The 72089-nt window shown below is 34.0% G+C and overlaps 4 protein-coding genes and 3 pseudogenes across 11 annotated transcripts; 5 read left to right on the top strand and 2 right to left on the bottom strand.

Annotated features, from left to right (window-relative positions):
- Window positions 1-16738: 16738 nt before the first annotated feature.
- LOC131629242 (alkylated DNA repair protein ALKBH8 homolog) lies at window positions 16739-20357 on the top strand. Of its 5 annotated transcripts, none has more exons than XM_058900066.1 (7): window positions 16739-17152; window positions 17285-17361; window positions 17580-17679; window positions 17911-17950; window positions 18047-18154; window positions 18589-18720; window positions 20078-20357. In XM_058900066.1, the coding sequence occupies exons 3-7, from the start codon at window positions 17657-17659 to the stop codon at window positions 20123-20125; spliced, it is 351 nt and encodes a 116-aa protein (XP_058756049.1). In that variant the 5' UTR covers window positions 16739-17152; window positions 17285-17361; window positions 17580-17656; the 3' UTR covers window positions 20126-20357. The 5 variants fall into 5 exon arrangements, with proteins under 5 accessions (XP_058756049.1, XP_058756043.1, XP_058756034.1 ...); XM_058900060.1 differs by having other exon boundaries at window positions 17551-17679; XM_058900051.1 differs by having other exon boundaries at window positions 17456-17679.
- A 1917-nt stretch (window positions 20358-22274) lies between these two features.
- LOC131650857 (beta-galactosidase 2-like) lies at window positions 22275-23722 on the top strand (annotated as a pseudogene).
- A 4553-nt stretch (window positions 23723-28275) lies between these two features.
- LOC131650795 (uncharacterized) lies at window positions 28276-29179 on the bottom strand. The gene is made up of 2 exons (XM_058920526.1): window positions 28794-29179; window positions 28276-28678 (listed from the first exon to the last, which is right to left on the bottom strand). Exons 1-2 carry the CDS (start codon window positions 29177-29179, stop codon window positions 28276-28278), a joined length of 789 nt encoding a protein of 262 aa, XP_058776509.1.
- Window positions 29180-42334: 13155 nt separating this feature from the next.
- On the top strand, window positions 42335-44613 carry LOC131629222 (uncharacterized WD repeat-containing protein C17D11.16-like). 4 transcript variants are annotated; one of them, XM_058900032.1, is made up of 11 exons: window positions 42335-42463; window positions 42538-42625; window positions 42892-42967; window positions 43062-43143; window positions 43226-43300; window positions 43469-43558; window positions 43767-43877; window positions 43948-43977; window positions 44057-44119; window positions 44231-44308; window positions 44411-44613. In XM_058900032.1, the coding sequence occupies exons 1-11, from the start codon at window positions 42371-42373 to the stop codon at window positions 44435-44437; spliced, it is 813 nt and encodes a 270-aa protein (XP_058756015.1). In that variant the 5' UTR covers window positions 42335-42370; the 3' UTR covers window positions 44438-44613. The 4 variants fall into 4 exon arrangements, with proteins under 4 accessions (XP_058756015.1, XP_058756009.1, XP_058756004.1 ...); XM_058900026.1 differs by having other exon boundaries at window positions 43047-43143; XM_058900035.1 differs by adding an exon at window positions 42702-42764 and having other exon boundaries at window positions 42412-42463; window positions 42876-43143.
- A 1203-nt stretch (window positions 44614-45816) lies between these two features.
- Window positions 45817-46706, bottom strand: LOC131650737 (acetyl-coenzyme A carboxylase carboxyl transferase subunit beta, chloroplastic-like; annotated as a pseudogene).
- A 6809-nt stretch (window positions 46707-53515) lies between these two features.
- LOC131629213 (probable serine/threonine-protein kinase PIX13) lies at window positions 53516-57372 on the top strand. Its single transcript, XM_058900010.1, has 6 exons — window positions 53516-53723; window positions 55115-55548; window positions 55663-55798; window positions 55900-56042; window positions 56212-56335; window positions 56435-57372. Exons 1-6 carry the CDS (start codon window positions 53645-53647, stop codon window positions 56818-56820), a joined length of 1302 nt encoding a protein of 433 aa, XP_058755993.1. The 5' UTR covers window positions 53516-53644; the 3' UTR covers window positions 56821-57372.
- Window positions 57373-63689: 6317 nt separating this feature from the next.
- Window positions 63690-72089, top strand: part of LOC131629202 (uncharacterized) — a 13657-nt pseudogene continuing 5257 nt past the window's right edge.

Genomic DNA, 72089 nt, shown 5'->3' with positions numbered 1-72089 from the left:
CGGGGATCACAACCTCGGTGTCGTAGGTGAGTCTGAACGGGGTTTCGCCTGTGCTCGAATGGGGCGTTGTTCTATATGCCCAGAGCACACTGTGCAGTTCCTCGACCCAGGCTTTCTTGGCTTCGCCAAGTCTTCTTTTTAATCCTCGGAGGATGACTCTGTTAGCTGCTTCAGCTTGCCCGTTCGTTTGAGGGTGTTCTACCGAGGTGAAATGTTGTTTGGTGCGGAGCTTGGCTACGAATTCTTGGAATTTTCTATCAGTGAATTGAGTGCCATTGTCGGTTATTATTGCTCGTGGAACCCCGAACCGAGCGAGTATGTTTCGCTTGTAGAAGCGGAGTACGTTTTGGGCCGTGATTTTGGCGAGCGCCTCGGCTTCTATCCATTTCGTAAAGTAGTCTACGGCGACTGAAGGATAGAAAAACACTTAGAAAGGGGGGTTTGAATAAGTGTAGTCTAAAAACTTGAACGATAAAAACAAATTGCACAGTTATTTTTATCCTGGTTCGTTGTTAACTAAACTACTCCAGTCCACCCCCACGGAGTGATTTACCTCACCTGAGGATTTAATCCACTAATCGCAACAGATTACAATGGTTTTCCACTTAGTCCGCGACTAAGTCTTCTAGAGTATCCTGATCACAACCTGATCACTCTAGGAACAAATGCTTAGACACAAGCTAAGACTTTCTTAGAGTATCCTGACCACCACGTGATCACTCTAATTACAACTGCTTAGACTCAAGCTAAGACTTCCTAGAGTATTCTGATCAACACTTGATCACTCTAGTTGCTTACAAATTAATGTAATCAAATAAGAGTTTTACAATGCTTCTGAAAAGCTATAATCACAACAGTGATATTTCTCTTAACATTTAAGCTTAATCTCACTAATATATTACAACAGCAATGTAGTGAGCTTTGATGAAGATGAAGTTTTTGAGCTTTGAGTTGAACAGCATTTTAGCAAGTTTTTCAGAATAAGTTCGTTCAGTATTAGTAACCTTGCTTCTCATCAGAATTTCATATTTATAGGCACTTGAGAAGATGACCGTTGGGAGCATTTAATGCTTTGCGTATTCCGTACAACATTGCATTTAATGTTTCACGCTTCTGTCAACTACCTCGAGCCTTGTTCACGCTGTGTCTACTGACGTTGCCTTTAATAGCTTCCAACGTTCCTTTTGTCAGTCAGCGTAGCCTGCCACTTGTACTTTCTTCTGATCTGATGTTTGTGTATACAATGTTTGAATATCATCAGAGTCAAACAGCTTGGTGCATAGCATCTTCTTGTCTTCTGACCTTGAAGTGCTTCTGAGCGTGATACCATGAGAACTTCAGTGCTTCTGCTTCTGAACTCAAGTTCTTCTGATGCTTCCATAGACCCATGTTCTGATTCTGCCTTGACCATCTTCTGATGTCTTGCCAGACCATGTTCTGATGTTGCATGCTGAACCTTCTGAGACAGAGCTTCTGAGCGCTGATTTGTGCATACTCTTTATATATTTTCTGAAAGGGAAATTGCAATGTATTAGAGTACCACATTATCTCACACAAAATTCATATCCTTGTTATCATCAAAACTAAGAATATTGATCAGAACAAATCTTGTTCTAACAATCTCCCCCTTTTTGATGATGACAAAAACATATATAAATGATATGAATTTGCGATCAGAAAGAGCAGACGGCTAAAGACAATTACACATCTAAATCATAAGCATGTGAATATGTCTCCCCCTGAGATTTACAATCTCCCCCTGAGATGAATAATCTCCCCCTGAAATTAATACTAGAAGAGTTTTATAAATAAAAGACTTTCCTGAGTATTTCAGTAGAGACGTTCACAGTGCTTGATCTTCATAACATTCATGACTTCTGATTCTTGCTTCCATAGGACAGCTTCAGAACTTTGAATTTATTTGATCTTCAGAACATTCACAGCTTCTGATTTCTGCTTCCATCGGACAGCTTCAGAACTTGAATTTCTTTGATCTTCAGAACATTCACAGCTTCTGACTTCTGCTTCCATCTGACAGCTTCAGAACTTGAATTTCTTTGATCTTCAGAACATTCACAGCTTCTGATTCCTGCTTCCATCAGGACAGCTTCGGAGCTTGAATTTCTTCTTACATCACTTCATGCTAGTTTGTATCAGAACATTATTGAATGTACTAGAGCATCATCAGAGCATCTCTACATCCTGAAATGTTACAGAACAAAACTGAACGACAAAAGTCAGCATGAATGAGTCAGAACATAGAATATGTTTCAGAACACATAATATGTATCAGAGTCATATAGAATGTATCAGATCCATATAAAATGTATCAGAACAAATAGACATAATGTTTCAGATCTTATTCTATCATCAGAATATCTGAACATTCTTCCTTCTTGCTTCTTGCTTCTGATTCTGAAGCTGCATAGCACTCAACTTGCTTCAAGAATCCATGAGCATATTCCTTTTACACAATTTGCGATTCCTCATGATTTTGCTTCTAATGTTGAGCTTTCAATCCTGCAAAACAACTTAGAAAGATATGAAGCTTGCAGCTTCTGTTAGTAATGTGGGGGCTTTCTTCCCAGCAACTGCTAATATAAATCAAATCATTTATCACTATTTCTCCCCCTTTTTGTCATAACATCAAAAAGAATGTAAAAGATTCAGATGTAACCATAGGACAAATGGAAAGAGAAACAAATAGTCATTGATAAAATAAGCAGAAGTACAAGAGTTATGCAGAAAAAGCTTTTCATTGATTAAACCAACAGAATTACAAAAGATGTATGCTAATACACACGTGCAATAAGCAAAGAAAACTACAAGGACACAAGGACTACAACCCTAGCCTAGTCATAAGCCTGCCCAGACTAGAACCTCCACTGTAGGAGAGATGCATGAATTCAAGGAGGAAGTGAGAGACAGTTCATAGAAAGAGAGCTAATGTCGCAAACGGGGCTTTCTCTTAACATAGAAGTCAAGAACATGATCCTTAACTTCATCCAGTATCTCAAGAAAGTCTTCTTCCTTTGGATAAATGTTGATAACAGCATCACAGAAGAGATCTGACTTGAGACTTCTTGGAATCTTGAGAGATCTGTCTTGAAATCAAAGTCAGCGATCCCCGATATTTGGGGAAGGAAACGTTTGACAAGATATAAAACGAAAAAGAAAGTAAAGGAAATGATGAATGGCATTTAATGTTACGTGACAAGAGGAGAGAGAAATTATGACAAATGAAGTGATAGAATAGTTACCTAGGAAAGGCGCCTCCTCAACTGCACGCATGCTTGTCCAAATAGGGTAGACACGTGTTACCATCTGGAAAGCTAGATACAACTGTATTTACTTTAAAAGATATTTTGAATCAACTTAGACAATGAAACGTTAGTAATAAACGAGTCACTACTTCTAATTGATTTAAGATCAGAACTTCTTATAAAACATTAATCCAATCTCATTTCAGAAGATAGCCATACATAAGATTTTCTCATCTTCTCATTCTGGGCATAAATCCATACTGATATTCTTCAGAATGAACTTAAACCTATCTTCAGCCAGGGGTTTTGTAAAGATATCAGCCCACTGATGGTCTGTATCCACAAAGTTTAAAGATAAAACACCCTTCTGAACATAGTCCCTTATGAAATGATGTTTAATCTCAATGTGTTTAGCTTTTGAATATAAGATAGGATTCTTAGATAAACATATAGCAGAAGTATTATCACAGAAGATAGGAATGTTATTCTCAAATATTTGATAATCTTCTAACTGACTTTTCATCCAGAGCATTTGTGTGCTACAACCAGCAGCAACAACATATTCTGCTTCTGTTGTTGAAAGAGCAATGGTTGCTTGCTTCTTGCTGTACCAGAAGATTAGGTGACTTCCAAGAAATTGACAACTTCCATAAGTACTCTTCCTTTCAATTCTATCTCCAGCATAGTCAGCATCACAGAATCCTACTAAGTTGTATTCTTCAGATATTCTGTAGACTAAACCAACATTAGTAGTACCTTTCAAATACCTTAGAATTCTCTTAACAGCAGTTAAGTGAGATTCTCTAGGATCTGATTGGAATCTAGCACACAAACAAACACTAAACAGAATGTCAGGTCTAGAAGCAGTTAAATATAGAAGAGATCCAATCATACCTCTGTACAACTTCTGATCTACCTTCTTACTTACCTCATCCTTACCTAGTATGCATGTTGGATGCATAGGAGTTTTGGCTTCTTTGCAGTCAGAAAGATTAAACTTCTTCAGAAGTTCTTTCACATACTTGGTTTGATGAACATACGTTCCTTCTGATGTTTGATTGATTTGAATCCCAAGGAAATACTTGAGTTCACCCATCATGCTCATCTCAAACTCAGCCTGCATAGACTCAGCAAACTCCTTTCCAAGTGTAGAATTAGATGTTCCAAAGATAATATCATCAACATATATTTGACAAATTAAAATATCCTTTTTAAATGTTTTACAGAAGAGAGTAGTGTCCACTTTTCCTCTAGTGAAACCATTTTCCAGAAGGAAAGAACTCAAACGTTCATACCAAGCTCTAGGAGCTTGTTTCAATCCGTATAGTGATTTCTTTAATTTAAAAACATGATTTGGAGACATGGAGTCTTCAAAACCAGGAGGTTGATGGACATAAACTTCTTCATCTATGTAACCATTTAAGAAGGCACTCTTAACATCCATCTGATAAAGAGTGATGTTGTGTTGAGTGGCAAAAGAAATTAACAGACGAATAGATTCTAACCTGGCCACTGGTGCAAAGGTTTCTGTATAGTCAATCCCTTCTTGCTGACTATAACCCTGAGCCACCAGTCTGGCTTTGTTTCTTACCACTTCACCTTTCTCACTCAGCTTGTTTCTGAAAACCCATTTTGTTCCTATAATATTGAATCCTTTAGGTCTTGGAACAAGATCCCAAACATCATTCCTTGTAAACTGATTTAACTCTTCTTGCATGGCAATTATCCAGTCTATATCTTCTAGAGCTTGATCAACAGAAGTTGGCTCGATCAGAGAAACCAGACCTAATTGACATTCAGCATTGTTCTTGAGGAATGCTCTTGTTCTGATAGGATCATCTTTCTTTCCAATAATGACATCTTCTGAGTGAGCAGATGTGAGTCTAGATGATCTTCTGATAGTTGGTTCTTCAGAAATTCTCATATTTTCCAAGGATGCAGCAACTTGATCTTCTGATTCTTTGCTGCTTTGGTTTTCAGCTTCTGAAACTTTTCTTCTTGGTTCTTCAACTTCTGAGATATCAATATCAATATCTGCAAAATTTTCAAACTGCTTTGGCTTTTCAAGACCAAGCTTATCATCAAACCTGATATTAATTGATTCTTCTACAATCAATGTTTCAGTATTGTATACTCTGTAGCCTTTAGAGCGTTCAGAATATCCAAGAAGGAAACATTTTTGTGCCTTAGAATCAAACTTACCAAGATGATCTTTAGTGTTCAGAATAAAACAAACACATCCAAAAGGTTGAAAATATGAAATGTTGGGCTTTCTGTTCTTCCACAATTCATAAGGAGTCTTATTTAGAATAGGTCTTATAGAGATTCTATTCTGAATATAACATGCAGTGTTTATTGCTTCTGCCCAGAAGTGCTTAGCCATATTGGTTTCGTTGATCATGGTTCTGGCCATTTCTTGTAGAGTCCTATTATTTTGTTCTACAACTCCATTTTGTTGTGGAGTTCTAGGACAAGAGAAATCATGGTCAATACCATTTCTTTGAAGAACTCCTCAAAGAATTTTTTCTCAAATTCACCACCATGATCACTTCTGACCTTTATGATTTTACACTCCTTCTCAGTTTGGGTCTGAGTGCAGAATTCAAAGAACACTGAATGAGACTCATCCTTGTGTTTCAAGAACTTTACCCATGTCCAGCGGCTATAATCATCAACGATGACTAATCCATATTTCTTCCCTTTGACAGATGCTGTTTTGACTGGGCCAAACAGATCAATGTGCAAAAGTTCTAACGGCCTTGAGGAAGAGACAACATTCTTAGACTTGAATGCAGGTTTGGAGAACTTGCCCTTCTGACATGCTTCACAAAGAGCATCTGATTTGTATTTCAGATTAGGGAGTCCTCTGACAAGATTTAGTTTGTTAATCTGAGAAATCTTTCTCAAACTAGCATGTCCTAATCTTATGTGCCAGACCCATTGCTCTTCAGAAACAGACATAAGACAAGTCACCTTCTGATTCTTAAGATCCTGAAGATCTGCCTTATAAATGTTGTTCTTTCTCTTGCCTGTAAATAAGATTGAGCCATCCTTCTGACTTACAGCCTTGCAAGACTTTTGATTAAAGATTATGTCATAACCATTGTCACTTAATTGACTTATGGACAATAAGTTATGAGCTAATCCATCTACTAGAAGAACATTAGAAATAGAAGGAGAGTTACCAGACTTTATAGTTCCTGAGCCAATAATTTTGCCCTTCTGATCTCCTCTAAACTTCACTTCTCCAGCAGATTTAAGCACCAGGTCTTGGAACATAGATCTTATTCCTGTCATGTGTCGCGAGCATCCAAAGTCCAGGTACCATGACATGTTGTGCTTTTCCTTCTTTGCAACCAAGGATATCTGCAATAGGAATAATCTTTTCCTTAGGTACCCACATCTTCTTGGGTCCTTTCTTGTTAGTTTTCCTCAAGTTCTGATTGAACTTGGGTTTAGCATTATATGAAATAGGAGGAACAGAATGATTGTTTATGTTCTGAGTTCCATGATATTTCTTAGGTTTTGTCACATGCTTCTTGGTGTGTGTTATGTGAAAGCTTTGAGCATGTGTTGTGTGCCTAATATCATGGGAGTGGCCAAATTTAAATTGGTTATACAGAGACTTGTATGATATTTTCATATCATCCACAGATTCAAGCTTGTATGGGATTTCACCCTCATAACCAATGCCAGCTCTTTTGTTTCCTGACACAGCATATATCATAGAAGCAAGTTGACTTCTGCCAATACTTCTAGATAAGAACTTTCTGAAGCTCGAGTCATATTCTTTCAGAATATGATTCATGCTAGGAATGGATTTTTCTGTTTCAGAAGGAGATCCACTATCTTTGGATAGATTTAAAACTTTTTCCTTCATTTCAGAATTTTCCAATTCCAGCTTCTTAGTTTCAAATTCAAACTGCTTTTTCAGCTTCTTGTATTTGATACTAAGATGAGCCTTGAGTTCCAGAAGTTCTGTTAAACTGGAAACTAACTCTTCTCTAGATAGTTCAGAAAATACCTCTTCAGAATCTGATTCTGATGTAGATTCTGATCCATCATCTTCTGTAGCCATCAGCGCGAAGTTGGCTTTTTCTCCTTCAGAGTCTGATTCTGATTCTGATTCAGAATCATCCCATGTTGCCATAAGACCTTTCTTCTTATGAAACTTCTTCTTGGGATTCTCCTTCTGAAGTTTTGAACACTCGTTCTTGTAATGTCCAGGCTCAATGCACTCATAGCAGACAACCTTCTTCTTGTCAGATCTTCTGTCTCTAGAAGATTCTCCTCGTTCAAATCTCTTTGAACTTCTGAAGCCTCTAAACTTCCTTTGCTTGCTCTTCCAGAGTTGGTTTACCCTTCTGGAGATCATGGACAGTTTATCTTCTTCTTCAGATTCTGATTCTTCAGGATCTTCTTCTCTAGCCTGAAAAGCGTTAGTGCATTTTTTAACATTAGATTTTAATGCAATAGACTTACCTTTCTTTTGAGGCTCGTTTGCGTCCAGCTCTATTTCATGGCTTCTCAAGGCACTGATAAGCTCTTCCAACGAAACTTCATTCAGATTCTTGGCAATCTTGAATGCAGTCACCATTGGACCCCATCTTCTGGGTAAGCTTCTGATAATCTTTTTTACATGATCAGCCTTGGTGTAGCCTTTATCCAAAACTCTTAATCTAGCAGTTAGCGTTTGAAATCTTGAGAACATCTTCTCAATGTTTTCATCATCCTCCATCTTGAAGGCTTCATATTTCTGGATTAGAGCAAGAGCTTTAGTCTCCTTGACTTGAGCATTTCCCTCATGGGTCATTTTCAATGACTCATATATATCATAGGTCGTTTCCCTGTTAGATATCTTCTCATACTCAGCATGAGAGATAGCATTCAGCAAAACAGTTCTAGATTTATGATGATTCTTGAAAAGCTTCTTCTGATCATCATTCATTTCTTGCCTTGTAAGCCTTACTCCACTAGCTTTCACTAGATGTTTGTAACCATCCATCAGAAGATCCCATAGTTCACCATCTAGACCAAGAAAGTAACTTTCCAGTTTATCTTTCCAGTATTCAAAATTTTCACCATCAAATACTGGTGGTCTAGTATAACCATTGTTACCATTGTATTGCTCAGCAAAGCCAGATGTAGATGCAGGTGGATCTGTTGGAATTTCACCAGGCATCTTTTACTGAAGCGTTTTTCTCTTCCTGAATCTTTTCTAAACACGGTTAAGTGCTTGCACCTTAGAACCGGCGCTCTGATGCCAATTGAAGGATAGAAAAACACTTAGAAAGGGGGGTTTGAATAAGTGTAGTCTAAAAACTTGAACGATAAAAACAAATTGCACAGTTATTTTTATCCTGGTTCGTTGTTAACTAAACTACTCCAGTCCACCCCCACGGAGTGATTTACCTCACCTGAGGATTTAATCCACTAATCGCAACAGATTACAATGGTTTTCCACTTAGTCTGCGACTAAGTCTTCTAGAGTATCCTGATCACAACCTGATCACTCAAGGAACAAATGCTTAGACACAAGCTAAGACTTTCTTAGAGTATCCTGACCACCACGTGATCACTCTAATTACAACTGCTTAGACTCAAGCTAAGACTTCCTAGAGTATTCTGATCAACACTTGATCACTCTAGTTGCTTACAAATTAATGTAATCAAATAAGAGTTTTACAATGCTTCTGAAAAGCTATAATCACAACAGTGATATTTCTCTCAACATTTAAGCTTAATCTCACTAATATATTACAACAGCAATGTAGTGAGCTTTGATGAAGATGAAGTTTTTGAGCTTTGAGTTGAACAGCGTTTCAGCAAGTTTTTCAGAATAAGTTCGTTCAGTATTAGTAACCTTGCTTCTCATCAGAACTTCATATTTATAGGCACTTGAGAAGATGACCGTTGGGAGCATTTAATGCTTTGCATATTCCGTACAGCATTGCATTTAATGTTTCACGCTTTTGTCAACTACCTCGAGCCTTGTTCACGCTGTGTCTACTGACGTTGCCTTTAATAGCTTCCAACGTTCCTTTTGTCAGTCAGCGTAGCCTGCCACTTGTACTTTCTTCTGATCTGATGTTTGTGTATACAATGTTTGAATATCATCAGAGTCAAACAGCTTGGTGCATAGCATCTTCTTGTCTTCTGACCTTGAAGTGCTTCTGAGCGTGATACCATGAGAACTTCAGTGCTTCTGCTTCTGAACTCAAGTTCTTCTGATGCTTCCATAGACCCATGTTCTGATTCTGCCTTGACCATCTTCTGATGTCTTGCCAGACCATATTCTGATGTTGCATGCTGAACATTCTGAGACAGAGCTTCTGAGCGCTGATTTGTGCATACTCTTTATATATTTCCTGAAAGGGAAATTGCAATGTATTAGAGTACCACATTATCTCACACAAAATTCATATCCTTGTTATCATCAAAACTAAGAATATTGATCATAACAAATCTTGTTCTAACAGCGACCACCAGATACTGTTTTGGTATGACCCGACTGGGAATGGCCCGAGGAGATCCATCCCCCAGGTGGAGAAGGGCCAGGGTGACGATAACGACTTGAGCTCGTTTAGGGGAGCCAAGTGCATGTCAGTGTGGAGTTGACATTTGTCGCATTTTTGGGCATGCTCCTTGGCGTCCTGCTGCATGGTCGGCAAATAATATCCGGCCCTTAGGGCCTTTCTCGCCAATGATCGTCCGCCGAGGTGTTGGCCGCTGATCCCCTCGTGCAGCTCCTGCAGTATCTCGAGCGCCTGCGAAGCGTCGACACATTTAAGGAGGGGGTGGAGAATCCTCGTCGGTATAACTTGTTTTCGAGGACAGTGTATAGGCAGGCACGTCTTTTGATTGTTGAAGCTTCCTTCTTGTCGGCGGGAAGTTCATCCTTCGTGAGGAAGTTGTAGACAGGGGTCATCCAGCAATGATCGTCGCCTATGGCGAGCACTGGCAAGTGGGACGTGCTCTTATCTACGCTCGGCCTTGGCAGGTTTTCCTGGATCACCGATTTGTTTCCACCTTTCTTTCTCGTGCCCGCGAGTTTGGATAAGACGCCTGCTCGGGTATTGTGTTCCCGAGGGATATGCTCTACTTCAGCTCTTGCGAACTTTTTCATCTTATCTTTGACGAGGGCGAGGTATTCGACGAACACGTCGTTCTTGGCTTGGTACTCACCGTTGACCTGGGATGCGACGAGTTGAGAGTCGGTGTAGATCTTCACCTCCTGAGCGCCCATGTCTTCGGCTTGTCGTAGGCTTGCCAGGAAGGCTTCGTATTCGGCTTGGTTGTTCGACGTAGGGAAAGACAAAACCAAGGACACTTCGATGATGAGCCCTTAATCATTTTCCAGGATGATGCCGGCCCCGCTCCCCGAGCTGCTGGAGGCACCGTCATCGTATATGGTCCATTTCATTTGTGCTCGGCTGGAGGGGGGGAGGTGGTGATCGAGGTCATTTCAGCGACGAAGTCGGCGAGTGCTTGGGCTTTTAGTGCTTTCCTACTCTCGTATTGGATGTCGAACTCAGATAGTTTCAGGGACCATTTTAGCATTCTTCCGGCCATATCTGGTCGACATAGGAGTTGTTTGATAGGCTGGTCGGTCCTTACGAGGATGGTATGGGCGAGGAAGTAGTACCTCAGTCTTCTGGCGGCCGTTATTAGCGCCAGTGCTACTTTTTCGATTTGCTGATATTGCACCTCGGGCCCTTGTAGGGCTTTGCTGGTGAAGTACACGGGTTTCTGCCCGTCTTCAACTTCTCGGATCAAGGCTGCGCTGACTGCTTCGTGGGAGACGGCGAGGTAAAGGTAGAGTACTTCGTCGTTATCCGGTCGGGAAAGGACGGGCGGCTCCAGGAGGACTTGTTTGAGGTGGGATAGCGCTTGCTCGCATTCCTCGGACCATTCGAAGGCTGCCTCCTTGCGTAGTAATTTAAAGAATGGAAGAGCGTGTTGGGCGGATTTCGCGACGAAGCGGGAGAGTGCCGTGAGCATTCCGTTTAGGACTTGGATGGATTTCTTATTGCTAGGAGTTGGGAACTCCGAGAATGCTCGGCATTTGTCTGGGTTGGCTTCTATTCTTCTTTCGGTCAAGTAGAAACCGAGGAATTTGCCCGCCCGGACGTCGAAGGTGCATTTCTCTGGGATGAAGCGCATCTTGCAGGACTGGGCCTGCTCGAACACTCGCTCGAGGTGCGTGGTGTGATCGGTGTCTTCTCGAGATTTGACGATCATATCGTCCATGTAGACCTCGAGGGTGTCGCCGATCTCTCCTCGAAATACCCTGTTCATCATTCGCTGATAGGTGGCTCCGGCGTTCTTGAGTTCGAAGGGCATTACGTTGTAGTAGTAATTGCCCAAATCGGTCATGAATGTCGTGCTCTGTTTGTCGCTCCTCGCCATGGGGATTTGGTTGTAACCTGAATAAGCATCCATGAAAGATAATAATTTATAGCCGGCCGAATTGTCGACCAGCCTGTCAATGTTAGGCAGTGGATATGCATCTTTGGGACATGCCCGGTTAACATCAGTATAATCAATACACATTCTCCATTTTCCATTAGATTTTTTGACTAGTACAACGTTTGAGAGCCAAGTTGAATACTTGGCCTCGGAAATAAAATTTGCCTCTAGGAGATCTTTTACAGCTTTCTCGGCAGACTGCCGACGCCTACGTTGAACTACTGCTCTTGCGGCCGGATCAATGGAGAGGGTGTGGCAGGCGACCTCAGGGTCGAGTCCGGGCATCTCTGTTGCACTCCAGGCGAACAAGTCGGCGTTGGCCTTTAGGCAGGCCACGAGCTGCTTCCTTGGTGTATCTGGGATGTCCTTGCCGATCTTCACAGCTTTGTCGGGGTTGTCACCCAGAGGAACGAGCTCGAAATCCCCGTCCGAGATGGGTCGGATCGGGTGAGTTGTCCTCGGCTGTGGTTCTTCGCCATTCTTCAGCTCTTCTTCTGTGAACCGAGCATCGAGGTCGACCGAGCTGACGTTTGTCGGTGGTCGCTGATCTTCCGGAGGAGATTTGTCTTCGGCCCTTGGCTTCTTGTTGGAGCTGGAGGGAGGGTGATTAGCTGCAACCCCTTCATTGATGCGTCGGATATCCTTCTGGAAGCTTCGATATCGGCGTTGATGGTGGCCACTCGTCCCCTCCTCGTGTAGAACTTCATTTTCAGGTGCACGGTCGAGGGGACGGCAGTGAGTTCGGCCAGAGTAGGGCGCCCAATGATGCAGTTGTAGAGGGTTTTGCAGTCGATCACCAGAAACCTTGTCTTGACCTGTCTGGAAGCTTCGCCTTCTCTGAAGGTGACGAGCAGTTCGACGTAACCCCACGGCTTGGTGGTTGTCCCGTTGAACCCTTGGAGGTCGGAACCCACATATGGAGTGAGGTGCGAGTCGTCCAGCTGGAGGGTCTGAAAGAGGTGAGAGTACATGATGTCGATCGAGCTTCCCTCGTCGACCAGAATCCGGCGGACGTCGAAATTCGCCATCCTTGCCCGTATGAGTAGGGGGATCGTGGCGTTCGGAGCTCCGCCAGGCAGTTCTTCCAAGTAGAAAGTGATCGGGTCCGATTTCCCTTTGAATTTCCGCAGGGTCGGGCCGAGGTCTGAACTGGCGCTGATCAATTCGTCGAACTTTCTTTTCACCGAGCTGATCGTGAGGGAGCCGGGGTCCCCGCCATTAGATATGAGCATTGCCGTCGAGAATCCCTCCCAAACGCTGAGGGCGGACGTCACCTCAACCGAGGGTTTGAAGTCCTCTAGTCGGGTGACGGACAGTGCTACTTGCAGCGGCCTATCGTCCGGTGAGTTACTCTCGTCGGAGTTCCGGCGGTCGTTCCTTCTAGGCGGATCTCCTTTCCTTGTGTATTTCGAAAGGTGACATTCTTTGATCAGCGTCTCGATGGCATCTTTGAGATGTACGCATTCGTCAGTCAGATGCCTGTGGCTCTTTTGATACTTGCAGTATTTGGATTTGTCAGTCCTCGGCCTGGTGGGATTTGATTTTGGGGGCCTGATGTTGGATTTCTTGAACTCGGTGCTCTTGCACTCGGCCAGGATCTTCTCGCGTGAGGCGTTCAGAGGGGTATAGTCGCTGAATCGTCCGGCTGGTCCTCTGCGCTCTTTGGCATCGTGGGACCTGTCGTCCTTCCTTTTCTCATTTGCTCAGCGCACAGTTGAGTGGTCTTGGCTCGAGCTTCGAGCAGCATCATTTCCCCTGGAGGCTTTAACGGCAGCCGCTTCGCCCTCCTCGAAAGCAATGAAAGCTTGGGCCCTTTTAAGGATGGTGTTCATAGAACGCATTTTCTCTATCTTTATGGCCTTCTTGAATTCACTTCCGGGGACGAGTCCTCTCTCGAGGAGGTACCTCTTCATGTAGTCGGTCGTCTGCACTTGGACGGCCTCTTTGTTGAACCTGTCGAGGTAGTCTCGGAGAGGTTCGTTGGTACCTTGGATCACAGCCTCGAGGTTTGCTTCAGACTTTGGCTGTCGACGAGAAGCAGTGAAATGGCTCAGGAAGAGCTCCTTGAGTTCGGCCCAGGACTGGATGGAGTTGGGAGGAAGATTTCTGTACCAGGTCATCGCCCCTTTCCTGAGAGTGGTCGGGAAGATCCGACACTTGATGGACCCGTGGACGACGTGGTACTCCATAACGGCTTCAATGTTCCTGATGTGGTCGTCAGGGTCGGTAGTCCCGTCGTACAGATCAAAGGTTGGTGGTTTTTCCATCCCTCGTGGGAGGCGAGCCTTTCGGATGTTTTCCGACAAGGGGCTGCGGAAATCTTCCTCGTCGCTTGCGCTCGGAGAGGTTGAGCGAGCGTTTCGCCGGGGATTTCCCGAAGTTTTTCCTAGATTCCGGCGATTATCCCAGGTGGGGGAACGTTCGCGGGGTTCTCGGTCCTTCTTGGAGAGTCTTCGGTCTTCTTGATCGGGAGAGGGACTCTCGATCTCTGCGGCCTCAGGTCTCCGATTCTTCTTGCTCTTTCGTGGTGGAGAGCGTGAATAGGATCTCTGACGGCGGGACCTTTTAGGTGGGGAGCGTGAGGAGGACGGTGAACGCCGACGGGTCCTCCTCGGTGGTGAACGCGAGGGAGAGGAGCGTGATCGATGGCGTCCCCGCAGGGGAGAGCGATATCGTTGCTTCTTCTCCAGCTTATCAATCTGGTCGCTCTGAAGTCAAATGAGGCGGTTGGTCCGCTGCAGTTCTTTGAGCAGGAGGAGAGTTGTGGTGTCAGTTTCCTCGCGGGCATTGACTGGTGCGTTGACTGGGCCCCGGTTCTCCTCGTGCCGAGGCCTTCGCCTCTCAAGTGAGCGGGTGGAAGAGGAGGCAGTTCGCCCGTCTCTGGAGTCATCCTCGTTTTGGATGCGAGTCAGCTCCTGCCCATTCTAGGGTTGGGGCTGCTCAGTCCGGTTGTTCTGAGCCTACTCTTCTCCATTGTTTTGAGCTTGCTCGATTTGCTGAGGCTGCTGTCTTCTGGTGGGCTGGGAGGTCTCATGACCGGTCCTCCCTTGCCCGTCAGCAGCGTGTTGTCGTCCCTCCCGACGATGCCGATTCGTCACCCCGGGTGTGGACTCTTCAATGAGTTCCTGCAGGTGGAACGGGTCAGGGGTTGGGACGCTGGCGTTGTTGTTGTTGCCGGCCATGACGATCGTAGGATGGATTAACTTTGATCTTTGTTCTTTAAAGAAGGGGAAGCTTGTTTCCCACAGACGGCGCCACTGATCGTACCTGATCAGAAGAATCGTCGCGGCCTGCTCGGATGCTGGGTCTTCGTGAAGTGAAGGGGGTGTACCTGTAAGGTACTCCGTTGCCAGAGTGAGTAGAGGAGCAAAGGAGAACAAGTACAAGCTAAAGGTTAGAAAGAAGTGAATACATGACCCTCTAGTGAAAGAGGGTATTTATAGCCCCCAGCGCTGGGCCATGATCTCGCTATTGGGTTGGACTTCCATGCCCAACTAGAAGACTGTCAGGTTTCCTGAGCGGAAATATCGGAGGTGCGTGAGTGCCCTCTGTCCTGGTTAACCGCTCCGAAGTTTAAGGGAGACGCGGTCATTTAGGGACCACGTGGACTCCGCAGTATTCGGAGGGTTGAATATGAAGGAGTCCTACGAGGAGCAGGGTCCTCGGCGGAGAGGATGCTCGCGGAGAGCAGGGTCCTCGGCAGAGAGGATTTTAGTGGGAAGCGTCCATGCCGAGCGCCTGACAGCTGCGGGGAGCATTATGCCGGGCATGGAGGGGACGAGCACCATTAAGCCAGTTGGAGAGCACAGCGTGGTTTGGGCCTCTAGGGTTAAGTGGGCCGAAGCCAGATTGGGCCTAATCTTGGCCCACTCCAGAACAATATCTAAAATTATTTGTAAAATACTGAATCATTTTTTATATAGTATTAAATCATTTGGTAAATAGTAAAACAATGAATATTAAATACAAACATCTTTTGTAATTAAAATGGTTGAAGATTTTAAGTGTTTTTTTTATGACAATGAAGATTTTAAGTGTTAAAAAAAGTGTAAATCGAACAAAAATACTATATTTAAAAAAAATGAAAAGACGTGTAGCTTGCTTACTTAAACAATAAACTATATTTCGTTTTTCTATAAAAAGGTAAGTGATTAGTGATTGTATGCAGTCTTTTAAGAAAAATTAAGAAAAAAAAGTGAGTTTGACAACAAAAGATTAACAGTAAGTTAAAAGGACTCTGTAATTAAGCCTAACTCAAAGCTAATCCAAAAAATATAAACAGTAGCGTTTACTAATCAAATAAATCAGCTGAACCAGTAATGATTTATTGGTGAACTGAATTTACTAGGAGTGTTCTAGGAAGCATCCTTGTCATCTGCACTTACATTTCATTATAGACACTCTTTTCCTTATCATTATTGTATTATTCTTCTTAAGAAATGTTACAAAATCGCGATTTAACGCGAAGATTGTTCCTATTTATGAAGGTATGTTCCGGTTATATATTATCAACTCTTAGCACATTCTCTCACACTCAACACTGGATATTTGAAGCGTGAAAATAAATGATAAGTGACTTGATAGCAGAAATCCGATAGGCAGGGTGATAATTAGCCCTAACATATATAAGCTATATATTATCCGAGGCGGAATCACTACGCCAAATTTGGCTTTTAGCAGCACATCTACGAAAGCGCTTTTAGGAAAAAGCGCTGCTATAGGTTTTGCGAAAAACAAAACTAAAAAACAAGGGAAAAAAGCGCTGTTATAAAGATTAAAAGCGCTGCTATAGGGTAAGATATGAAAGCGCTTTTAAAAGCGCTGTGGTAGCTTATTTAAAATTAAATTTTTTAAAACAATAGTAACAACTGTTCGATCCACTGTGTCGACATTTTTATGATTTTAGTGTAACTACAAATCTAAAGGTTATTACTATTATTTTATTATTTTAAAATATAACAAAAAATTACTCCCTATTTTTTTGTTTCATATTGAAACTCAATCCTCACGATATTCACCTCTCATTCAATTCTGACTTCTCTCACCTCTATCAAAACTCAAATCCTCATGTTTATGAGTTTATCCTTCTCTTCAACAAACCACACTTAGATTCTTTTATCCAATTTTAGGGTTAGGATTTCTCAATACCTTCTTTGCGAAACCTGACCTTCTCCGTGCACCAAGAGACCACCGTGTCTCCAAAACTCTACAGCTACCAGGATTATTGAGCTTGAATCCTCTTTGGAGATAGATAAAAGAAAAAGTCTCAAAAGGAGGTTACCACTGTTGCGGCGAAGATGAAGTCCCGTGCTGATGAGGTTTTGGGATCCCTTCTTCATTTTCACTGTAATTCAACCACGCCTCTGATTCACCCTCCTTCCTCCTTGCGATGGATTCCGTATCGAAAGCCAGAGAACTCTGTATGTATCCTCTCTCTTTCTCTTCATTCGTTATCAACCCTCTTTCTATTCGATTTTAGGGTTTCTACTACGAGCAATTTGATTTTTTATTAACTTTTTTCTGTGCCCTAAATTTTGATTTCGCATCTTTAGGTACCCGTATGTAACTGAATCTTGTGTCGTTGCTATCAAATTCAAAGATGGGATTCTTATGGCTGCTGATATGGGAGGTTTGTTTGATGCTAAATCTCTCTTAACTTCACCTGAAAATTTCTTTTTTAGGGTTTTACTTTTAGGGGTTTTCTTCTGATTTGTTTAAAACAGCATCTTTGCGAAGTTTGTTGAAAGGTTTAAGTATTTGTGTTACTCTGTATGTGCTATCAATGGTGTTTGATGGATGGAATGACCTAATGGTGTAGTTTCTTATGGATCTACTTTGCGTTACAAGATTGTTGAGCGTTTGAAGCCTATTTGAAAGCACTTCCTTCTTAGTGCTAGTGGGGAAATAAGTGACTTTAAGAGATTATGCGCTACCTTGATGAACTCATGTGAGTAATTTGGTTCAAGTAAAATATTAAACGATTGTCTCAAATAAGAGAAACAGAGAAGGGTGTGATTAGTTAATTGTTCTGCAATCAGTTTCATTTTATTTGGTTGGCTGATTTAGCTACTTCTTTTTAAACTCCGTAAAAGACTCCATCTGTATATTGTGACCTTGAATTTGATATTTTCAAAGTACTACTACTTTCCTGTATAACTGTTGCTTTTGACTGCTGCAGCCTTAATGACAACATTTGTGTGACTGCTGCTGCTATAGGGGTATGCCTTGATTGTCTTGCCATTTGTGTATGATTTTTGTTTGTTGAGTTACCTGTATGTATGATTTTGTTTGTTGTGTTTGTGTATCTTATTCAGTTTAACAAGATTGGCATTAATTACGAGGACAACCATGTGGCAAAAAAGCATGCTCAAATTCATATGGCACTAGAACTGCTTCTGAACTTGAATTTTTATTTGAAAAATGTATGTTGCACTGCCATTTTCTCTGAGAAGCATGCATGATTGTGGTATATTGTTTTTTATTAACCACTAATGTTTAATAAGGTATAATTTAGACTCTAAATATGCAAATAATTATACATTCATTGTCTTGAATGGACTTGTTACTATATTGACTTGTTGAATAAAAGAAGCATCCAGCAAACAAATGATTTTTTCTATGATGAGATTTATAAGTATTATTTTGATTTCCCCTGCTATTTCTTGGTCCCTGTATGCCTAAATCAATGTAGAATCCACGCTTGTTCCAGCCAACAAAATAATAATTCTTTTAACATAATTTATGATCTTACTCTAAATTGAACTAATTGGAAATTTATATTATAGATGACAAATAAGTTGCAAAAAAAAAAGTGAACATTTTGATTAATCCTGACTCTTCTTTCTACTTTGTGCAGATTCAAAATGTTAATACAAGGCGATGCTTAAGTGAGCTTCCCTCATTTTTGTCTCCAATATTTGAAAGAATATCATCATGCCCAACTTTCAAGAATGTTGACTCTGATAGCATAGTTTTGGAACAACTTAAGGTATGATAACTCACTACTAAACTAAATCTCAATGAATTTTAATCTAGTGATAAAAAGTTTGTCTTATTTGTTCATTTGTGAGTTATTATTATTTTACTCTAACGCATGTGTTGAGTTGTTATCACTGTCTCTTTATGTTTGAGGTGAGTTCTAATTTTAAGCCAACTAACCTCAAAATTTGATATATATATATATATATATATATATATATATATATATATATATACACTAACACACTTTCTAAACACTTAATTGTATTATTGGTTGAAATTTATATGAATTCAACTATGCCAAGACTCGTTATTAAAGAGACGAGACTATTAGCTGAATTTTATGTGAATTCTACTATATTAGTATGGTTGTGAAAATGATGTTTGTATTGGAGGAGAATTGGAGGAGAATGAATTTGAAGAAAGTGGCTAAGGTAAAATGTTAACATACATAAGACTCATAGCACATTGGTCTATGAAGAATCATCTCTTATTTATACTAAAAAAAAGCTTATATGATTGTTGAGAAATGGATTCTGAAAGCATAATAATGTTGCCACGTGTCAATTTTGTGTTGATTAAAAGTAATAAGGATGTGAGGTGTCAAGGATACGATTGGAGGCTTTTAAAAGCACTTTTGGTTTTTGAGGTTTAGCAAATTTTGGTTTATACGCCATTATTTTTCTTTGTATTTATTAGAATGTTCACTTTTGTTATGGTCCCTCTTGTAATACATTCTTGGTTGGTTTTCTCTTCCTATACTTCAATACAATATACATTTTCTATTATTGTCTCCCCCATATATTCCTATATCCGTGAATCTTATGTTTACAGAAAATTCCAAATCACTTCATGAGGTATAATGTATCTAAAAAATCTAAGGTACTTGTTTCTGCCAAGCTTCTATAATTATCACAATCTTCATCGGTAGTTAATGGACCAGGTTTTCTTTGTAGACTTTTAGTGTAAAGTTATTGATTCTTTTTTGTCACTAATTTATAATTTTATTTTATGTTGGTAGTTGGCCAACTTTTAGATGTTTGGTGAAAAGTATATATACAACCATCAGAAATGAACACGAACACGGCATGTTCGGGGCTGGTGTCGTAATGACATTTTTTAGAGATGAGTACTTTGAATGTAGTAGCTAACTTGCTTAGGTTGATTTGAATCTGCTCCTTGAGTGGTATATATTTTACTCTGTATGCCTCCATGAGTGATCCGAACTGTCATGCTTTGTTGGCTTCGGGACTGACTTGTGTATGAACGTATGTGTGCAGAGTTGAGGATGTTTTTGTGAATAGCTCAGTTTGAGGAGTTGTTACAAGTTGGAATGAGTTGGTTAAATCAGTTTTTTTTTTGTGCAGGTGGTTTTTCCTAGGAAAGAGATGGTTTGTCCGCGTGCAGGTTCGTAATTACAAGGCTTCGGCGATACTGATTGCGTGTGGTCATGAATTGTATGCGTGTTGCAGCATTACACAGATGATACTTCAAGCTTGGTTTCTTATCCTTGAAAAGAGAATCATGTAGCTTTTTTGTATCATCATTCATGGCACAGTAATAGATTAATGGCTGTGTTGTGTTACATGGAAATGAATTACACAATTTTGTGTTAATGGCTGTGTTATGATTCATGATGTTATCATATATTCATAATTTGTTTTTTATTTTTTATTTTACTTTTATTATTCTATCCTTTCTCTCAATAGGAGTATCAGTGTATTATTTTAAAATTCTGTGATGACACGAAAACACTTTGGTGTAGCTTAGGTTAGGTTCTGGAAAAAGATAAGGAAAAAACGTAAAAGATAAAAAATAAAAAAGAAAGCATAAAACATAAAAAAAGTGCAACCTACGAAAGCGCTTATGGAAAAAGCGCTGCTATAGGGGGGCTACGAGAGCGCTTTTTTGGATAAAAGAACTGCTATAGGGGTGGCTACGAGAGCGTTTTTCTGGAAAAAGCGCTGCTATAGGGGAGACAACGAGAGCGCTTTTCTGGAAAAAGCGCTGCTATAGGGGACACTACGAGAGCGCTTTTCTGGAAAAAGCGCTGCTATAGGGGGGCTACGAGAACGCTTTTCTGGAAAAAGCGCTGCTATAGGGGGGGCTACGAGAGCGCTTTTGGAGTTTCAAAAGCGCTGTCGTTACCTACGGCAGCGCTAGCTTTGACAGCGCTTTTAAGCGCTCTAAAAGACCAAAATAAGCGCTGTCGTAGGTCTTTTATGGCATAGTGAATTCATAACTATTAATATAATATAAAATCAATTCAGGTAGACCTCACAACATTTCTCTCTCTAGATTTTTGCTAGCATGATGAGCTAGCAATAGCTTTTTTTCAAGGAAAGAGCAAAGCAAACAACTGAATGGGGAACTGTTGAAGTCTTCAATCCTCAGGCGATCCTCCCAGCTCCAATACTGCTCCTAACACAAACAATCAATCAGGTAATTAAATCAACATGTCCACAACACTTTTGACAATTTTTTTCAACTGTTGAAAGATTCATAGAAACAATTCATCATACGTAGGGTCGGAAGTATTTTCCAAGCAATAGTAGGGTCAAAAGTATCACGGGACTTTTTCAATATCACGGGACTTTTTCATGTTAGATAAAATTACCTTCCTTCTCCTTCTAGCAATAGTAGGGTCGGAAGTATTTTCCAAGCTTTCGTATAGTAGAAGTAGGTGTGGAATTTGGTGCATTGGATGAAGGACTTGAAATATGAGGTGTTAAACTATAGAGAAATGCTACTTGTACACTTATTTGTACACTCACATCGTAATTTATACGGTAAATATATGTTCATCATTCTTTTAATCATTTTTCCCCACTTTGATATGCGTGCAGCACAGCACATGAACAAGTGCATGTGTATACGGTGTAAAATGTTGTGGTGTAGGAAACTGGTGTAGACATAGCATACCTCTAAACTATATACATGATTACGGGTGTTACATACAATACAATAGGTATTTGTGCATTCTAAGCGGCACGTGCGTTCCTACGAGCTGTCAAAATAAGTCTCCTCCTACGTCTAGCAAGTGCACATTGGTAGGCGTTGTTTTGAATAATGTTTGGGTCCATCGTTGGAAGATGAAATCGCGAATAGAATTAGTGGATACAAATGCATGAAGTGTCAATAAATGAAAAACCGAATAAAGAAGATAAATGCAAATAATGTTAACAATTGAAGATGGTGTGTTCTAATGCTTTCAACATACCATGAAATAGATGGAAATATCTACGTTAACAAATTATCTCAAGGTGTAGAGGATATGATCCAAAATGGAAGTTACCTAACTTTCTTAAGTGTTTGGACATCCTACACTATAATTGATTGATTTGGTGGAGTGGGTCATGTAAAAGTAACCTACCATTATACAATGCACAACTCCCAGTATGAGATAAGTCATGGTGGGTGATCATGGGACAGTTATTTTCATAAGTTGGGTGTATATAAAATATGTAGTGTTGAAACTATTCTTCCTGACTGCAAAACTGCAATAACACTGCAAAGGTAACATAATACTCCTTGTCGTAGCGAGTTATTGGTAAAACTGAATGAATGTACTGTTATGGAACGTTAGAGTTTTCTAAATTGACATTTAGTAAGAATGTTAAGTTAAATGTTGGAAATAACAAGATATCTTTGTTTAGTTTTATCGTCGGTCTCCCGGTTAGTTTCCTTGAAATTGGGTTACATCTTAACTATTTATGTTGCTTTCAAATTTTTCTGAATATAAAATATTTTCAATTTAGAATGCCGATGTGCACTTTGAAACATGGAATGCCGGGGTGTTAGGCCCGGTCACACTCGGGGGTCTAAACGAGGGGACTAGAGACCTTTCTCGACAGAAATGGTCTTACAAGGTTCGTTGCCTGACTATGCTTCACTTGGTAGAAGAAATAATTGCATAATGAATCATTAAGAGATTTCATTTTCATTTTGTTGTGGGTGCAGATTGGTCTCAAGGGTGAAGCCTTAAAACATCACACAGAAAGTGGAAGTAAATCAGTGAAATGGGTACAAGGATCATCATTAGCTAAAGGACAACCTTTGACATAGTACAATACAAGGTATGTAAATTTTCAACGCATGTTTTATTTCTGTCACTATGATCATCTTAACTTGAATCATTTTGTACTGCAATATCATTAGACAACTTTTAGGACACCAGCAGGAAATGATCCATTAGCTCTAGAATGAGTACTATGGGGAAAGGTCAAGTATGGATAAACGGTTGGAACATCGGACGTCATTGACCCGAGTAGGGGTGTGCAAAATATCCGGTTTTGATGTCCAAATCCATAATCAAACTTAAACCACTTTTAAATATCTGGATATAATTGAATGGTTATTAACCGGTTTAGTTATTAATGGTTTGGTTATCCATTCATATAATCCGAATATAATTAAATGATTATTAGCCGGTTAAATTATTTTAGATTCCTTTATAATCCGGTTATTATCCAAATCCAAATACTTCAATTCTCAAAATATTAATTTTTTTTTGAAAAAAATTATTTTTGAAAAAAATTATTTTCAAAACTGGATTTTTTTAAAAAACCGGTTATATAATCATAACCAAATTTATAACCGGTTTTATAACCAATTTTGATTAAAATGTGGTTATGGTTATAAATCCAAACCATTTAAATGGTTTTAAAATAGTTATGGTTTGGTTTTTGAAAATAACCAACCATACACACCCCTAGACCCAAGTATAAAGCGCGTGAGGAATGTGGCAATTGTTATTATGCCAGAACTTATACAGAAAAGAAATGTCGGATGAATTGTGGACAACCCTCCCAAAAATAGTAAGAGTTTATACTAGATTAGTATTTTACAATAGTGAATGGTAAGAGTTTGATTAGTATTTTACATTATTATTGGAATTGGACAGGTATCATGTTCCTAGATCATGGTTGAACTCAAGTGAGAACTATTTGGTTGTGTTTGAAGAATGGGGAGGTAACCCTAATGGAATATCTTTGTTGAAAAGAACAGCCTAAGCAGCTGGAATCATGTGATGCAATAACTTATAAAATAAAAATTGAACAATAATTATGTATAGAAAGTGTTGTTCCTATGAAAAAATGTAGATAGTTAGTCATCTTTTCTTCATCATCCATGAGGAGTGGCTTAAGGTTTTTTTTACTAAAATTCACGCCTCTAAATTGTATTATATTTTATTTAAGTAAAAGACTTCTACTTCTACACATATTTTAAGTTTTTGTTTTTTAAACTTTAGTTGAGTTCTTACATTATCGATATAATAAAAGTTTTTGAGACAAAACACCGCAGTAACAAGGTTAAAATTATAAAGTAAAACTAATAATATACTCGTGCGGACGCACGGCTAAAATTATTTAATGGTGTAAAATCATATTATAAATTGAGAGTTATGTATGTTTAACTATTTAGAATCTAATTGATTATGTCTCATGATACTTCATAAATTATTTCAATCTCATTTTCAACATTAAAGACAAGTATAAATTAGTGATAACTCAACAACTACTAAATAATAAATTATCTTGAGAATAAAAATGTATCAGTTCTTCCATTATATTACAATGAAATGATTAGAATACATATTAATATTTAAAATATTTCATCATTTAAAGGCTTAATTTATGCATGTCTTTTAGTCTAGATCTAACTGATTGTGTCTAGTATCACTTTATCAAGTGCAAATTAACATTTATACATGTTTTGTTGCTTGAAAATAACTTGTTGTATCTTATCTTATACCATTAAAGACAAGTGCAAAGTTATAATAAACATATAATATGATTTTGAGATAGATATTGTACAGATCATAACAAAGCTAAATAATGATCTTATGTAGCAATGGATATATATAAAATTGTCATTCATTTGTGTATTAATATAGAATTGTTAATTAAAATAAAATAGGTATCGTGTTGATAGTGCCCCGTAATACAAATAGAAATTTTGACAGTTGAAAATAATAACTTTGTGTTTCAAATAAAGATAATTGTTAACTAAAATAAAATAAAAAAATGTATTTTGCTGATAGGGACCCGTCAATAAAGTAGAATTAATTAAAATAAAATAGGTATCGTGTTGATAGCGTCCCGTAATACAAATAGAAATTTTGACAGTTGAAAATAATAATTTTGTGTCTCAAATAAAGATAATTGTTAACTAAAATAAATAAATAATGTATTTTGCTGATAGGGACCCGTCAGTAAAGTAGAAAAATTTTGACATTTGAAAATATTTTTTTTCATAATTGTGAATAATTTTTTAATAATCATAAAATAATTATGTTTTCGATTGAGTAAATTTGTACGTGTTTCTCTTCGTTTCATTAAACAAGATTCAATTTATTAATTTATTTATGTTTAGAAAAATAAAAAGGGAAAAAGAAAATTGAGGGAGAAAAAATTAAAATAAAAGTGAAAATATTGGAGAGAGAGAGAGAGAGAGAGAGAGAGAGAGAGAGAGAGAGAGAGAGAGAGAGAGAGAGAGAGAGAGAGAGAGAGAGAGAGAGAGAGAGAGAGAGAGAGAGAGAGAGAGAGAGAGAGAGAGTCAATGGTCAATTCACGTGGCGCTTGGACATTTGTTTAAAAAGTTGGAATATTGACTTGATTATGAATAGACAAAATAACCCTTTTTACTTTGTAAATTTTAAAAGAGTGTAGGGCATTTTTGGTAGAATGATGGCATCTTCTAATAATAGCTAGATAGTAGAAGGGAAAATATTTTTGCCACAATTTCTAATATTAAATATTTAAGCTGAATATAATGTATTTTATTCTTTATTGGAGATTTTTGCAGTTTAGTATATGCAAAGTGCAAAAAATATTTGGTTTTTAAAAAATATATATATAACCATTAAATTTTAAATTCACAGATCTAAGATAATAAATAGGGTTATCATCATTTTACCCCTTGTCATAGTAGGTCATTTCTTGTTTACCCTGTAAAATTTATTTTGAAAAACAACCTTATCATTTTAAAATACTAACAATTTAGGCTTAAAGTAAAAATTTGTAGGTTTTCTCCCGATTTTCTTTTTAATTTTCTCCGGATTTGAACTAAGGTGTTGTCTTCCATTGGAAGAAGATGAGTGAGTGAGAAAGAGTGGAAGTTGGAATTTAAAAGGAAGTGAAAGAGAAGGTTTTGGATGGTTTGAATAAAACAAAATAAGCGTCGTTTGGTGGGTCACTTAGAATCAAACAATGTGCCACGCGGATCAGATGATGAGAAAAGGTTAACGCGGCGTATCCATAAAAAGCGGGAATTGAAATTCATGCTCTCTTCCTAGAAAGGTCACAGAACAAATGACAGTTTTTTTTTCGGTCTAGCTTTCTTCAATATAGAATTTCAAAAAGGTTTATCTTAGATGTCGAGAGTATATTCTTAAAGTTTTGAATTCGAATTCTAGTATTAATAATTTTTATGTAGGGACAGTTCATACATAGTTTTGTTTTGCTCTCATTTTAAACGGCGTCTCCTATGTAGAATTTGTCTTGTTGAATTAGTCAAATTTAAAAACAAAATAGAGAGAAAAATAAATATAAAGAGATTAGTAATTCATTATGAACTTTTTGAATCAGAGATAGAAACCAGAAGGTAGAAGAAAGATAATTTGGTTTAAAATGAACCGACAATACAAGATTGTCATAGATATGCTACAAGCAAAAATTGAAGGAAATATCTCTATTTTACATGTAATAGTAATGTTGTTGAGATGTGTTAAGTTTAATGTTATTGTTTTGAAACTCATTATCTTACAAGCCCTCTTTTATGATATTTTTGTTGTTTTGATGAGCAAGACTATACTAGTCCAGGCTAGCATATTGGGGAATTCCTCAAGCTTTTAGTCATGATTTACGAAGAATAAAAGTCTTTGCGGTAACAAACAATTGGGGTTCTGTGGCATAAAACTCACCTGATTCACCTTTACATCAACAAAAATACTTTGAGTAATCTCTAACTGCAAAAACAAAACCTGAATCATTATTTAGGAATTTCATCGAACAGTTGGTACCCATAAAGGAAAGAATATAAGAAAAGGATAAAAATTAACACAAGACATTTCTAAGGTCCTGCTGTCATCACCATTTTTTTCTGTCAACACATGAGTACGCATGGGATCTCAGAATCAACGACCTTATGAACTATCCGCTGGAACTCATAACCCTCTTAGTCTTACTCTCTACAAAACAGAACCATCTTCTTCAATGGAATCCTCTTATTCTTACTCTATTACACCAATTCTATCAGTATCCATCGCCTGGAACATTCCTCTCAAACCAAAGAACTCTTCCTGGAATAAACATATGAAGAACCAGTGGTTTGGAAATAAAAGGAACAAAACCTAAATCCTAAAATCAAAACAAACACAATCAATACATGATTCAATGGGCATTTAGAACAAATAAATCATAAATCCCCAAATCAAAATAAATATATTCAGAGAAATCAAAAACATAAAAACCCGAATAAAACATACCTTCAGTGAATTTCTTTGTACATGACATGTGTAAAAAAATGATTCTGCGTTTCTTTGTACACGAAAGCGAGGTCGGTTGCAACCGTCGTGGGATATGAAGCCTCCTTTGTACCTTTCCACCAAAAGGAGTTTTTATATATTTTTTCTTCACTTAACCAAAAAAATAGAAACAATTGCCTTAACAGTCGTTAAAAGAGTCGCAGAAACTAATAGCGTATATTAAAAAACATGAATAGTTAATTTATTGAAAAATAAAATCCTTTTTTTCCCTTCATAATCATCAAAATCACTCAAAATATTATCTATCATCACTCAAAATCATCAAAGTCAATTTGTATTAAAAAAATCCTAAACAAAACTTATTCCTTTTTCATTACCAACACCAACAAAATGAAAACCTTAACTTTTTTTATGGAATCAAAATAAAATTTTATTTCCAAAAACAATGAAGTACAAGCGATCAAAATGATCCAGGTGATGAGTCAACAATCTTAATCACAAAAGGACCTAGTCTTCGATACATAGTGACTCTGTGTTTACATGAGTCTGAAGACTTCTATTTAAACTACATCTAATAGCTATGTTGTAAATAATATTCTTATGAAGATGTATGTTAAGAGGTATCTTAGCAAAAACGAGGTTATTGCGAGCTTGCCATATACTATAAACAGCTTCTGTTTTGGCAACTTTAATAATGCTTCTTCTCCAACCTTTCCTCTTAGTTTCCTTGATGATCCAATCAATTTCCTGTTGCCAATCTTGTGCTCTTCTACTGTAGCCTATCCACTACATGACTTGTTGCCAGATTTCACATGTTGTCTTGTAGCTAAAGAAAATGTGATCTCTTATTTCTGGTTCTTGACAGAAGCAGCACAACCCATCAGTTTGTATACCAAATTTCTGAAGTCTATCCTTAGTGGCAATTCTGCCAAGGCATGTGAGCTAAAGGGTGAACTTGGCTCTTGGTCTGGCATGATTATTGAAGAAGATTTTCCTCCACTACACTGGATTTTTATCTCCTCTTAGCTCCTTGTAGACATCCGCTGTAGTGTAAATTCCTGTTATCATAGTGTCTGCCTAAGCTCGTGTCTGTTTGATACTATCTCTATGCTTCAAAATGTTGGTTACAATCCAAGAGCAGTTTTTAGGATGCCAATCCATCACATTCTGATTCTTTAGATGGTACATTTTGATCCACTTAACCCATAGCTTATCAGCTTTAGCTTGAATGTTCCATATAAGCTTCCCCATAGTAGTTATGTTCCATTCTCTCAAGGAGGTGATACTTAGACCTCCTGCACCTCTAGGATTACATACAAAATCCCAAGCCACATGTGCCTTCTTTGTGATTTCTTGAGTTCCTCTCCAAATGAAGTTTCTACACAAAGCCTCTACGTGCTTAATCACTTTCTTCGGTATCAGGAATACATGCATCCAATAGGAAGTGATAGAAAACAGAACATTTCGAATAAGTTGATATCTGCCCACATAGCTCAAAAGTCTCGAGGTCCAATGTTTTTTCCAAGATTCTGTCAACGAGAGGATGACATTGATGAATATTCAATTATCTGCTAGATAAAGGCACGCCAAGGTACTTGAATGGAAGGGTTCCAACACTGCATCGAGTTATCTGCAGAATCTTATGGATTTCACTAGTATGCATACCACCACAATATACCTTGTAGTTGGCAGGGTTGGCCATTAATCCAGTTGCATCAGAGAAGTTATGGAGTTCCTGCATCATGATTTGTACTGAATTTTCATCCCCTCTTGCAAACAAGATGAGATCGTCAGCAAAACATATATTGGTGATGTGAAGCTTCACACATTTGGCGTGATATTTGAAATTAGGTTTATCCTTCAATTTATTCAACCACCTGTGAAGTTGTTCCATTATTAGGACAAAGAGAAGAGGTGAGATGGGATCACCTTGCCTGAAGCCCCTATGAGCTTTCATGTAAGCACTTGGTCTTCCATTCATTACATATCTATAGGAAACAGTTCTAACACAAAGCATGATCCATTGGATGAACTTTTGAGGGAAACTCATTTCTTTCATTAATCTCCTATAGGGCCACCCATTCAACTATGTCATATGCCTTTTGAATGTCCATTTGAATGGCACATCTAGGGAATATGTGCTTTCTATTGTATCCTATAAGGAGCTCATGAGCCATGATGATGTTATCATGGATAACTTTTCTTGGAATGAAAGTTGTTTGACTGTCATCTATCACACTGTTAATCACCTTGCTAAGTCTTGCAATGAGAACCTTGGAGATTATCTTGTACACTGTGGTACAACAGGCTACTGGTCTCATTTCCTTCATAGTTGAAGCAGTAAGGGGATTTTGGAATCAAGGTCACTAATGCACAATTGATAGTTGGATACATTCTTTGCTGGTCAAAGAAATCATGGATTGCTGCTTTTACATCAGATCCAATTATGTTCCAAGTGGACTTGAATTTTTTTAGGTATATCTATCTAATCCAGGTGGTTATCTATCTCCTTTGCCTTATAATCCTTCCCATATCTCTTGGTATGTCACATGCTAAATTAAGAATTTTATGTATTGCTCCTGAAGTTGAGGGCCTTGTCTTAAAGAAATGATATCCACATGTTGCATCCTGTTTGTAGTTTGTCCATCCAGCTCCTCATAGAATTGGAGAACTTCTTGTTCTATGTTAGCTTCCCCTATAATTAGTTGACCATCTTTCCCTGTCAATTTGTATAGCCCATTTTTTTTGTTATTGCCTCTAGCATACCTTTGTTTTTGTTGAAGAGGAAGGAAGTTAGAAACCCAGAGATAAAACCTAAAGAACCTGGAAAACATCACCGATCTTTTTCACATGTAGATCGAAACATTCACTAATCAGTAAACACCATAACTACAAAAAACAGTAAAAGTCACATCTTTGTCATAGAAAAAAATAAGAAGAGGAAGAAAGAGATTCGTGTGACAGAGAAAAGAGAGAGATTCGACGATAGCAGAAGAAGATGGAGAATGTTGAGGAATACGAAGAAGAATAAGGAGAAAGTTGAAGAACATGTGCACAAATGTGAGAGAGAGAGAGAGAGAGAGAGAGAGAAAGAGAAAATAAAATATGAGATAGAGAATAGAGAGCGTATTAAAGTTGAAATTTGAATTAAAGTTGTATGGGAATAAGAGGTAATTGAAAAAGAAATTGAATTGAAATTGTGTGACATCATCAACTCATTCAAAGAGAGGTAGTAAAGGCATAAAATAACAACTATGTATTTAAAATAGAACTATATGATTAGAACCAAAATTATTCCTATTTTATGGATGTGACAAAATTAGAAGGAAGGGTAGTAGTGCCTAGGGGTGTTCGCAGTGCGGTTTGGGCGGTTTTGACTTAAAAAATCATCTGAACCGCGAGAGAAAAAAGCATGCAGTTTGGTTTGGTTCGGTTGACTTTTGGAAAGAAAACCAAACCGAACCAAACCAAATCAATGCGGTTTGGATTGGTTTGGTTGGTTCAATTTTTTGCCAAAAAAATTATTGAGCCATACATACACATATATATGACAATATCGTTTTGTCTTTAGTCATTTATGCTTATCAAAGAACAACAAAATTCATCATATTTGGACAAAAACTTTTCATTTAATATACAAAAATAAGATTAGAGAAAAGTGGAATAAAAAATACAATATAGTAGCATAAAACAATATCGAAAACATTAAAATGAAACAGAAAAACAAAGTAGATGAAATATTTGAGAAGATGAAAAAGAAAGAGCAGAAGAGATGGGAGATCAGAGAAGAAGAGATGCATTAAAAACGTAATTGATAGTGAGAAAATTAGAATAAAAAATAAGAAGAACAAAAATAAAGAACATAAGATATGAGATACTAAAGAAGAATATGCGAGATGTACATGAAAAAGAAGATGAGTAAAAGGCATGATACCGATAAGAGAGATTTGAGAAGACTTAAATTGAAACGTTAAGTGCGAGGAAGAGAAAATCACTTCTAATCGATAATAGATTTGAGTTTGGGTCTGATGTGGGATAAATGAAGTTTGAGTTGTAACATAATGTGGTTTGGTTCGGCTGTAAAATACAAACCGCAAACCAAACTGAACCGTGCGGTTTTGTTATAATGACCCAAATAAATCCGAACGAAATGCGATTTTTTACGGTTTCGATTGAGTTTGGTTTGATTTGCGATTTTTTATTGGACCAATTTAATTTTGATCACTCCTAATAATGCCTTTTCCAGAACAGTAAGTGTTCTTATATGGTAGATTGGAAATTTCAATTTTCACCCTATACACTAATAATAATATTTATTTTTGACAAATATAACTCTTTTGAAAATAAATAATATCAAAGATATTTTCGAAAAAAAAATTGAAAGGATACGAGTTATAAATATTTGGGGTGAATAGAATTCCTTTCAAAACATTGCCCATTTTAATCAAAGCCATTACCTTTTTTGATCCATATCCACTAAGCCCGTGACAACCCACAATAAATATATATATATATATATATATATATATATATATATATATATATATATATATATATATATATATATATATATATATATATATATATATATATATATATATATATATATATGAGAATGCCTTTTTTATATGAGAATGTGAGAATGAATCTGAACCATAGAATTTTAAAATAAATGGTGGAGATTATGGGTAAATCTTTTTTTCTCTCTCCTACATTTTGAAATAAATGATGTAGGAAAGAGAAAAAAAAATTCACACATAATCTCCACCATTTATTTTAAAATCCAATGATTCAGATTCATTCTCACATTCTCATATAAAGATGACATTCTCATATGATATGCCCTCTATATATATATATATATATATATATATATATATATATATATATATATATATATATATATATATATATATATATATATATATATATACATACATACTAGCAAGAGACCCGTGCGTTCGGTCGCGCAAATGTAGTTATAAATAATAAATAAATATAATATAGTAATGGCTAATAAAAATATTTAAAAAAGTAGTAACTATCACTGTTGCGTAAGAACTATAAATTAAAGTTAATAAATGATGATTTAATTAAAATATTTAGGGTTTAAGGTTTAAAATAAAATATATCATAAATATTAAATTTTTTATTTTAAAAATTCCAAAAATTAAATATTAATAATAGTATATTATTATTATTATTGAATAATAAGGATTAATAGTAATAAAAAAATAGATATTAAACTTGATTATTATTTACTCAGAATATTGATATTAATAGTGTATCGTTATTATTGACCCATTCACAATATCGATATTGATAGCATATCGTTATTATTGTCACTTTACTCAATGATATATATAGAAAGACGGTGTGAGTTGTAATTGATGTATTGCAATAAAGAGAAATAAAAATTACAGTTTCGTTTGAAATAAAGCAAAAAAAAAAATATAATAATGATTATATTTAACTATAAACATTAAGGCATTATATTTTAAATTTAAAAAGTGAGTCACAACATCATTAATCGAGTTGGGAAATGAAAAGGTTATAAAGTGAAAAATAATTTGGTCAATTTCTGCATTAATATCCCGAACAAATATCTTATATATAAATGCAAGGTTGTCATGATGACAACCCTAGCCATGTGGCATCATGATAACAACTCTTGGCAATATTTCCCACATGTCACTTTAATATCAATCCTAATTTTACTTTTTAAAAAATTGATTTTACAAATTCCATTGCAATGTTAAAAAATTATACTTTTTTAATTATTCTCTTTTATTTATTTTGTTTAATAATAAAATTATAATTTTTATATAATCATGAATTACTTAGTTTCTCTAAATAATAAATACAAATAAAAAATATAAAAAAAATTAATAAAATTGATATAATTATATAATATCCAAATATCTAAAAACAAATATTAAAAAATGTATATAACTAATTTATGATGGATAATAAATAAAAATATAAATACAATATATATATATATATATATATATATATATATATATATATATATCATTTTTAAAATATAAGTTAAAAATCTCTCTTTTCCACATTTCAGATTTAAATTTAAATAATCTTATATATAAATGCAAGGTTGTCATGATGGCAACCCTAGCCATGTGACATCATGATAACAACTCTTGGCAATATTTCCCACATGTCACTTTAATATCAATCCTAATTTTACTTTTTTAAAAATTGATTTTACAAATCCCATTGCAATGTTAAAAAATTATACTTTTTTAATTATTCTCTTTTATTTATTTTGTTTAATAATAAAATTATAATTTTTATATAATCATGAATTACTTATAGAAATAATAATTTTAAAATAGAACTATAGATTAACTGATATGACATTTTATTTTAATATTTTAATAATCTAAAATATAAACATTTTTTAATTTTTATATAATATTTTTAAATTTTGTAATTCTTATATAATCCACTTACCTTATTAATCATCCAAAACTCATATTATTAGTTCTATTTAACAATAATATTATATCAATAACTATCATATTACTATGTCTGTCATATTGTAGTTATTTTTGGAAAAGTTATATCTCATGTGAATTTATACCAAGCCGTCAATATTTTATTTAAAGGAGTATTATTATTTTTTAGTAACGGTGAATTGGTCACTGCTCCATAAATGGTCTTTCTTAGTGCCAAAATAATTGGCATTCAATCCATTCATTATAATAATAAATAAATAATTAGAGTAATATTTTCATCTCCCCTAACCCATGATAAACTCCTTCATTTTTTTATAAGTTATCACTATTCTTCGGATAACCTCATTCTTTTATTTCATTCTAACCACGGCAAACTACTAGTTACATTAAAATTCGACTTTTAATTATATCAATATTAATCAGGGTTATATTTGTGAATTGACATCTAATTAATTAATTTACTATTTAAGTAATTTTAAGTATTTAAATTAACCTTATCTCAATTATTTGAAAATAAAATTTAACTTAATGAATTAATTACATCATGGTTCTAAAAGTTTGTCAATTATTTTTCTTCTTAATTGATTTTATAGGTAAAGATCATCAGAAAAATTAAAAAGAGAAAAAAACTTTAATAAAAATTACTTCTTAATAACACATATTAATCCCACGTAAATAAAATTAATTGTTAATAACACGTAAAATCTAAAATAACCTTCAAACTTGCAAAAAGATTTAAAAAGCCATCTGCATTAATTTGTATAGGTTGCACCACTATTAACAGGTCATTGAAATACAAAGATTCTGTTTTTGGAAACGTAGGATAGTTGGTAAAGAAATAAATAAAAAAGTGTAATGATTATAAGATTTTATAGGTTTTAATGACATAAATAAAAAGTTAGTGCATTTTTTTTTTTTGCCTTATAAAAATAATGCATTTTAGAACCATTGGTATTGACATAAAAATATAATAACGTGATATCAATACCTCGTAGAATGCAAAAAAAAAATCTTTTGGATAATAATTAGGATTGAAAAACCAAAAAAAAGTTAACCGGCTAAAGTAAAAAAATTCATGTAAAATGCAAAGATTTTGTTTTTGGAAACGTAAGATAGTTGGTAAAGAAATAACAAAAGATAGTGTAATGATTATAAGATTTCATAGGTTTTAATGACATAAATAAAAAGGTGGTGCTTTTTTTTTTCTTATAAAAATAATGCATTTTAGAACAATTGGTATTGACAGAAAATATAATAGCGTGATATCAATAACTTGTAGAATGCAAAAAAAATCTTTTGGATAATAATTAGGATTGAAAAAAAAAAAGTTTAACCGGCTAAAGTAAAAAAATTCAATATAATCTAATCCATAAACATATTTAAGATAATTTATTGCATATTTAGAATTTAAAAAATTCAACGTAATTAATTCAAAAATACAATAAAAAAATTACATTGCAGTGCATTTTATAGTGGATCTGAATCAGTAATCATTTTATTAAAGAAATTGTTAATCATTTTTAATACAAAACATCACTGTTGTGTATTTTCAAAATTGTTAATCATTTTTAATATAAAATATCACTGTTGTGTATATTATGGTTTCTTGTCTCTGATAACATCACTATTGTGATTATATAATAACTTTGTAAATTAATTTGTAAAAATTAAGATAATTATAAAATACCAAGAAAAAATAAGAGTGTGACCTATCACCCGTAATAAATGCCAAAATAAAGATATTCATTTATTTTGTCAAAAGTCCTTTTTACCCATAGAATAAGAAAAATTTTAGTTGTTTAATCAGAGGGTTTATTATGTAAATTAAAGGTAATTTAACTTTTATATATTATAATAGATAATCAGAGGGTTTATCATGTAAATTAAAGGTAATTTAAGTTTTATATATTATAATAGATAAATATAATAATAGATATGCTATAGTAATTCAGAAGTGATTAAATATGTGATTTCTAATATTGTTCAATTTAAGTAAATATTTTGTCTGCCCATCATAAAAATTAATTTAATTTACCCGTACATTACAATGACACATTGATAGATAAAATTATTAACCATTTATAAAAATAATTGTATAACAATTGAATTTTTTCCGTCCATAAAAATATTTATACATTATTCCCGTTCATAATTGTAACGTATTCCCGTTTATAAAAATATTTTTTTGAATAATATAATATCTGAATATTTCAAATATTTATTTTTAGTTTATTATAAAATGATTTTTTAAGGCTAAATTATCAAATCAAAATAATATTATTTAATATTTAATGTAATTTCAATTTATTATTAAAAATAAAACAAAATTATTACAATTTATCACAAATCTAAAATTACAGAAAATAAAATACATTAATAATACCTTTATTAAAACGAATTAAATATAACGATTAAATAGAAATCGAATAAGAAAAAAATTATTTACCGTTTCTATTATTTATCTTTTTTTATTTATCACATTATTAAATAAAAATATTGTAGCAAACACTTTTCCGTTTATAAAAATAAAACAATTGTTCTCTTTTATAAAAATTGTTAATCAACAATAAACTCTATTAAAAAAAATTGACATTGATAATTATTGTCTATTTAATTGTAGAACTTAAAGTTGGTTTCAAAATATTTTCTCATAATGATGTTAATGTTACGGTTTTCAAATTCTTGTCTATTTATTGAATAGTTATTATTGTTAAAATTTAACTTGAAATTTATTTCTTGTTAACGTTTATTATAATTTTTAAAATATGATAATTTTATAGTTGAAAACCATATATCATTATTAAAAGATAATTATTTTAATCTAACAAATAATACATGATTATATTATAAAATCAAAACTATAAAATTATAATAAGAAAAGTTATTCACCCAAAAATAAAAACAAAAATGATATAATTTTTTACATCCACATTGCATCATATATAAAAATATGATTGATTCAGCTGAATATATAACTAATTTAATTTATAATTAAAATTATTAATAATTAATTTATTGAAAAAAAAACATATTTTTACTATATATTATATTAATTATCTACTAAAAAAATTCTACTAAAAAATGTGTCTATTTAATTGAACTAATTACAAATGATACTCATTGATGTAAAATGCAAAGATTTTGTTTTTGGAAACGTAAGATAGTTGGTAAAGAAATAAATAAAATATGGTGTAATGATTATAGGATTTCATAGATTTTAATGACATAATTAAAAAGGTAGTGCAATTCATTTTGCACTTATAAAAATAATGCATTTTAGAACAATTAGTATTGACAGAAAATATAATAATGTGATATCAATAACTTGTAGAATGCAAAAAAAATCTTCTGGATAATAATTATGATTGGAAAACAAAAAAAAGTTAACTGGCTAAAGTAAAAAAAATTCAATATAATCTAATACAATAAACATATTTAAGATAATTTATTGCACATTTAGAATTTAGAAAAACCAATGTAATTAATTCAAAAATACAATAAAAAAATTATATTGCAGTGCATTTTATAGTGGATCTGAATCAATAATCATTTTATTAAAGAAACTGTTAATCATTTTTAATACAAAACATCACTTTGTGTATTTTCAAAATTGTTAATCATTTTTAATATAAAACATCACTGTTGTGTATTTTCTGGTTTTTTGTCTCTGACAACATCACTATTGTCTATTGTGATTAGAGCTAATAACAATGTATTTGACAAAAAAAAAAACATCTGAATTTATAAGAAAAATTTGGTGATCTAAATCATCACAAATTAGATGAATTCAGTTGCGTGGAAAATATGTTGAGTAAAAAGCATGTTGTTAGCGGTAAACAAACAAATTATTCAATAAGATATTGTCATCTTACAAAATTTATTAAAAATGGAATAACGAAAAAACTACAAAATTTATTCCAAATGGATTTATGAGAAAAATTAGCAAGTACAGTAGCATATCAAGCAAGTATTCAGCACATATTCTTTACCACATTTGAAGTATCTGTGTTTTAGAGATTGAAATTGACTTATTTGAGCTAGCACCTATGTAATTCTTTTGGAGATCTTATGAAAACATAAGTTATTTTCAACTTATTTTCATAAACTCTGTATAATAACTTATAAAATCAGTTTATGAAGGAAAAAAAGTGATTTTCTTTTATCTTTTGTAATAACACTCCTTACCCTTGCTGTTGATAACACTCCATAAATCAACAACTCGAACGGCCAATCTTCATGTTTCCTTTGAATCGTTAACCTCCTTAAGGGAGCTAAATCTTCGGCTCATCTTCTGTTTAGAAATAACATAGCAGACAAAAAAATATCAGTATTCAGTTAAAGAGATGAAGAACGAAACTGGGGGAAGGAGAAACGAAATATATCGCTCAAGTGTCAAAACGACAACTGGAAGGAGGAAGAGTTTAGTCATGCAAGGTTGGAACTTTGTATTGTACTAATATATAGCTCTCTAGGGAGAAAAAATGAAAGGGTAGGGTTTATTAAGATGAATGTTCCAATGCAATGAGTGACATAGAACGTAGTGTATCTTTTTCATATTCCAATAAAAAACATTTGCATTAAATTAGTTGTTAGGAATGTAATTATGATTAGTTGTGTAATTATTCTCAGGGGTATGTAAAACCATCTTAAATTGATTGTGATTAGGGTAATTAAGGAAATTTGGTCGTAATCAACTATATATATATATATATATATATATATATATATATATATATATATATATATATATATATATATATATATATACTAGTAGGATACCCGTGCGTTCGCACGGATAAATGTGTGGTATGCGCGCTTTTGTTTTCAAAATAAAATAAAAATGTAAATAAGAAAAAAATAAATTGTTTTACCAAAATAGTTTTTTTTAAAAAGATATATTTTTAAAATTAAAATAAAATTATTTTATCAAAATTGTTTTACATTAATAATATATATTTCTATTTTTCATATATTATCTTAAAAAGTATAGAATCTTAAATTAATTAAAAAATAATTCATTTTTCCGTGTTTGAATTCATTCATGATTTTAAATATATTTATTTTTAAATATATAAAATGTGTTTGTTTGTTTATTTATCTTACTAATATAAATAAATATTAGTAACATAAATAAACACATTTTGTCCGTGTTTGGATAGAGTCCTTGTATTTAAATATTTACACTTTTATTTTTTTAATTGTACAAAAAAAATTTAATAACTCGTGCCTTTGCATGAATTTGGTTTAGATATTTTACCGTTTCATATAACTTTCACGATAAGAGCAGACAAAATTTATTAAATTTTATTGACTCACTATATAATTCATAATCGAATCAATAGTTTATTTTTCACGTATTAGTAATATAAATTTTATTCATTAATCATTTTAATAAATAACAATTTTTTTCTTGTATTTATTCATTGATTATTTTAGTTGTATAAAATATAATAAGTAAGACATATTTTCAAGGAGTCATGAATAATATCAGTATTTCAATAAATGTTTAGAGCCAATAGGCATCACTAAATGAATATGAATAATATGCTTTACAAAATTAAGCTGGCTTTTAGAGTCAATGTGTAAAGTGACGAATCTTATATATTTTTAGCAGTTTCATACTTGAAAAAAATAAAAGAATGATCTAGAGTTTAAACGGGGTCCCGTTTAAAGCCAGAACTTAAGAGCACACTCTCAAGATCCAAGCCTCTACCGCTAGGCTAACCCTGGGGTTGGCCATTTTTCATAGTGAATCCCACATATATCCAACTATATATTTTATTTATTTTTTATTTATTTTAATCTAACATGATCACATAAATTTTTGAAAGTACTAAGTAGTAATAGTTTCATAACAAAAGGACATGTGCATTTGAAACGCATTTGAAGACTTGCAAGTAAGAGAAGCATGAAGCTGAATTTTATAAGAGAGCCGACATAGTGGTACACAATGAATTATAAACTCATTGACCTTATACATTTCATAGGGTCACTCTATTTATCTTGGTATACATGCCATCACAGGTCCACTTTTTCACTCTATTTATCTTGGTATACATGCCATCACAGGTCCACTTTTTCACTTTGCAATAAATTACTTATTTTAAATTACTATTGAGTGAGAATTAATCAAATGAAAATATCTCTGCAATATGGAGACATAAACATGAATGTAAGATATATAATTATATAAACTAAAGAAAAGAAAGGGGAGAGTGGGATATTTCATGTTATAGTCCACTAAAGAAAGCTCAATATAACTGAAAAAACATAATGATATGCAGCAGAATTCTGTTTCTTTTACTTCCAAGTCTTCATATGCTAATGCTACAAAGATGGCTTCATAGATAGTAGACCTTAATTCATAAGTAGTAATCTTTTGTAGAAATCTGCATAAAAAGATGACTTTTCAATTAGTGCTTTTGCGCAAAAGGATGCATGGGTATTTCAACTTGCAATATGGTTTCTCAACCATTATAAGATTTTTAATCCGCAACTTGAAAAAAATGTTTGGCTCAACCATGTCAACTCCTACTTGACGATTTCAACTGGGTTAGTCGGATTCCTATTTGAACTGAAAACCATTGTCGAATTACTATATCTATCCCAATGTTGGGCTGCAAAACGTTAAGACAATATGTTAATATAAATAAACATCGAGACGCTCAAAATTACAACAGTTGATTCCTATTTGGATTTCTACTTGAACCAAAATTAGATGTCGAATTACTATATCTACCCCAGAATCCAATATTCTTTTATTTCCATAGCAAGATAGTCATTCACACACGCTTCCACCATCACCATCGGATTCGCCGTCACCAATACCTTCCGTTTGCACCGATCAAACACCTCAAAGTTCACTCTTCTCACATTTGCAGCATAAAACCTACACAACAATGCACTGTTTTGAATTTATCAGATGCATAAAACCTTTATCCTCCTTTCAAAGCCTTTTCGTGTGCATCCTTAATTTTTTCCAAAGTTCCATATTTTTGTTCCAAATATTTCCTTTTCGTGTGCATCCGTTATTGGACTGGTAACAACATATTTTGTATCACACCAAACACCAGTAATGACGATAATTTTTAGAAAATTTGATCAATGTTGCAGAAAATTTATCGAATATCCACATCATCTGTTATATGAAGGAACTCAACAACAGGTTAGAATAAGTTAACCTTTTTACCCTGTAATTTTGAAGATTATAAGAGAGGCTTTAATATATTAGTAAACTCGAAAATATAGATGATTGGATGAAAGGTAGAAACTTTGACTCAAGGAGAGAAAATATAAACCTTGTTGTACTTTTCCGCGATTTCCTAAACCTCTTCATAGATTATCTCCCAGTGCGAGGAATTTTAGTTGTCACAACTCCAATATAGTCACTCAACGAAACATCAATGAGCTAACACAACAAAAACAACACAATTACAACAAACAAACAAAAATCATAAATTTATAAACTTCAGTAGATTATATATTACAAATTACAACAAAAAACTATGGATCTGAAATAAACTTGGACATGATTAAAGCTCCAGTGGTTGAAGAGTTTGACATCGATCTGTACTGGATCTGAAATGACAACAACATTTTCTTGAACAACTTCATCCATGACTGCAAAGAGATTCAAGCAGTGTGAGTTAACGAAATCGAAGGCAAAATAAATAGAGAAATGGAATGAAGGTGAAGAAAATAACGAACTTGCGGTGAGAGCGGATGGGGCAACGAAATCAAACTTGAAGAGGAAGAAGATAGGTGCGTCAAAAAACCTAGTTTTTATGGTTGTTGGTTTTTACATAAAAATTAATAAATTATCCAAACCCTAAAGAAAATCAGTTAATGGGAAAGCAAGGGTTTTCCAAAATCAAAAAAAAAAATTCTTCTCAAAATCGCAAATAAACAATGTTCAGAGAAATAACGAAGATTGAACGTACATGGTTAATCTTTCTCAATGGGTGCGGTGGATTTGAAGCTATGGAGAGGGCTGGCGATTGAAGAACTTAGTGAGGACGAAGGCGAAGAAAAAGCTCAAACTCTATCTGCAGCTTACACAGAGTGGAGGGGTAGTGGGGGTAGCAAGCACAAAACGAAAGGTTTATTCAATAAGATATTAACCTTGGTGATGTAATTAGGAAAAGAAATAAAGTACTCAATACAAATTTGAAAATGACCTTTCATTATCTCAATACATTGAGTGCTGTGAAATCAGTATGGAAAACGTGAAAAAATCTTAATAACAAATGGTAAATGTAAAGAGCAAATAGTTAATAAGTCATTAAAGTGTGTTTAGACCAAATTAATCCTATAATTAGATGCAAAATAATTTGGATTAAGAAGAGTTTAGTGGAGAATTCCAAAGCATATAGGTAGATGACAAACGTAGTTAAAAATAAATTAATTAAATAAATAAATATTTAAAAGATAATTGTAGAAAGTTTCTATTAATAGCAAATGTAAAAATAGTAAGGACTCTAAAAATGTGACACTTGTCAAAATTGCCCAAAAACTCATTTTGCTTTATTATTATGTATGATATATATATATATATATATATATATATATATATATATATATATATATATATATATATATATATATATATATATATATATATATATATATATATATATATATATATATATATATATAGATATGACTTGTTGAATTGAATTTTAGGAATAGGGAAAATGGCGGCATCGTCAATTACATGGATAGAGGAAAGGGATGTAGCGACGATTGTTAGATCCCGAAGTGTAAAAGATGAACGAGGTGTTCTTGAGGTATCAAAACGAAGTAGCTTAAGCTTGTTCGACTTGATTTTTATATAACCTAACCTATTTGTATCCCGTGACAGGTTTGGACACTTAACGGAAACGAATTTGAAGTTTATCATCACATTCAAATACCATCATCCCCACTCTGCACGGCGTGGCTTGGCACAGGTCAGTCAAAACCTAATCTTAGTATGATTTCATTATCCTAAATTTTTATTATTTTGTATTATTATTATTATCATAGGGAGCATCGTAGCTGTTGGTAGCCAGGATCCTTCCATTCTAATTTGGTTGGGACATTGATGATGTAAGTAACAGTATTATATATCATCACTGTCTTCAAATTTCTAATTTCTGTCTTAATTTCTCGGATTAATGCCGTAGAGCCATACTTTGTCTTCAAAATCTTTGTTCTCAGATTAATGATACTGTAGAGCCATTCTATGTCATGGATACCTCTGATGGTCACACTGACTCAGTACTTGCCCTTGCGTGGAACCAAGAGTGCAGGTTTCTTAATGCATGCTGTCTGTAACCTTATCTTTCTGTTTTTACTTTCTTTTAATGACACTTGTTTTCACATTCTTAGCTCTATTTTTGCAAGTGCTAGTGCTGACAAACTTGTAAAGATATGGGACATGATCACTGGAAAATGTGTTACTACCCTAGATCATCACTTAGACAAGGCAAGACTTCTGTTTTTATTTTATTTTTTATTAATATTCTAAATGTTTGTGTCAATGATACATTTCCTTATTCATCTCACAGGTTCAAGCAGTTGCTTGGGGTGACCATGCACCATATCTTCTTGTTAGTGGCTCTTCTGATCGTACTATTGTCGTGGTAATGATCAAGTATCCCTTTGTTGTTTGCTGTCCAAGTTTTAAATATTGGTCCCTTTGCTCGCAAAGGATTTTGTGGTTTGTTGCTTGCTATCCAAGTTTTAAATATTGGTCTCTTTACTCAATATATGTATTGACTTTTAATGCTTTTTCACTTTGCACTTTGTAGAAGGATATGAGGGCGCCATTATGCACAGTCTCTCAGTTTTCAGTCGAAGCTAATGTAGAGAGCTTGATCTGTCATCCACACTCTCTTTTGGTGCGTTACGGTTATTTCTTAGGCATAAATACTTAAATTACTTTTATTCTTCTCATTTTTCTGATAAATCAGGTTTTTCCATAGTAGCTTTCCGCTTCTAACTTGTCATTTCATTGTGTCCATAGTTCTAATCATGCACTATGAATTATTTATTTCGATTTCTCAAACTCACCTATCATGTCATTGGTAATTATTTATCTTCTTTCAGGTGGGTCTTGAAAATGGTATGGTCGAGGGTTATCGTGCTCAGCCTCTTTTTTCCATACCCGCTCATGATGAATCTGTTACAACAGTATCCTACAATCCATGCCGCAGGAATGTATGTATGATTAACATTTTGATGCGGATATGTATTTATTGTCTACTTACCATGATATCACTTGACGCAGATTCTTGCTACTGGATCCTTGGATGGAATGGTAATAGTCAAGTAAATTTTGATGTTGCTGCACTTTTGGAATTCATCTCAACTGGCTGCTAATTTTGTTTTTGTCTCAGGTAAAACTTTGGGATTTGTCCAACAACCAACCAACTTGTGTAGCATCTAAGAATTTTGGAGTAGTAAGTTTCTCTTTCTAACTCATGGAATCATGTATTATAAAAATCATGATATCATTGTTAAATTGATGACACTCATGTGCCTTTGTTTTATTTTTCATTGGTGTCTGTCAGGGAAGTATATATTCTATTTCTTTCTCAGAGAAAGATCGCTTTATGTTGGCTATAGGAGGGGAAACAGGAAAATTGCAGGTAAGTGAAGTCAACCCAACCCAACTCAACAAATTTTTACTTTTGTGTTCTTCCTAGTCTTTCCATAGAACTGACCGACCCTTGTAACTAACTATTTTTTAGATATGGGACACATCGAAGTACCCATAATCTCTCCAAGAATTGACCGGCCTCATTTGTTACTATTCGCCGAATACCGTTCTTATTTAAACATAAATAATCTCTGCGTAACAGAAAAAAAAGAAAAAGGAAAGTACATTATTTGCTCTAAATTCTAATGTGTTATTTTGTACATATACTTTATTAATAGAGTTCATGTTATTTCATTTGGATCATGAACCTGTTCAATATTGTTTAAAGCTTTGTGTTAGCTTGCACACATGGTTTTTTTTTTCTTCTTAATAGGATAAGAAACCTTCGTCAGCTTTTGTGTTTTTGTGCGTCATTTTTGTGTAATTCTTTGGTATGTTTATTGGTCAAAATTTTAACGTGTTTGGAAGCATAGCCATTCACCGTCACAAGTTTAAGAGCTTCTCCCGTGAAAATTAAGGTTTTCTAGGAATAATTGGTTTAACTTAATTTTTTTTTTTAAATACAAACAAATGTGAAGTATGAGCTGGTTTACTTTTGTAATGAATTCTTGCCCCCTTTTCCCATATGCATATGTTAATTGACTAGGGTTTCACTCTCTTATATTGCCGGTGTTTGGAGATTTGAATCAATGTCTATACATATTAGGAGAGTTTTTTTAAAAGCAATACCATTTGAGATTCTGGATATTACATGTTCATCGTCCTCTCTCTAAGATTATCATGCTTTGTTTAACAAGAGTTAAATATGGAAAGCAAAGAAAAACACATTTACGAGTGAAAAATCTGTAACAAAAAAATATATCATTTTACAGCTTCTCTTTAGGAAGAGACCCGCAAATCCATGGAAAATCAGCGTCACCTCTTGTGGTAAAAAAGGACAAATTTAGACGAAATGAAAGGTAAAAAATTCCTCCCATAATAATTGAAAACTGAAAAATATAAAATCCCTAATGAATCTAAAATAAAAAATAAAATAAAAACAAAAGAAAAATACTTAAATTATAATTATATAAGCCTAATTTTTTGGGACCTCAATTTCATATTTGTTAAAACAGATGCCTCAATTTCATATAACCAATAGATTTTGGAACGTGAACCAATAAATCAGTCATGCCTCAACTTCATATTTGTTAAAATGGGTGCCTCAATTTCATATTTATATATATTATTTTTTTTATTGTTAGATTAATATTTTTGTTGTTATATTAAATCTTGCTTATCTTATTAAGGCTTATATAATTATAACTTACGTATTTTTCTTTTGTTTTTTATTTGGAACAATAGAATAGTTGTTAAAAAATGGAACAAAATAACAAATTCAAACAAAAAAAAAACTTTATTTTCAAAAATATATGAAACTTGTAGTATCTAAAAAATCTTATTGCAACGGTCGGAAATATTAAGTCTACAAAAGGAACAAAAAGGATGGTAAGTTTATCATAAAATTGAGTACCTCAATTTCATATTTATACCGGTTGAGAATTCAATTCCAGCCGATTGAGAACTTTCAGGCACTTTTATATTCAATGTTTGTTTAATTACTCTTTTATCCGCAAATGTAATGTAAGCATTTGGTTCGACAATAATAATATCCCCCAACATCCCAAAATTAGTTGTTAGTAGGATATGTAATTATCGCTACATAGAATATTTTTTTTATTGATTTGATAATTATATAAAGCAGAAGAAATTTTAGCCATTTGCATTAAGCTCATACTTCCTTCTTGCATACACGCACCTCCAGACGCACATATTATAATAAGAGATAAAAGTTGATTGGTAGCATATTCGATCAACCGAGTGATTTTCTCACCCACTACGTATCCCATACGACCCCTCTATAAACTGAAAAATCCTCTATACCAATTGCTACATGAATACCATTTAGTTGACTTGTGCTAAGAATCAAGACGATTTTTATAAGGTTCCTCTTCCTCTTTCGAATGAAATTCAATGGGATCCAGAGAAACCATGTATTCATCCATCGGATTCAAAGTACCTGGATCAATCAAAAGTTCAATTCTATCTGAAGTGCTCATTTTTAAATGTTCTCCACAACATTTGCAAATATTCAAATTGGATTTCAAAGTTTTCTTATAATTTAATTCATAGCAACTTTCACATTCGACCCATAAATGCTTAAACTTATGATTAAAATAAAGATCATTATCATCATATTCTATTTGAATAAACTCACTATTATTTTCTATATGAATAAAATCACTATCATCATTATTTTCTGTTTGAGTAAACTGACTCATATTCAATTTCAGAAAAATAACAATCATATTGTATTTGAGTAAAATCGCTCTCATCATTATTTTCATTTTGAGTAAAATCACTCTCATATTCTACTTCAAAAAAATCATTACCACTATCATTATCATAATATTCTATTTTAGGAAAATCATTATTACAATCATTATCATATTCCCTTTTAGGATCATATTCTATTTAAGGAAAATCATTATCACTATCATTATCATAATCATAATGTTCTATTAAGCATGGATTGACTAGCTAGTTTGGAGAAGATTGAGGCCAACTTTGAAGAGATCAGTTTAAAGTGGGAGAAGGAGGGTCAAGCATATGAAATCAAGGGAGATCCTGCCTTATGTGTGAGACAATCCACTTGAAAGGCTATGGTCAAAAATTTAAAGGATGAGGGTGTTGGGTTTTATGTGCAGTCTATGGAACTTGAAGCACTAAATGAAACAGGGGGCAGTAAGAGTGAGAGGAATTATTGAAGCCTTTTGAGGTAGTGTTCAACTTACCATCAGGATTGCCACCTATGAGAGCCCATGACTAGCGGTGGCAAAACGGTCCGCCCTCCCCGCCTTAAGCCCGCCAAAAAGCAAGCGGGGCGGGCATGTCTGCTAAGTGAAATGGGCATAAAAATCATGCCCGCCCTGCCAAGATGGTGGGTTGGCGGGCGCCGGACTTGCCCGTCTATTTTTATTTATATTTTTTTTCATTTTTTAATAGATTAAAAAGTTTTTTTTACCTCTTAATTAAATTTTTCACTTATTTTTTTTTTATAAAAGTAACTTTTTAACAAATTTTATTTAAAAAAATATTACATATATTTACAAATAAATATATAAAATAACCCATCAATAATTGGAATTACTAAAATTAACTAAAAAATAGAGAATTTTGGAGGAGGGGCGGGCTTTGGCATTGAACAAGGTAACAATTTCCAGTAAGTTTCCTCTACATGTCATTGAGGAATTGTTGGATGAATTGGGAGGAGCTGCGATTTTCTCAAAACTAGACTTAAAAGCTGGATACCATCAAATTAGGATGAAGGAAGAGGATGTATCCAAGATTTCTTTTAGGACAAGTAATGCCTTTTGGATTGTCCAATGCTCCTTCAACTTTCCAAGCATTGATGAATGAAGTATTAAGGCCATACTTAAGAAAGTTTTGCTTAGTTTTTTTTATGATATCCTGATTTACAGCAAAAGCAGAGAGGGGCATCAAACTTATTTAAAGATGGTTATGATTCTGCTCCATGAACAACAGTTGTATCATAAAAGATTTAGGAGAGATAAAAAAAGATTCACACATAATCTCCACCATTTATTTTAGGGTTAAATACATTTTTAGTCCCTACAAAATTTTCCTTCAATAAATGATCCTTCTAAAATTTTTATGCATGCAATTTCAGTCCCCTGCTATTTTCTAAAATTTTAAAAAATGTTTAATTACTCTTTAATTTTTAAATTTTTTAATAATTTTTTTTAAATATGTTTAGAATACTGTAAAATATTTATTTACCAAGTTTTAGAATTTTTTAAAACGAGAAAAATTAAATATGAATTTTTTAAATTTCAAAAAATAATGGTAAAAGTAATGAAAATCTCAACTTAGAAATTAAATTTTGAGTTTCTTTTTTTTTTCATGAACTTTTTAAAACATTATGAACATGTTTGCAAAATAATCATTCTAAAATACACATTGGTTTGACAGTAGGGACTGAAACTAGGTGCATAATAATTTTATAAGGACGATTTATTGAAGGAAAATTTTATAGGGACTAAAAATGCAAGGTCGCATATTTATAGAGACTAAAAACGTATTTAACCTTTTATTTTAAAATAAAATGGTTCAGATTCAATCTCACATTCTCATATGATATGTTCTCTCTCTCTCTCTCTCTATATATATATATATATATATATATATATATATATATATATATATATATATATATATATATATATATATATATATATATATATGGGACATATCAAATGAGAACTATGGCTATAATGAGAAATGAGAACTTTTAATAATAGTCGTACGATTTAAAATCAATGCCTCAGATTTCACTCAAATTTTAAAAGACAATAATTAATAGATAGATTCTGATTTAAATACATATCACATAAATGCATATCTGAGCATTGATTTTAAATCGTACGGTTGTTATTAAAAGTTCTCATTCTTATTATAGCCAAAGTTCTCATTTGATACGTCCCATATATATATATATATATATATATATATATATATATATATATATATATATATATACGTCTAGAATAATATGTAGCGATGCTAAAATGGTAAAAGAAACATACATAAGCGGAAAAATGATAAGAATTAAAAATCATATACGATTGCATTCTTGAACATAATGTATACAATTAGCTTGTCAATAATAATACACAGCGGAAAGATAATTAGAGGATTGGGGTGAGATTACTAAATCTCATTGAGTTCCCCTATCTTACGGGTTCACTCGGTCCTACAATGTGCATACGAACAAACGGATCCGCCGTGGATCCGGGGTTTTCCTCACGGCCAGGTACAAACACACAATAAGGATACAATCCACGTTGGAAGTCCCTTGACTAACCAATGAGATAAAAAAACAACCATGAGTACCAGTTTCCTCCAGAATAGGTCTTCCGGGTTTACCTGCCAGCCTCCTGTCGGGCGTGACCCTCGAGGTCAGGTCTTCCGGGGTTACCTGTCTTTTTGCTATCGGAAACTATCCCCAAGCCACACAAATAAGTATGCAGACCCGTACCCGCGTACGAGGAATCCAGAAGTAAGTTCTACCTTTCTACTTAGGCTACGCTATACCACACCCTCGATGGGTTATCCCTTGTGCCTACGCGTCAAGAGACTTGCACATGCACACCGCTAGATGAAACAAATCATTCCTACATAGAATTCCACCCGCGATGAGTTTTCCCATTGTGACCTTGCCTAAGTGGCGTCACAGCCCCATCAATCATCTATACGCAGGTGTGTTAACCGCTAGTGCAAATACACCATAATGACTACACAAGCCCACCGGGTCAAAGCCTAGTGATTATCTACGTGACATCATTAGAGGAAAGTTATCCGACGCGATGTAGCCTACATGGCATCATGCCCTCACCATACCAAGCACGCCGATGTTTTATCCACGGCGGAAACGCCTTTTCAGACCTGCTCGCACATCACAATGGTAGCTTAGGTGTGTATGACTTACCAATATGCCAATATTTTTCCACTAAAGGTAACCCCTTCAGCCACCGCAATGGTAATAATGTCATGAGCGCTTTACCACCTAGTAGCCTAGGTATACTTCGATTCAAGCATACATCAATCAATGCTCATCAAGCCATACAAAACAAACAACTCTGAATGTTCAACCGGAACGACGGAACCTAAGTGATCATTATCATACATAGCATCATGCCACAAACAAGAACCATCTCTGAACGTCAATCGGAACAAAAGAATAAACATAATATGATCATCACATAGCATATCAATATAATGCATCAATTAATAATCCACATATTGAGAATCAACATATCCATGATCATATACAACATTAGCATGTTCAAATACTAGTTAAACAAGTCTCACACGACTAAGGAGGCATTCGGTTCCCTATACAGAACGGAACTGCACTTAGGGTATTAGTTTCACAAAACTCCATTCGTAACACTTAACTGAATGTGCATTAGTTATGTCGAAAAACAATATTCTAACACCGGGGATAATTTTCCTAGATAATATGTTTTATTAGCTTTTCATCGATATAAAGTATGCGTCAAACGGACATACGGAACAAAAGTTATGAATTTTCGAAATTCTGAAAATTCTGCTCAACATGCAGAGTAACGGGTTACTTCAGCCCAAAATCCATTTTTTTCACTTTTCGCTCCTAGGTAACCGGTTACTTCATCCAAGTAACCGGTTACTTCACTAACAGAACCCAAAATTCTTCATTTTAAAGCTTCTAAATCCACTCCAATTCATTTCTAAGCAACACCAAACATTTTATAGCATCTCAAATAAAATTCCAACATATTGTAATGATCCAAGGCATACATTATCATCATGGAAACATATTTCTATCATTCAATCAAGCATGCAATATGTTTATCTCAATCTAAACCCTTGTCATGCATTTTCCCTAAATCCTACCCAAGGTTTCTATTTAATGGAACTCACCTTGCTTATATGGAGATTAGAATGGTGTGCATGCTGCATTAGAACTCCTATCTTGCCCAAAGTTCCACCTCCAAGCTCACCAAACCCGTAGCCCTCTTTTGTCAGCTTTCAGCATCAAATGCTCAACTTCAAAGGTGTTTATCTCCATCAATATAAATCTCCTTGACACGAATTTATATGCAAATTGAAGAGAATTTCGTGAGCTTTCCGAAAAGTCCAAAATCGCTTCAATCAGAGTTACAAGCAGAGAGTTATTACCTTTTTAGTGGAAGCTGTCCCAAGAATACGAAAATGGGGCATGAAGATGATGAATGTTACTTCCTTCCGCTCTCTCTTGCCAATAAGCTTCTCATTCATTCTCCTTATGCGTCTAATCTGATTTGTAATGAACTCACATGTTATCTCTACCAAACAAGGCCTCATGGACACATGCAATCATGTTAAATGGCACATTTTCCCTACAACTAAGTGGTAATTACCAAGATGCCACTTAGTTGGATTCTAACTAGGTCTTATGATATATATATATATATATATATATATATATATAAATATTTCTTGGGCCAAAAGTCTTCTAATCTCCATTTAACCAATTTAAATGATAATTACCAGTTTCAGAGAATCGGGGTATTACATTCTCCCCCCTTAAATAGAATTCGTCCTCAAATTCCTCACTATCATCATGAAAACTAGCTCCTGGCGCCTCCTTCCGACGAGGGGATGAATTGTCCCTTAATTCTTTCCTTGGATAAACCTTATGACTTTTCCTGAGCACCGCTCCCTCCGAGGAAACACAATCCGCCAAAACTGGTATTCCCCTGTTCATGATCAGAAGCTCTAATCCTCACACAACACGTCTATCCAGATACTTCATCTTGACATACCTGGGAAAAGATCCTTCCAAGGTTCTAGACCTTCACTGCTCTACACTGGACTTCCATGACCTCGAAAACCCTATCAAACCACTTATGTCGGATATCCGCCGTTCCATCTTTGATGTGTTCACCCTTGCTTAACACACGCTACTGATTCACTCAGCTTCTTGAATTACTCCCAATTCAAGAATTCCTGCCACAATGTTCCTTTTCTGCAGAGACACTTCGAATTACCCTTCACACGAGTCCGCACAATATCACCCAGATGATTGCCAAATTCCTTGGTCTTACCTTTACTTATGTAACTAAGGCTTCTTACTTCGTTCCTTTCTCCAGTCTTAGGAAAAAATTACTACCACCACAATCCACCATGGCGTACAATTCTACAACTACATCCTCTGATCTCACACAAAGTCCTGCCGATGAAAGGTGAATTCTAATAGGTAACCCACAACAATCGTCTAAGTCTTCATGCACGCTTACAATGCACCTGACATAGCCACAATGAGTCCATGTCAGATAAATCCTTTACTTGTCCTCATCATTCAAGTGGTCACGGCATCCTGCCTAACCCTTGATGCCTACAAGCTCAACCGTTGGCCCACGAACATCTGATCACACACCAACCACAGGGTCTCCTCTAAGCTGGTCCATTAACAACACCTCTCAATACCAACTGTAACACCCCATACATATACATCTAGAATAATATGTAACGATGCTAAAATGGTAATAGAAACATACATAAGCGGAAAAATGACAAGAATTAAAAATCATATACGATTGCATTCTTGAACATAATGTATACAAGGAGAAGTATTATAAATGATATGATTGTAAATATTCATCAATCAAAAAAATTTATATTGAGTTTTTATTATTACATATGTCCTATCCTATAAATATGATAATGAAAATAATATCGTTACCTTCTCTTTCTCTTTTCATTATTTTGTTTAGTGTCATAACACTTTAATATTTTAGTCATATTTACATTACATGTATGTTTTTTTTTTCAAAAATTTATTATTTTTATTTGAATAATTCAGCGATTATGTTTTTAAATATCGCGTGCTTGTTCAAAAATATAAAGTTTGTCCGTATCTCTATGCTCGTTGCTATTGATCGTTTGATTTGTTTGTTTATGTTTTGCTGAACTCAGCAGCAATTGATTGCTGATGGATAGTGGATGGTCTAGAAGAGTGACTCATCTCACAAAAAGAGAATAAATTAAAAATCGTTAGAAAAGTCGGCAAAATGTTTTTAACAAAGTACACCAAACTGTCGTAGTGTGTGATGTAATACAACTCAAATAAGTATGTTTTTATAAGTATTCTATAATATTTAATTCCATTCATTTTCTAAGATCTTATCTGCTATTTCTTATACACAAAGTAATCAATAGTCCCATGCCATGACAAGTGTTTTAATCGAACAAAAATATAAACGAATAAAATGTGTATTTGACTCAAACATGAAAGTATATTTCGATTTTCTAAAAAAATAAAGTAATTAGTGATACTAGCTAACATTAATAAAAAATATATAAACAGTGGCGTTTACTAATCAAATAAAGAAGCTAAATAAGAGATGATATATTAGCTAGCACTGAAAAGTGAATAATTCCCGCGTGATTAGAGTTGCATTTACTGGGAGTGTTCTTGGAAACTTCCTTGTCATTTGCACCTACAGGTACAATTTTGTGTTCTCACTTTGTCATCCTTCATATTCAATAGACACTTACGTGTCAAGTTTTTTTTTCCTTGTAGCCACTCATTTCACTATCATTATTGTATTATTGTTTACACTATAGTATAAAATCATTTCAGGTAGGCCTTACAGCTTTTCTCTCTTGCTTTTCTCTCTCTAGTTTTCTGCTAGCATGAGCTAGCAATAGCTTTGTCCAAGGAAAGTGCAAAACAAACTGAATGGGAAACTGTTGGAGTCTTCAACCTTCGGGCGATCGTCCATACTCAAATACTGCAGCTGACACGAACAATCAATCAGGTAATAATTCATCATATATTTGAAATTGAGTCACATACTGTTGACTTGTGGAGGAAGAATGAACATGTTTTGGCCTTGGTGGCCTTCATCATGCTTTTCATGATATTTCTTCTAGTATAGAAACAAAAACAAGTTGATTTTGCTCATAAGATTCTAATCCTGGAATTTTAAGAGCAAAATCTGCATTTGATGCTCTAACAATTTTGCTTCACAAATCTTAAACTTTCAAGACCCTTGAAATTCAGACTTTGTTGTATCTTGAATTTTGGACATCAAAACCCAAAGCTCAGAATGTCCAATTCTAGGTGAAAAGACTTATTCTTTTTTTCAACTATGATGAAATGTGAAGAATCTTTGAGAGTGTTTATTTATCAAAATCTCACTCTCTCTTTCAAGCACAAACTCACCAAAACCAGAATTTGCAACCCTAAGTTTTAAATCTTGGATTCTTCAAGATGATTCACCTCTACAATTTTAAGCACAACCCAGTATTTTAGAAAGGCACCCGCTTCCAAATCCTTAAGAAAATTCCTCAAAAAAACTCTCCTATCGATGAAGCTAACAACTCCTAAAATCACTCACTAGATAAACACTGACAATGAAACAATCTTACTATTGTTTCACTCACAATCTCATTCAAAGATTTGTCACAAAAAAATGTTTGACTTAAGCTTTAGAATGAAACAGATGAAATGAATGTTAGTTAAAAAAGTTGTGAAAGTGAATTATTTTAGTTGTGATTAATAGTTAGTAGGCATCGATTCTCAACAGGTGAGGCATCCATACCTCCAAGCATCAAGAGCCAACCGTTTTTAAGGCTGGTATGGGCTCTGATGCCTTAGCTTCTCTGGTATATCTGGGACCATTCCTGATTTGTTTGACATCAACGCCCAAGATTAGGGCTTGGATGTCAAAAGACCCCCTGGAAGTCTAGGAGCAAAAATCGAAGGCCTAGGCATCGATGCTCAATTGTTGGCTCCTATGCCTAAGACTCTCCTAGAAGTCTGGGACAGATTTAAAGGGCTTGGCACTGATGTCCAGTTTTCTGGCTCCGATGCTAAGACATATTATTGAAATTTCATGGAATTTTGTCCATATTTCTATGTAACTACACGTGTTGCTGTCGTGCATTAACGCATGTCAAACATCAAACACATTCATTCTAAACTATCAGTGCTACATTGGCTAACAATTTGAACATCAGAATCACAATAGGGAATCATTCTTCAATTCTTTGACTATGTAGTTTAAAATGTAGAAAACACTCCTTGCTATTAGTGGCAATTAATATTTTTTCTTTTGTATCATGAAATGTTTGACACTTCAACATCTTACTATAATTTATTGCTTAACATAAAAAAACTGTCTCTCTTGGTGTTGCAATGTCACAGGGAGGCCTCCATTTTCTTTTGGTCTCAGCAACTTAGGATTGTTAACAAATGGCAATTCCGCTTCTCTTGGGCGTAGCAGCAACTCTGGAGGAAATAGCAGACTATTTAGTAGTAGTAATAATCACTCAACAGGAAATAATACAAGTACATCCCTTTGGGGCTCTGAGAATAGCAAGATCTCTCGAGTAAGAGAAGACGAGGAGTTTCCTTATGGGCAAATCTTGGATGCTGCAAACTTGAAAGTTTTTACTTTGGCAGAACTGAAAGCAGCCACTAGAAATTTTCGTCCAGACACTTTATTAGGAGAGGGTGGATTCGGTAGCGTATACAAGGGTTTGTTTAAGGAGAGAGCAACCTCAAAAAGAGACGAGAATTCGACTATTGCCATCAAGAAATTGAATTCTAACAGCACACAAGGATTTGTAGAATGGCAGGTATTAGCATTACTGCATCATGGGCAGACCTTTCAAAATTAGACAATCACATTCACAAATTTGTTAATATGTTGGGCCATCTATTTATATTTATAATTTTTTTTCCGAGGGCAGTCAGAGGTGAATTTCTTAGGAAGGCTTTCTCATCCCAACCTTGTAAAGCTGTTGGGATTTGGGCGTGAGGATGGCGAGTTATTTTTGGTGTATGAATTTTTGCACCGTGGCAGCTTGGACAACCACCTATTTGGAAGTAAGAGCTGATAACATACTTAACTATGACATCCACAAAACTACCATTTTACTCTCTATCTGTGTTGTGTGAACTTCCTCTGATGTTATTTTACTATGCAGGAGGTTCAAATGTTCATCCACTTTCATGGGACAGAAGGCTGAAAATTATGATTGGAGCAGCTAGGGGACTAAACTTCCTCCACTCCTTGGAGAAGAAAATTATATACAGAGATCTCAAACCCTCAAATATACTACTTGACAAGGTAAGTTTCATTTCATCTTTTGGTGGACTGGACATCCCTTAATCATATTTTGTTCATATTGAGAAATAATAGGAGACAAAGTTAATTATTTCTCAATTTAAGGTATCCATGCTATTAAAGAACTCATGGTAATGGAAGAAAATATATCTAATCTTTTGGTTTACAATAGGCATACACAGCCAAGCTGTCAGACTTTGGCTTGGCCAGATCTATTCCTTCTGATGATCGCACTCATGTATCAACACAGATTGTAGGAACACGTGGCTATGCCGCCCCGGAGTACATTGCCACAGGTATTGACACCCCAAATATCCTCTTAATCCCTTCTTAAACATGTTTTAAAAGCATGGTGACCGAGACACTAGATTAATCTTCTAATGCCAATCAAACAGGTCATTTGTATGTGAAAAGTGATGTATATGGATTTGGGATTGTTTTGTTGGAGATACTAACCGGTAAGCGGATATGCGAGATACTACGCCTTAGCGAGCCAAAGTCCCTACGTGATTGGCTCAAATCAAACCTATTAAATAGAGCAAAATCAAGAAGCAACATGGATGCAAAGTTGGAAGGAAGATATCCACCGAACTTAGCTTCACAAGTAGCTCAACTTGCTCTCAAATGCATCCAAACAGAACCCAAAATTAGGCCATCAATGAAGGAAGTCCTTGAAACATTGGAAAGTATTGAAGCAGCCAATGAGAAACCAGCTGATAATATAAAGAGGACTACAAATTCCAAGGCAGTTCAGCTACATGGCCAACCAGATGGTGGTTAACAGTACCCATTAACACCATCATATCATTCGCAAACGATATATATAAATTATTGCACGCGTAGGAGCTTATGGTTAAAGGTGCATCCCAACATTTTTGGATTTCGGGTGAAGCCTAAGGGTATCTGCTAACATGATCACCACTGGACCAACTAACGATTGGTAAAATTGGTAAAACAGTGATGTTTTGTATAAGAGAATCCAAGGTTGGAATCGTCACTAGGCTTTGATAAGCCAAAATGTGAAGTTCCCTTGTTGAAGTTCAATCAAATCTTTATCATGTTCTTGGAGCAGGTTTTTAGGTTTAATAGAGATGAAATATCAAATCGCAATGGGAACAATTTCAGAGTACAATTTCGAAGTAATGACCGTCATAACAACGCACCTTGAGAGTTCCGGTGCGGTAGTGCAACTATGCAACCACCATTTGCAGTGGCTTTGTTGTTGTTAACCTGAAATTGTTGATGCGACTACTCGAGCGTCGTTCCCACCGTGTATGTTCTGGTATTTCGGCGATTTCTACTAGTTTAATAACTAACCCGATCAACAATCAAACCAGACTAACGATGCTTTCAGTGTTTTAAGTTTTTGAAATCTTTTGTATTCATTTTGGAATAGCATGTTATTTTATTTAGTAAGTCGTGTCATATTTATATAAAAATTAACTTAAAAACTATGTTAATTAGCTGTGATAATTTTGAGAGATTTAATAAAAATATTATTATTAAGTAAAAGAAGAATATATAAACCAAAAAATTAAGGTTTACTAAAGAAGTAGCACTAACGTGTTACTATCTTGAAATGAAGTTTGTTTAAGAACCTTAGGAGACATATGCAAAGAATTTGGAAACAAATTTTTAATTGAATATTATAAATATCATAGGGTGATATTCGCTATTTAAGCTCTGTTTGATAAGACATGTTTTCGAGCTTATAGCTTATGTCTTATGTCTTATAAGTTCATATGATAATTTAGACCCGTTTGGTAACAGTCTTTTCATCACGAGCTTATAGCTTATTTTACTAGCTTATAGCTTATTTTTTAAATGCTATTTCAAATAGCGTTTTAGCTTATGTCTTATAGCTTATTACTTTTTCTTCCTTTTTTATCCTTATTATTTCAATTAAAATTCATTTTTAACCTTTATAATTTATTTTAATTTAAAATAAAATAATTATATATTAAATATTTTTTATGTCATTTTACATTTATAAGTTAATTGAACCGCTAATTTTACCAAACACTTCAATGAGCTTATAAGCTATCAGTCTCAACCATCCGCTATAAGCTATAAGTCATCAGTCATCAGCTATCAATCATAAGCTATAAGCTATCAGCTAACTTATCAGTCAACCGCTATTTTTACCAAACATACCCTTAGTGAAACGGAGAAAGTTAGAAAAAACTAAAAATTTGACAAAGCAATAGTTTGCAAATGAAACCATTAATTGTCTTATCATAAATCTTTTAAAATCAAGTTAATCTCAGCCTTTTTACCCATTGTTTCAGATTGGGAGTAACAAAGCAATAAGGCATAAGTAACAAAGTTGAAACAGAAAAAGGTATCAACAAATGAGGTGCTATATAAACAATAAACAATACCTATCAAAAGATTCTTCTGCCATTTTCCTGAAATGGTATTAGCAAAGAGGTGAAGTTAATGATCTTATCCGATATGTCGTATTTGTCAACATCTCCTATAGTTGTTTTACCGGTAAATTTCAACAGAAACTTGTGGTTGGTAGGTTTAAAGATCAAATCATTTTATTGAACTTGAAATTTGAGATGGTGCAAGTTATGTTAACTGAGAATGCTGAATAAAAAACATGCCTAAACATTGTCGGAACAATGACATGAATATCATGACCCTGGAAAGTGTAAAGCAATTTTATCAATAAAGAGACAACATGAGTTCAAAAGTGAATTGATGTATTAAAATACAAAAATATAACAAACTACAATATTCACGCATTCTGTTTCAATCTCTCTTTTAAATATATTAATTTTTCCATTAAATTAAACACTCTTGAAAGAGAATGAAATAATGAGAAATATTGATATCTTTTGGGGCATAAAAAGAATAGTGTAAAAAAAAAAACAACTACAAAGCTATTTAAACAATACTAGGCAAGCAAGCTCCGGAGAAATGATCAATGAGGAGTCTTTGAAGGTTAATATGAGGAGACTCCAAAATAAAACAATCTAAATGACCTAAAGAGATGCTATAATTTGCAAGTCAATCAACATTTATATTCCATTTCTATCATGTGTGGTTGATTCGAACCTGTCATCTCAACTTTAAATGGTTTCGAATTCACTAACTAAAATAAATATCTTTGTTAAACTTAAAGTTATTCGTGATCATATCGACAAGAGTCTCATAGTCCTTTCCACAACCATCTAAGAGAAATTCTCATGCCAAATCATTTCCAGCTCTAGATGTAAGTCTCAGTGTGGAGAACATCACAAGAGACGATCTTCTCAGCATAACCTTTGATCTATCTACTGTAAGAATCACGAATAAGACCACCACACTCACCAATGACACCTTTATCCTTACATGCACCAGCACAATTAAGCCTAATCCACTCCTCATGGGAGATGGTATATTGATATATGTAAAAAAAGATTTGTCACAAAGAGAGTAAGAAAATGTAAAAAATACCAATGAAATAAATTGCCTAAATTAAAGACATCAAGACAAATTAACGTGTCACAAAATGTTTACCATATCCTCACGAGAGAGAATAAAATAAAAAACAAGAACACATAATTGACTTATTCAATTTTATCGAATTGATCTACTCAGATATATAGATATATATGAGTGAGGTTCAACTTACTCTAAGAGTAAGTATTTTTAGCTTACTCCAAATTATAGCCTTTAAATTAGATTTAATCGAATCGTTGGAGTAAAGTTAAAAAAACTTTTTATTGATGTAAGTTAAACCATATATATATTTGAATCCTCTCATTAGAGATGTCAAAATGGGTCGAAGCCCACGGGCCGACCCATCAGGCCCGAAAAAGTTAGGGCTTGTGCCTTATTTTCGAGCCCATTTACATTTGGGTCTTTTTAAGCTCGACCCAAAAAAGCCATAAAAAATATGGACCGGCCCGTAAGGGCCATGGGTAGCCCGCCAGCCCGAAAAAAGATAAATTATTTAATATAATTAGAAATTATCCTTTTCTAATTCATAAAGGTTTATGCTATAAACAATTTGCGTATTATGTATTTTATTTATTTTTTGGTATTATAAAGGTATAAATATCAAACAAAAGTTGATGGTTTGACTTAATTTCAAACTAAAAGGTTTCATCCTAATATAATGATGTAGGTAGTTAAAAAAGACACAGAGATTTAAAAAGTTCGGATGTAATTTTTATGGGAGGATAGAGTTAGTATAAATTATATATAACAATTTGCTATAAAATATCATCCCATCAATTTAATTATTATTGTTATAAAATATTAATTGTCATGAATATTTTTATCTTAAAATTTGTTGTAACAAATTATTTAATTTTGTGTGTTACATTGGATAATTTATGATGTATTTTGAATAATTGGAGTTAAGTTAATGTGTTGTTTTACGTGCGTTTGATTTGTAAAATATGAAGTACTGGACAGAACAGTACTAGACAGTACAGAACAGTACAAAACAACTTTTTGTATTGTACTCTGTTTGATGGTTAATGCACTGGACAATTTTTTTCTCGATTTTGTTTGATATATGTATGCACCTGATAAAATAATATAATTTTACTAAAATATTATTTATTGATATATAAAATATAATATTTATGAATAAAAAATTAAATAATAAGGAGAAAAAAAATGAAGAAATTATTTTTTTACTCAACTTTGTTTAGTATGTTTATGCAGCAGACAAAATAATATAATATTTTTTATTGATATAAAAATATTAATATTTTTTCTTGAATTGATGGAAATATTAATATTATGAATCAAAATATTAAATAATAAGAAAAGAAAAATAATAAATAGAAATATTTTTCTCTACTATGTTTTATATGTCGATGAATCGAACAAAATAATATCATTTTTATTATAATATTTTTATTGATATATAAAATATTAGTATTATATTTCTGATTTAAAATATTAAATAATGAGAAAGAGAGTAAAAAAATGGTATTTTGATATTTTTTTTAATAATTTTTGTTTTGGACAAAAAGTTGTCCCATGGTTTAGTGGGGGACAAAAATTCATGATTTTGTCCAGTCTCTTGCCATATTTTTTGTCCAGTACCATGATTAGTTTCTGCATCAAACAGGTTATAAAAAAACTTGTCCTGTCCAGTACCTCATTTTTTAGCAAATCAAACGCACCCTTTAATTGTAACTTATATGAATTATTTAGAATATGAATTATTTAGAAATCGTAATTTTAGATATAAAATATATATATATATATATATATATATATATATATATATATATATATATATATATATATATATATATATATATATATATATATATATATATATATATATATATATATATATATATATATATATATATATGAAATTTAATTGCTATTGCATGGTTACTTAGAGAATTTTTATTATATTTATAAATTGGCCCGTTTAGGACCGGGTAGCCCGCAGCCCAGATAGAGCTGGGCCTTGGTAGTAAAAATAGAGTCCATTTAAATATAGTTTTTTGGGCCTGCCCTTGAAAAGCTCGAGACCCGCATGGACCATCTCATTTAAGGTCGGATTGCCCGCAGCCCACATAGAGCTGGGCCTTGGTAGTAAAAATAGAGCCTATTTAAATATGAGATTTTTGTGCCTGATCCTGAAAAGCCTGAGGGCCGCATGGCCCGACCCGTTTAGGGTCGGATAGTCCATATTGACAACTCTACCTCTCATGCTGTTTTAATTTAGCCTTCTCTCCTATTTCAAAACCAATGGTAAATTATTACACTACAAAGGAGAAAGAATAATATATCAAATGATTCATAATAGAACATCATACGAACACGAGTGAAATGATATGAGAGGATCCAAATCTCCGTCAATCTCTATTTTGTTTTAAGTAAACACTTCAAGATAGAGGTGGTTCTAAGAAAACTCCTAATCAAATAAAAAACTTTAAATAATTATATTTAATTTAATTTACGGTTTATATTTTACATATTAAAAGCAAATCAATTGATTGTTTTGTGTTACAAAATCTAATATATATTTTTTTATATTTAAAAAAAATCAACAAGTAATATATATATACACTCATATATAATTATATTTTTTATATTTATTTTATTAAATTTTGCATATAAAAAATAAAATATTATTTATTTATAAATATTATTATTTATATTTAAAATAAAATTGCTATATATATTTATTTCTGTTTTTATTATTAATTTGTTGACATTAATAATAATAAAATTAAAGGAAAAAATTTAATTTTTATTATTTATATATTCCTATATATATAAAATATCAATAATAAATAAGGAAACTATAATGTTATTGAGGGAAAATTGTTAGGTGAACACGTATTTAAGAAATTGTTTTACACACAACCTATCACAGAATTTTAATTAATTAAAAAATAAATATTGATTTTTCTTTCTCCTTCATAATCTCAACTAGGGGTGGCAAAACGGGCTGCCCGCCCCTCCTTAAACCTAGGGATGGCAGACAGACCCGAACCCGCGGGCCCCGCCCGAACCCGAACCTGCGGGCCCCTCCCGAACCCGAACCCGAGTCAACGGGTAAAAATCTGAGTTGACTGGGTTTGGGTTCGGGTTCGGGTGCGGATTTGGGTAGTGTAAAACCCGCGTCCGAAACCCGAAACCACACCCGATTATATAAGAAATTACTTGAGTGCCCCTACATATATATATATATATATATATATATATATATATATATATATATATATATATATATATATATATATATATATATACGGGGACGACTCAAGTGAGAACACTTGGTTATTATGAGAAATGAGAACAACGAATCACGACCATTAAATTTTGATTTTGTTGATTTTAATGGATTAGATTGGTTTCTCTTTCTATGTTGATTTAAAATAAATATTAAGGATCCTAGAAAGAGAAACCAATCTAGTCCATTAAAATAAACAAAATCAAAATTTAATGGTCGTGATTTATTATTCTCTTTTCTCATAATAACCAAGTGTTCTCACTTGAGTCGTCCCCTATATATATATATATATATATATATATATATATATATATATATATATATATATATATATATATATATATATATATATATATATATATATATATAGGGCATATCATATGAGAATGCCATATTTATATGAGAATGTGAGAATAAATCTGAACCATTGGATTTTAAAATAAATGGTGGAGATTATGAGTGAATCATTTTTTTCTCTCTCCTGCTTCTTGAAATAAATGAAGTAGGAGAGAGAAAAAAAAGTTCCATCCATAATCTCCACCATTTATTTTAAAATCCAATGGTTCAGATTCATTCTCACATTCTCATATAAATATGTCATTCTCATATGATATGCCATATATATATATATATATATATATATATATATATATATATATATATATATATATATATATATATATATATATATATATATATATATATATATATATATATATATGGGTAATGCTAACTTGTGCCCTAAGGGCACAAGTTAATAATCCTATTAATAGAAATTTTGTATTAAAAATAATAATAAAATCATTAATTATAAACTTGTATTAAATGCATTACACAATTTTCAAGAAAATTTTACTATGTTTATCTCTTAACTTGTGCCCCATGGGCACAAGTTAACATTACCCTATATATATATATATATATATATATAATTGTAACAAAATTTTAGGTTTTCACTCCCATTTTCAAACCATCCGTCGGCCACCCCCAATCTCAAGACTCACTCATCTCCTTCACTAGTTCGTCCACCTCATTCATCCCACCGGCCACCGTCTGCAACAAGCCAACAACCTTCCTCCGGCCATCTGCACCACCATCCGCAACAACAGTCAGTCAGTCAACAGGTATTTCAGTTTTCACGTTTTTTCTCTTTTAAATTTATTGAATATGACATTCTGAATGGTAAAGGAGAAAGATATTGATTCTGATTGTACTTTCATCCACTATATGCTTCTTGAAAATGAATCTCTCTTCTGATTTATCCATCAATTTTGAATTTGTGATGCTATGTTTGTGTCTAGTTTGGTTTTGTCTCTTAACTCATCTTAGCTTAATCGTGGTTCAAAATAAGAGTGAAGAATGGTGAGAAAATAATTGAAAATAATTGCATTAAGAATCACTGTTTTTCAAAGCGGAAAAGTTGACCGGAATAAGCTTCTATGTACACTTATCTATGCAAGTTTTACCTTGTCATATACTGGAATAAAATAGTATCTATTTGGAGCACATTGTGTTCTATCCTTTACCAGTCCATCCACTGTTTGAAGCTCAACCTACAATAGAAAAGTCAATTAAATGCTATTCAACACAAGCTGAGAATGAAGACTGTATTGATAAACAGCAGGAATACACCTTAGGACTCCATATCAGATTAATTTAACATCATTATAGTTACTGCTTCAAAATAAAATAAGTTCAAATTCAAAAGAGCTTATAGAAATAAGCTCACCTAGTTTATTTTTATATCACAGGTTACTAGAATTTAATATCACTTTTTTAAAATATTAGCATTGTAATAGGTTATTAGAAAGAGTTTTACTAGTATTTAATATCACTTTTTCAAAATCAAGATGAAGGAGTTTTATAATATTTACATTACATTGTAATAGGTTATTAGAAGACTGTTATTTAATTTCTAACAGTTTCTATATCTCGTATCAAATTCTATTCTATTACACAGTGGTTATTTAATTATTGAAATAAGCAACCATGGGTTTAGTGTTGTTTTTGTTAACTTCTGATATACTATGTTAAGAATTTAATTTTAATTGTAATTTATTTGAGAGACCTTGATGGAATTCTTGTGTTTCAAATTTCAATGTTGCTGTTGTATTTTTTTTTGTGTTTTTTACTGCGGGTTCGGGTTTGGGTAAAAAAACTCGAACCCAACGGGTGTGGGTGCGGGTGTTATTTTGCCACCCGAATAGCCTTTGGGTTTGGGTTTGGGTTCGGGTTGTGATTTCGGGTACGGGTTTGGGTAGTGTGAAACCCGCACCCGTTGCCATCCCTAGATTTAATCAATGATTGGAGTAAGTTAAAAAAACTTTCTATTGAAGTAAGTTAAACCCTATATATATTTGAATCTTCTCATGCTGTTTTAATTTAGCCCTCTCTCCTATTTCAAATTCAATGGTAAATTATTACACTACAAAGGAGAAAGAATAATAGATCAATTGATTTATAGTAGAACATGATAGAAACACGAGTGAAATGATATGAGAGGATCCAAATCTCCATCAATCTCTATTTTTTTAGTAAACACTTCAAGGTAGAAGTGGTTCTATGAAAACTCCTAATAAAAAAAAACTTTAAATAATAATATTTAATTTGATTTAGGATTTATATTTTACATATTAAAAGCAAATCAATTCAGATTGTTTTGTGTTACAAAATCTAATATTTTTTAAAAAATCAACAAGTAATAAAATATATATATATATATATATATATATATATATATATATATATATATATATATATATATATATATTTATATATACACTCATATATAATTATATTTTTTATATTTAATTTAATTTAATTTTGCATATTAAAAATAAAATATTATTTACTTATAAATATTATTATTTTTATTTAAAATAAATTTTTTATATATATATATTTATTTCTTTTTTTATTTTTAATTAGTTGACATTAATAATAATAAAATTAAAGGAAAATATTTAATTTTTATTATTTATATATTCCTATATAAAATATTAATAATAAGTAAGGAAATTGTAATGGAGTAATCCTTGCATTGACACGAAAGAATACTTTTTAAATTTATTTTAATTTTAATTTTGTTTTTAATTAGATTTATGGGATGGTTGAGATTAAAGAGAGAGAAAAATCAGTATTTATTTTTTAATTAATTAGAATATTGTGATTAGTTATGTGTGACCTCTGAATTTTCCAATGTTATTGAGTTAGCAGAGTCACATGCATGCACTTCATGGCCAACCCAAGACCCTAATGGCGTGTCCTCTTCTTCTTCGTTCTCTCTGGTCTTCCACCAGAAAATCATTTGCCACTTCATCACCCTCTCGTTACTTCTCCCGCGCCGCTACCGCCGCCTCCTCTTCCGATCCCACCGGATCCCTCGACCCTGCCCGCCTTCGCAACGTCGCCGTCATAGCTCATGTCGACCACGGTAAGACAACTCTCATGGACCGTCTGCTCCGCCAGTGCGGCGCTGATATCCCGCACGAGCGCGCCATGGACTCCATTACTCTCGAACGCGAGCGCGGCATCACTATCTCTTCCAAGGTTTGTTTCTCCTTTTCAATTCAACGCTTCCTTTGTGACCCGCAGTAAATTGATTGGTTGAGTTTTTAGGTTACTTCTATTGCATGGAAAGAAAATGAACTCAACATGGTGGATACTCCTGGACATGCTGATTTTGGCGGCGAGGTAAATTTAGGCTTTCAAACTATAGCTTGTTAAGCATAGTAACTGGATCCTTGTATTGAAATTTTAATTGTATAGAGTAGTTTGTTTTTGTTTTTGATGCCGAGTTAGTGAAAACCGCATAATGATTGTGGTGTACTTCTATGCTTATTATTTTTGTGTTTGGTTCATTTCTAGGTTGAACGTGTAGTTGGTATGGTTGAGGGAGCAGTTTTGGTTGTTGATGCCGGGGAAGGTCCACTAGCTCAAACTAAGTTTGTTCTTGCAAAAGCCTTAAAGTATGGGTTGCGGCCTATTCTTCTTTTAAACAAAGTAGACCGGCCTGCTGGTTAGTTCTCTATTTTTCTGCCACAATATCTCGATACCGTTTTATGAAGAATATGATTTATGTTGATGACATGCATGTAGAAAAATTAAAAACAGACCAAGAAACAACACCAACTTCTTTTTTCAAATTTTCCAATTTTCCTTTTCATTCTCCATGTATCCTCTTTCTGGATTTTTGTTAGAAATGCATAAAATTCTCAGCTGAATTTCTCTTCCGTTTGTATATTATGATTATGATGGATAACTGAATTACAAGAGGTTTGATCTATTTATAGATAACAAGAATCTAACTAACCTCAGTTAGTTAGTTTCCTAAGTTCAAGGAATTAGTCTCATTGCACCTAGTAGGAATATTGTGCTACAAGTGTACAGTAGTTAGAGTGGTGTGACTGTCCCAACTATTCCGGAACTTTCTAAAGCTGTTTCCCTTAATACTTTCCTGCAAGCTTGTGCAACAAGTGTACAGTAGTTAGAGTGGTGTGACTGTCCAGACTATTCTGGAACTTTCTAAAGCTGTTTCCCTTAATACTTTCCTGCAAGCTTAACCAAGGGGGATGAGGAAAAGTTCCACATAGTTGGTTGGACCTAAACTCCTCTAACTTGATTGAAGATAGGGCCTTATTCATGACATCAACACACTGATGTTGACCACAAATGTGCACAACTCTTAGTTGCTTGTTGAAGACATTATCCCTGATAAAGAAAAGGCCAGGCTCCACGTGCTTGAAAGTAGAATAGGGTTGTGAGCCAAAGCAATAGTGCTCATATTGTCACAGTAGTTGGTTGAGGAGTAGTTGATGCCCAACTCTTATAGTAGAGATTGAATCCAAAGCAGCTCAGAGGTTACAAGAGCCAAACTCCTCTACTCTTCTTCAGTGCTGGAACGAAATATCACGGGCTGCTTCTTAGCTCACCAAGAGAGGAGATTCTTCCCAAGTAACATACCAGCACCCTCTATCATTAGGGTCAGACCCCCCAGTTAGCATCACAGTAGGCTTGAAGAGAGATGGGAGAGACAGAAGTAGGAGCCAAGTGCAATCCCCAAGAGATAGTGCCAATGAGATATCTTAGGATTCGTTTCACAGCCTGCAAGTGGGATTCCAGGGCATTAGCCATGAATTGGCACACTTCTTTGACAACAAAGCGAATGACGGGTTTGGTGATGATTGCATATTGAAGAGCACCCACCACAGACTTGTACATCGTTGGATCACGCAAGGGATCAGAGCCATCCTTAAAAAGTTAAGCCAACAACCATGGGAGATGGAATGGGTTTGGATTCAAGCTTATTGGCCTTTGTAAGAAGATCCCTTATATACTTGCCTTGGGATAGGGAAAGGAACCAAGCATGCCTGTGCTTGACTTCAATACCAAGAAAGTGGTCAAGTTGGCGTAAATCTTTGAGAGAATACTAAATGTAATAGAGAAAATTTGATAAGGGAAGGCAGGGTGATGTTTTGAAGAGGTTAGGATAGGGAAAATGATGTTCATTAAAGATAACATCGTTGGATATTGTTTATGGTGAAATTTCGTAAACAGCGGCTAGTCTTCCAAATGATAATTTTGTTGCCTGCAGGATCGACTAGATTGATCCTAGGACATATGTGTATAGGTTTTTTGAAGTGGTTGTATTTTGCATTTAAAAGTGAAGATTTCGATATGAAACAAATCTTCAAAGTAATGTAAAGATACTTTGTAAAATAGAGAGAAATGTAAATGACTTTGACAGAATGATACAAATAGAGAAAGATAACTTAATGAAAATGACTTTGCATTGAATAAAAATGGTGTTCCATACGTACATTTCACTCAATTTTGACTCTTTTCAATTCGCTAGATACTTTGAGTAATATGAGTTTGGTTTACAATTGAACACACGAAAATCTAATACTAGAACTCCGATTTATACTAAAAATCGAAACAACCGTCTCGAACGGTCTTTTCTTCAGAATCTGACACGTTGTCGCTTGCATGTATCATGCCTTCGATTCACTTCCATGCGTCCTCCAAAATAGATAAGGCCAAAAAACAGTTACTTTTAGCCTATTTTTGAATTTCAAATTTTTGTAGTCGAAACAATGTCCGAATCTAAATCTCAACTTCACTAAGTCTCGAAACATCAATATACATGAAGGAACTTCAATGTATTTCTTCAAACTTGTCAAAACCTTCCCGTCGAAAAATCTAATATTTCCCAACTCATTTCACTTCTTTCTTGATACCTCGAAAATGAAAGACACGTCGAAAAATCCAGCTAACAGATATGTAGACTCTAGTCATCCTATGCACACTAGATCCAAAGATGGCATTGTCTGCTCTAATCCCACTCTTCTCATTGCTCATGCTGAGCCAAGAAACACTAAGCAAGCACTGTCTGATCCAACCTAGCTCTGATACAGTGATACCATGTTAGAAATGCATAGAATTCATATATGGTTGAGAGAATTCTCAACTATATTTTCCTTCTGTTGATATACTCTGATTGTTAATTGAATTACAGGGGGTTTGACCTATTTATAGATCACAAGGATCTAACTAACTGCAGTTAGTTAGTTTCCTAAAATCAAGGGATTAATTACACCTAGTAGGGATACTGTGCACAAGTGCACAAAAGTTACAGTGGTGTGACTGTCCAAACTATTCTAGAACTTTCTAAAGTTGTTTCTCTTAATAATTTTGAGTATGTTGTCTCGGTTCTCCTTCATGCCACATTCCATGCAATAAAACATTAAAGTTGATCTTAATACTTTATCAAATTAGTGTTACTTTTAGAAGTGACAAATAATATAATAACATTAACAGTAATCACCTGAAAGCAAAGATTTATTTAACTGTCTCACCCACATTTTTTTCCTTGCATCTTTTAGGTACTTCTATTGTTGCGATCTAGTGGTGCATTTGATGCACACTTAAGCATAGAAACACATTGCAAACAAAACAATGTGAAATCTACATCAATATTTTTGTATTGTACAGCCTTTATTTCATGCTAAACATTGCAATATATGCACGTATATGTACATATGTGAAATGTGAGTTAGAGAATTTAATTGTTATATTAGTTATATAATATAAATAGCAGTGTTTGGTGCGTATACTGATAATTTTTTATGTTTTTGGACTGCACTGTTAAAGCTGTCCCATAACTTGCTGAATAGTAAAGTTTTAGAGTTTTGCCTTGTACCTGATTTCTAGATTTGTAGTGTCCCATATAATTTTTTTTTAAATCAAACATGGAATGCAAAAGTTCTTGTCTTCAATCCCTAAATCTTGTGATTATTATTTCATGTAGTTACTGAGGAGATATGCAATGAGGTTGAGAGTCTGGTGTTTGATCTATTTGCGAACCTGGGCGCTACAGGTACACCAAAGAAAACATATGAGGATTATGCTTGATTGTTTTGTAATTCAAACTCTGTTTTCTGAAATTTAATGTTTTATTTGTATCTATAGAGGAGCAACTTGACTTCCCAGTTCTTTATGCTTCTGCTAAAGAAGGATGGGCATCCACCACCTATACCAAGGATCCTCCTGCGGAGGCCAAAAATATGTCACAGTTGCTTGATGCCATCGTAACACATGTTCCTCCACCAAATGCAAACATTAATGCACCTTTCCAAATGCTGGTTGGTATTTAAAATATTGATGAATTTATCAGTGTCACTTTTATCTGATAAGCTTCCTTTCGTGGAAGTTGTCTTTTTGATGCAGTATTTATTTTCTTTTGTTGACAATGCACCTTTCGTGGAATTTTGAATACAAACTGAATGTTCATTACTTCAAAGTCTGCTTCCCTATTCATATGATCACAGTAACAAGTCACAACTAATTATAAGAGATCACAAAAACAGAATGGATTTAGGAAAGTCAGGTCTCACTTGTTCTTGTGCAAATCCTCTTTATTCTTGTTTCCCGATACTGTTCTTGGGTTTATACTTTCGAATCAGTGGAAACCATGCTTAATAGTGATTTTCAGGTTTCGATGATGGAGAAGGACCTTTATCTTGGGCGGATTTTAACTGGACGTGTGTATTCTGGGGTTGTTCGTGTTGGTGACAGGGTTCACGGACTACGTAACAAAGATTCTGGTGCTGAAAAGTTTGAAGAAGGAAAGGTTTGTAGATCTATGAGCTCTCAATTACATTTACAGTTGGATAGAATGGTATTTTGGTCTGATATCATGGTGGTTAAGTGGCAAGAGCTAAATGGTTTTCAGTTAATGTGTTAATTTGTTAAACTATCCACTGCACATTTTTACTGTTCATTGTGTAGACAGCGCTTAAAAATATATCTCTATCACTCATTTAAAAGTCATTTATGGAAACTGTAAGGGTCCGTTTGTTTTGTTTTTTTTTTAAAATGATTTTTGTAGTGTAAGAAGCACTAATTTCATGAGTTTTCATTTAAAAGGTGGTGAAACTGATGAAAAAGAAGGGTACAATCATGGTTGTAACTGATTGTGCTGGAGCTGGTGACATAATTTCAATTGCTGGTTTGGCAAGTCCATCTATCGGACATACAGTCACTACTGTGGAGGTATTTACAAGTTTTCATATTTATACTTCCGTTTTTATAGTTTAATGAAAAAAGCCATGTGTCATTTGATGTGACCTTCATGATTACCTTTTTCATTTTTGTACAAGTTTTAAACTAAGACATAGACATGCTTAAATTAGGCTCTTGAATATTGCAGTTGATGGTTAATATTGCAGATAATTTCAACATTCAAACAAGAGTGCCAAACTAGGCTCTTGAATACCAAGGTTATTGTAGGGAAATCTAAGAGGATTCCTCTTGTCTTGGTACTCATGATTCGAGATAAACTTAGAGTAATTCACTAAGGTGTAATGCTCATATCATATGATTATCTGATTGACGGAAAGTTCAACATATTAAAATAATGAAAGTATCTCAAATGTTTACTCTACTAATAAAGCCAATCGCCTTCATTATGTACTCCTATTCAAAGTTAGAAATCAGAATAAGATAATATAAACCAGGATAAAATTATTAAACCAAATTGTCTAGTATCACCCTAATATCCATTTGTTGCTGGTTGAGATAAACATTGTTTATTTTATTTATGTTTAACAATCAATTTATATGTAACTAATGTCCTGTATTTTGAGAATTTTACTATCATGGAGTAACTTCATGTTTTTATGGCTTAGATTATGTCTGCATTGCCCACGGTTGAATTGGATCCACCAACAATTTCTATGACCTTTGGTGTAAACGACTCCCCATTAGCTGGTCATGATGGTACTCATGTAAGTTGTGTTTGTGTTACCCTTACTTTATTTGTTGCTTCACTGCTTGTGTGAAAA

Source organism: Vicia villosa, linkage group LG1, assembly GCF_029867415.1.
Source record: "Vicia villosa cultivar HV-30 ecotype Madison, WI linkage group LG1, Vvil1.0, whole genome shotgun sequence".
In the NCBI taxonomy this organism is placed as follows: domain Eukaryota; kingdom Viridiplantae; phylum Streptophyta; class Magnoliopsida; order Fabales; family Fabaceae; genus Vicia; species Vicia villosa.
Note: the sequence above shows the minus strand (reverse complement) of the source record. Positions and strands in the feature narration are given on the sequence as shown.

Excerpts from the sequence above, each read along its gene's own strand:
- LOC131629242 (XM_058900066.1), top strand. The coding sequence starts at position 17,657 with ATGCGCTACCTTGATGAACTCAT. Across the intron at positions 17,680-17,910 it reads CGCTACCTTGATGAACTCAT|CCTTAATGACAACATTTGTG; the intron begins GTGAGTAATTTG and ends TGACTGCTGCAG. Across the intron at positions 17,951-18,046 it reads TGACTGCTGCTGCTATAGGG|TTTAACAAGATTGGCATTAA; the intron begins GTATGCCTTGAT and ends TATCTTATTCAG.
- LOC131650795 (XM_058920526.1), bottom strand. The coding sequence starts at position 29,179 with ATGAATGGAAGACCAAGTGCTTACATGAAAGCTCATAGGGGCTTCAGG. Across the intron at positions 28,679-28,793 it reads GTTGGAACCCTTCCATTCAA|ATATCAACTTATTCGAAATG; the intron begins GTACCTTGGCGT and ends CTATGTGGGCAG.
- LOC131629222 (XM_058900021.1), top strand. The coding sequence starts at position 42,444 with ATGAACGAGGTGTTCTTGAG. Across the intron at positions 43,144-43,225 it reads TAGATCATCACTTAGACAAG|GTTCAAGCAGTTGCTTGGGG; the intron begins GCAAGACTTCTG and ends TTCATCTCACAG. Across the intron at positions 43,978-44,056 it reads CTGGATCCTTGGATGGAATG|GTAAAACTTTGGGATTTGTC; the intron begins GTAATAGTCAAG and ends TTTTTGTCTCAG.
- LOC131629213 (XM_058900010.1), top strand. The coding sequence starts at position 53,645 with ATGGGAAACTGTTGGAGTCTTCAACCTTCGGGCGATCGTCCATACTCA. Across the intron at positions 53,724-55,114 it reads TGACACGAACAATCAATCAG|GGAGGCCTCCATTTTCTTTT; the intron begins GTAATAATTCAT and ends GCAATGTCACAG. Across the intron at positions 56,043-56,211 it reads CAAATATACTACTTGACAAG|GCATACACAGCCAAGCTGTC; the intron begins GTAAGTTTCATT and ends GGTTTACAATAG.